We start from the raw sequence: 72,089 nt of genomic DNA, 5'->3' as shown, positions 1-72,089 counted from the left end.
TCAGCGAAAGAAGCTCAAGAGAGAGGCAATACATTATGTGTGGGATGATCCCATCTTATACAAGCGAGGGGTCGATGTCTTACTTAGATGTTGTGTTCCAAATGAAAAGGTACCTAGTGTTTTGAAATTGTGCCACTCTAATATGAGTGGTGGCCATATGTGTGTCTCTAAAACCGCCACTAAGATCCTTCAAAGCGGTTTATGGTGGCCACATCTCTTCAAGGATTCATGGGGTTTTGTTAAGACATGCAACCGTTGTCAAAGAGTTGGGAATATCTCCAAGTGAAATGAGATGCCTCAACAACCCATACTTTAGTTGGAAGTGTTTGATGTGTGGGGCATCGATTTTATGGGACCATTTCCCTCATTCTTTGGAAATAAATATATCCTTGTAGCGGTTGATTACGTATCTAAATGGGTTGAGGCCATTGCCTCCCCAACTAATGACCAAAAGGTGGTAATGAAGTTGTTCAAGAAGGTAATTTTTCCAAGGTTTGGAGTACCAAAGGCGCTGATAAGCGATAATGGTTCTCATTTTATTCACCATGCCTTTCAAAAGATGTTGCGGAAGCATGAAGTCCATCAACGATTTGGCCTCCCATATCATCCCCAATCAAGCGGCCAAGTGGAGGTTTCCAATCGTCAAATCAAGTTAATCCTTGAAAAGACGGTTGCAAGAAATCGAAAGGATTGGTCGGAAAAGTTGGATGATGCTCCTTGGGCCTATAGAACGGCTTTCAAGACACCTATAGGTACCACACCATACCGCCTAGTCTATGGCAAATCATGCCATCTCCTGGTTGATATTGAACACCATGCTTTTAATTTGTGGGCAATCAAGAAGATAAACTTTGATTTGGCAAGTACAGGGGAGAAAAGGTGGTTAGATCTTCATGAGCTAGAGGAGCTTCGACTTGATGCTTATGATTATGCTAATGTGTACAAAGCTCGTTCCAAGGAAACTCATGACAAGCTTATTGGGAAGAAAGATTTTTATGTTGGTGACAAAGTTCTTCTCTACAATTCAAAAATGAAGTTGTTTCCCGGAAAGCTCATGTCAAGATGGAGCGGTCCCTATTTGGTCAAGAATGTCTTTCCTAATGGTGTTGTAGAGGTTTCAATGATGGATTCTTCGTCTCCGTTTAAGGTAAATGGCCATCGTCTCAAGAAGTATTTCGATGGTGCTTTTGTTGGCCTTATTCACATATTGCTTTTCCAACAACCACCTTAATTGTTGGAGGACGTCGAGCTATGACGTTAAACAAGTGCTACCCGGGAGGCAACCCTGTTTTCTAACCTTTTTATTTTGATTATTCAATACTCTTTATTTCTTTTATTCTTGAGAACCTTTCTTATTTTTCTTTGTTTTTTGTTTGTTCTCTTGATTTTAGGTACCATGAGATTGGATCGAAGAAAATTTCCAACAATTTCGGTGTTAATTCAAGGTTTCATGAGGTTTGGTTAAACTTAGGTGAATGAGTTTGTTGGGGTTATATGCTCTTGTGTTTGCATTTTCATTAATTTTCTATTCATTTTCGAGTGAATTTTAAACAATTTTTGTGTAATTTTAAACTACTCGATCATGACGCTAGTTAGCGTTGATGAGAGCGCAAGCACAAGAGTACATTCAAGGGAAAATTTTTTCTCCCCCCTAGCCTTCATGTGGTGTGCACGCATCTTTGGTTACGCGCACGCACAACGAGGGTTAGAGATTTTGGCCCTTTTGTTGAAATTTTAATGAATTATGATTTCCCCAATCACCCCCTAGTGCACACGCACGCCCTACCTGCGCGCGTGCACCACAGGGGTCAGGGAATTTGGTGATTCTTGGTGCATTTCAAGCAAAATCAGGCCCTCCCCCTACTACAGCTGGTGCGCACGCAGCCCTCAGCTACGCGCACGAACTAGCCGCAGCAGCTAGCTGCCCTTTTTCATGCCCTTTCATTCACAAACCCCCCCTTTTTTTACTCTATTCTCTCTCCCCAACTTTACCTTGTTTCCTCTAGTCTTTTATCCCTCTTCAAACCCTTTAATTTCTCTTAAAAATCCAAGCAAATTCATCTTTTTTATTTTCAATTCATCATAAAATTACATTAACCACATTCAAATCTTTCAAAAATTATCAAAAAAATCTGATTTTTTTGGTTTTTTTTTTTTTTTTTTTTTGAAAATTTGGGGCTTCATTAGAAATTTTGAGGGATTATGTTGGTGTTTGGAACTTGTCTTTGGGTGTTCTAATTGTTCTTTAATCTTTAATTTGTGCAATTTGCAAGTAATTCAAGGCTTCATTGAGGTATAATTTCTCACTTTCTAGTCATCTTCTTCCTCATTTTTGAAGCTTGAAACCCTTGTTTTTGCTTTCATGGTAAAACTCCGTTGTTAGTTTTTTTGACTTGTAATTTGTGTTGAATGATGTTATTGGATGTTGAATTGAAGCTTTTTCATGTAGATTTTGTTTACCTTGATTGAATACTTGAATCGCCATTGTTGGTCATTTTCTCTCTCATGGGTATTCTTTATGATAGCTTTATTTCTTTGATAATTCAATGTTTGAGATTATTTTGCTCAAATTGATTCATGATTTGGTCTCTTGTGTTCAATTTTGCCTTTAATCCCTGCCTATTTGCCTCACACTTATGTTTCTATATTGATGGCATTGTTCATATGTAACCATTTCTTGCTTCATTTTTAAGTAAATTGCATTTGTGCTTGATTCTTTAGCAATTTCTTATGGTTATTCTTGAAAAATGATAATTGAAAATGACTTGCTCATGAATTGCTTTGCTTGTTGTAGATGGCTCCAATCCGTCAAAAGAAGCGGGCAAGATCAAGTTCAAGCAAACATAGGCATGTTGTTCCACCTCCTCCCGAGGTGGAAGAAACACACTGCATTGAATTCTCTAAGGAATTACATTGGGATCGGTTCAAGCGCCTATCCAAGCGGAAGCTCTTTCCAACAAGATTCTACGATAAAACAACAACCAAGTTTCTCGGAATTGATGATGACGTTCGCTACCTTGTAAAGATCCTCGGTCTCTTAGAGTTTTTGGATTTAAGCGCCCCTACTTATGCTAGGGTGACCTTTGAATTTCTATCATCCCTTGAAGTAGTCCGAGAACCAAGTGGTGACTCCTCAAGGACTTTGGCCTTCTATCTCTTCAATAATGATCACAAATTTACGGAGTCTCAACATGTTCCTACTTTCGATTTCCGTGGGTCGTTGATGAGGACCATATTATCTATCCGCCCAATGTTAGAATGTCAAGTGACCATGGATATGATGAGCAACGATGGTTGTGGCGTATCTCCAAGGACGGGAAGTATGAGCCTCAAACTTCCAAGTCCGAATTTATTATTCATCTAGTTATGCGGTAGTTCAACTGTATCCTCACATACGTCGTTTTCTCGAAGGATTCTTTGGGAGCTATCTCCCGAGAGGAGCTTTGTTGGCTATGGATAGCTGACCAAGAGTCACATGAGATAGAGCTCGTGGATTTCATGCAGCATTTGATCAATCGGTTCTAAGATATTCGTGATGGGGTTAGCCTTTCGGGGAGCATCCAATCAAGAGGGATGATTTCTATCCTCGCTCTTGGCATCAATTAATCTTATAAGGATTTGTTATGTGAGCTCCCTCTTATTGTCGATCCTCGAGAAAAGACTTCATCTCATTTCCTCAATATCTCCGCCCTTGTGAACCAAAAGTTCATTGATTGTACTAGGAGGCGTGATGTTTACATATGGAAGGTTTCCCGAGTAAGGGATTGGTTCTTGATCCCAAGCAAGCTCTTCCCCCGGTTGAATCAGGAGGTACGCCTATCCCTCCCCCCTCTATTTCTACTTCTACTTTTGATTTATCTACTATTCATGCCAAGCTTGACTCTATTGCTAATGTGTTGTGTTCCATGCCTTCGGGGAAAAATTCGACTCTTGGCTATGACTTTCATGCTAATGAATTGTATAACTTCCATGTGAGGAGGGGGGAGATTGAACCCTACTTGAACTACATGTACCTCCCGGTCCAACAACGACCTATCCCTCAATGGGAACCTTTTGACCTTACCTTGGGTCCTAGAACTTGCTACCCTTATTGGGAGGGCCCTCATGTCACTCCTAGTGCTATCATAGGCACCACCCTGGCCATTTACGACTATAAGCGGCCCGGTGGATGTGATTTTACATATGATCCCGCTAACCCTATGCCTTTTTCGGGCCCCGAGACTTTTTGTAGGTGGGGTAGGTCAGGCGAGCTGGTCTTAGATGATTGGTCTCATTTCTATGTCGTTGATCAAGCTAGGAGGAAAGGTAGGTTAAGGGGTAAGGCTCGCCTGGAGGTGAGCGAGATGGCTTGCTCTAGTCATGTGATGGAGACCGGTGAGGGGAGTTCTCATTCTACCCCTTACCATAGTTCGAAGTTAGACTATCATGGCTACCCCCTCTTCTTATGTGCTTTATATGATGTTCTCTTTTGCCTATATGTTATTAGGTTTAGAGTTTAGGCGGTAGTTCATTTTAAGCTTGGGGGTGATTTATGTCGTTTGTGTGCTTCACCATTTCCTCCCTTGCTTTTGTAGTTCACTCCTGGTCTTTTATGCTTCTGGTATTGATCATTGTGCCTCTTGCCTCTATGATGATGTACTTCTGCTGATTTCTCTACCCTGTTCTTTGTTCTGTTATTTGTTTTGCTAATTGCTGTCTGTATATCTCTTCTTCTTTATGATTATGATTCCTGGTGATAATCGTTTGATATCTTGTCTCGTGATTCTGCTTCTATCTGATTATTCTGCTTCCTGATTTCATTACTTCCTAATGCTATCTTATATTGTTTTTTCTTTATTTGCATACATTTTATCTTTTATTTTCTTCTTTTCTTTTGTATTGAAGTTACTAACAATTTTCTTTGTATATTGTCTTTTTATTTATCACCTTGCTTCGACGCTTATGCTTTGGTTTTCGAATATTCATAAAGGTTCACTTTCACTCTGTTTGATGTAGCATAGCTTTGACTTCCGGTGAGACCCTTCTATTTTTCTTCTTTTTATTTTTGTTTTATTGGATGCTTAGTTTAGGTTTAGTATAGAAGAAGTTGAACGGTTTGAGGGTGTATGCTTCTTAACACCTTAGTGTGTTTGGGAACATTGGCGTTGTGGCTGAAAGTTCACTTGTTTGTCGATTGGGACTTATGTGTGTTAGCATTACTTTCATGTTGCATTTCTACTTCTCAATTGCTTTTCTATTTTTCCCTTTATATATTTTTCTTCATTTTCTATTTATTATGGTTTTCCTTTTCCTTTTTGTTTCCTTTTTCTCTTTTCTTCTACATTCCTTTTTGTCTTTTGCTTTCATATGTTATGATTTTTAATCCTATTCTTTCCTTTGAAAAAAAAAATAAAAAAAAATTTAAAGTTTTTGTAAATATGAATAAAATGTTTTTGAGGCTTTGCTTTTCTTTCTTCATAATTTTGCTTTTACTTTGGACTTAGTACCACTTGGGCTTGCACATTGTCTATTATTCTTCCTAAAAACAATAGTTTGCACGATTTGAGAGTATCTTTGGTTGACTCTAGGATAGAACATGCTAAGGTAGTTGTCTAGAACTATTGGGACCTTGAAACCGGATTCTCTTTTTCTTTTTTTGAAAACTTGCAATTGTTCCCCTTTGGTGAATTTGATTCTTTTAGTGAGTTTTTGCCACAACCTTGTGAGGTTTCTTAGTTTTCAAGCCTTCTTCAATTACTTGTTTGAGCAGCATGGATTCTTGACTATTGCGGACCTAATCTTGGAACTTGACTCATAATTCTCAAACACGAGACTAAGCCATCTAGGGAGGACAAAGGCATCTTTTCGGGGTGGTAATTTTGTTCTTTATTTTTAGTTCTTGGGTTCACATTTGCCTTCTTGCTAACCATTTGAGCCTTTTCCGTTCTTTTCTAGCCACATCTTTAGATCTTTGAGCCTTTTGTTTCTTTTTGTTTCATTTTTGGTGTTTGTGAAGCAAATGGTTATGTTCTTGGAGATTGTGGTATGTGAGTTTGGATATTGGTTTTTAGTTATAATCAAGCTTGTTATTTGTATATTTTGTGAATAATGGCAAATTAATAAATGAAAAGGACGTCCATAGTTAAAAAAAAAGCAAGGACATTTAAATGCAAAGTTGTAAAAGTCATCCATAGTTAAAAGAGGCGAGGACATTGAATAATGTGAACACTTGAAAAGTTGAGAAAAAGCAAAGAAAATCTCTCAAAATTTGGCAAACTTCGAAAAATAAAAAAAAGTTCAAAAAGAAAAAATTTTAAAAACATTTTGATGTAAACATTTCTCCCTATTGTAAGCAATGAGGACAATGCTATTTTCTAGCTTGGGGGGAAACGTCTTGTGCTTTTTTTATATATGATTGTGGTTATAGCTTTAAATAAGCTTGGGGGTGTTAGTTTGTTTTTGTTTGGTGACCACTTGGTTTTGGCATTGTAGATTTGGCCAATATTTGCTTCACAACTTAGGTGTACCACCAAATTCTAAATTTAGCCTACCCTCAACCTTTTGCCCTTACATTACAACCTTTGGGAAAGCCCTTTTGAACTAGTGGTTGAGTCATAAACCGAGGGAGGGCATTATGAGTTAAAGTGTAAGGAGAGGGAATGCAAAGTCAAGATGTCGAGAAAACCTCAAATTTATTGTTTTTTCCAGTTCCTTCGAGGAACTATAGAGATGCTTGCTAAAAGAGGATTTAAGCCAATGGGGAAAATGTGCTAAAATTGTTTTTAAATGAAAGTGGATTGCGTTTTGGTAGTTCTCTATATTTAGCATGTCCTATGTTTTAATCAACCCTCGATATCTTAGAACGTGCTTACCATTGTTGTTTTAGAAAGTTTGATATCCTTTCGTGTTTTGATCATGTGCAAAAGTGCATTGTTTAAGCACCTCTTTTCTTTTCAAGGTTTTAAACTTTCTCTTTTCTTCTCTTATGCTTTTCCTCCTTTTAATAAAGAGTTATAGGTTAAGCTCTTAGGAAACCTTTACAAGAGCATCACTTGTCCTCTAGGGCAATCTAGGGGTTTAAATGGCTTGTCTTTAGTTGCTAAAATTCACCGTGATTCCTACTAAAGTGAGTTAGTTTACATTCTTCTATTCTCTATTCTCTAATCTTTCTTGTTTCTTGCTTAGCTAAATAATGTCATCATTTTCCTTGTAAGTTTGATTTTTGTTTTGCTCAAGGACGAGCAAAAGTCTAGCTTAGGGGAATTTGATGAGTGTCATTTATGATACTCTTAGGCTAGGTTTTCTCTATAGTTTTACCCTTGTTTTTAGTTCTTTTTGCCTTGTTTTTATGAAATAATGCTCACTTTGCATGTCTGTGTGTAAGTCTAGAGAAACGTATGCCTTTATTGGTTTTCTCGTCATTTCGTTCATTTCTCGACTATTTCTCTCGCTTCTTTGCTTCCTTGACTTGTTTTGTAGGTGTGTTGAGTTTCCCGAGGTTTTATAACCAAAGAGAAAGCTTGAGCATATTCAATAGGGTTGATGGAGCTAAGTTCGGGATTTCAAGTATGCAATTCAAGCTAGCTCCGCAAGCTTGAGGTCCTTGGAAGCAATGCTTTGGCTTGAGCGTTCAAGTGCTTTGAAGATGAAGGATCTGCCTTTCTCATAAGAATCACCTCGATTACACCAATGATAAGGATGCTCGGGAGTGCGGATTTTGATCGAGCAAGCAAAGAAGCCAAGGCCACGAGCACCAAGCAGGGGTGCGCGCGCGCGGCACAGGGGGTGCATGCGTGAAGACCCAGCTGTACGCGCGCGCGGCTTGGATGGTGCGCACGCACTGCCTATCCCATCCCACTTGTTTTTTCTATTTATAGATTTTGACTTTCTTTTTTTAGGTACGACTTATTTTTGTACTTGAGGATCAATTTTCAATAAATAGTAAAGAGAAAGTAGAGAGAGAAGCTTAAGATTTACTTGATTTGTACTTGAATTTGGTCTTAGATTTTAATTTGATCTTGAATTCTTAAATTCAATGAAAATTTGTGAGAATTCTTTCCTTTGAATTACTTTTATCGCAATTTCCTTTAATTCATGAATTTTGATTTGTATTACTTTCTTTGCTTTAGAATATGTTGATTGATTGATTTTTCTTTTTGATTAAGTTTGAAATGAATATGATTTTGATTGAATTTGTTATGCTTCTCTATTTCACCATGATTAGTGAGTAGATTAGTTGCTAGGGAAAAGGGGAAGCATGCTGTAGGGAATATTTCAAGCATTAACCCCTAGCTTGAACCCCACTGTGATCATACACTAAAGTACGGTGGCGTCCAAAGGGAAAGAAGATAGAGCAAAAGAGTCGCCAACAAGTTTTTTTAGGAACTTGTAAACCGTTCACGAGGTGAAGGTTACACCCTTAACGATCCAAGAGACCGTCAACTCCATAAGGTCTTGAACCAAATAGGGTTCGGGGATGAAGGTACAAATCCAACCTAAAAGAGATTGAACCTACCCTAATAATAGGCCTCTACTTTATTCTGATCGTATTCATGTGCGCTTTCTGACTAACATGCAATCAATGGGATTACCCTAAACCTATTTATCTATGTTGGTTGAATTTAATGCACAAATAAATCTATTATTGGCGATCACTTGAATAATAATCATAATTAACCCTAAAGAAGATTATTAATTATCTTATTAAGCGTGATTACAAATACAAATTCCCTTTAAACATGCATAAAAGCTGTGATCAAGCAATAACAATAAATAATAAATATAATCAAGCAACATAATAAATAATCAAAAAAATAATTATCATGTTAAAGCATAATAATAATATCAAGATCCTAGGCATGATACTAACAAGATTAATAACAAATCTTAGCATGTCACTAAACAATAAAGATTAAAGTTTTAACCCTAACATGATACTAACATGAATATTAGAAAGAACATAAAAGGCATCATAACAATCATACTTAGTATTAAATTTACCCTAGACATGATACTAGGAATATCATAATAACAACCTAAGCATAATAACAACCTAAGCATGAACTCTATATCATAACATCAATGAAAACCATTGTAGACACCTAAAAATGTCTCCCCAAAACTAAACCCGATGATGAACAACCTTTCACCGCCACTATTGGTCGGGTTTAGTATTTAATCCCGAGAGTGCTTAAAAAATCATATTTTATTAAATTCATATTTTTGAACAGTCCATGGATTAGTCTTGATGTTTGGTAAAAGCATAGTTTTAATTTCAGCCCAAACTTATTAATTAATTTTAAACCCAAACCTTTTTTATTTTATTGTTTTATTATTTATTTTTGGCCCAAACCTTTTATTTATTTTTATTTAATTATTTTCTTATTTTAGCCCGAATAATAAAAAGTCAAAAAAGGCCCGAAATTATCAATCGGCACTTAAAATGCCGAAGGAAATTAGGGTTAAAAATATATTTAGACGGAAAAACGGGCAGGAATTTCCCGCGCCACGGCAGGTACCTATCGTGTCACGGGAATCCTTCCCGTCTGACGATGGGATTTCCCGTGACACGGGAGGTCTTCCGTGACACGGGACATTCCGTGTCTTTTCCGCGTAAACCCTTGACGCGTTTTCTATCCCTTTTTCTGAAAATTTCCCACGTCACGCCAAAAGTGTACCGTGTCACGGGAAAGTGTACCGTCTGACGGTGGGGCTTCCCGTGTCACGGTACAGTTTGACCGTGTCACGGGATACTTTTTTAGGGTTTTTATCATTTTAGGGTTTCGTGTGCTCCCTCAGCACATTTTCCCTATAAATACCCCCCTCATTTCTGATGAACGGGGAACCGAGTAATTCTTTGATTTTATTTTCTCTCTTCTATGCTTTAGCCTAAACACTAGCCTACCCTTTTCACTTCAAAATTCCTTCTTCAAGCACTCAAAGGAGTCCATATTTTACTCGAGGTTCTGTCCTTAAGCCAAGGCGTGAAAGGTAGAACTGTTTGAGGGTTTGGCCCCAAAATCAACTATACTTTATTTAATTTAATTTAATTATTTTTTATTTATTTCCTTGAAGTTACTAAATCTTTTATTATTTTGTAGTTGCAAACAAACAAAATCAAAGTAAGGATCATGCTCCTTTTATTTTTATTATTTTTCTAACGATTTTATGTTGTTGGAATTGTGATTAAATTGGTTCTAATATTAATGTTGTTCTATAATTGTTATGATCACCATATTGCATGTTTAAAGGGAATATGTAATTGAAAATCACGACTAATAAGATAATTTGGACAACCGGTTTAGGATCCTTTTAATCTTATTATTAATTGAAGTGATCACCAATATTTTAGAATTATGTGTGCATTAATATTAAACCAATTTGGTTAAATAATAGTTTGGAGCGAATTGAATATTTTGTTTGTATGCCATTGAGATCACAGGAATGCTTTTCAATATAAGAATCGAGTATAGGCCAATACGGGCAAATGTGACTCCATGACTCATTTCGTACCATCATCCCCGATCCTCCTTTCGTGGTTCCCAACCATATGGAGTTAGTAATCTCATGGATTATGAATGGGGTGTAACCTTCACGGGTCAATCGTTGTTGCCTATCGTTGTTGCCTATCGTTGTCCCTTATCGTGGTTGCCTTTCTATGATCCGTGAACGGTTTACAAGTTCCTTAAAAACTTGTTGGCGGCTCCCTACTTTATTTGTCCCTAATCGTTGTCCCTAATCGTAATGTCAATTCCCACTTCCTATGAGTGCCAAGCATATTCACAACATGCTTTTAACGTAGGTGCACTTCGAACGACGCCTACAACCATTAAAGTACTTACTTTGATGCCTCGTACCTCTTTCTAATAACAAAACACACACGTTAGTAACTTCAAGGAAAATAATAATTAAAACAATTAAATTAAATAATGGAAATAGAGATTTGGGACCAAACCCTCAGAATTAAACCTTTCACGTCTAAGGAAAAGGCAACTTCGAATATGGCTAGGTGTATCTAAATCTAATGAATGCGGAATTTTTATGTTTGAGAGAAGGCTAGTTTAGAAAAGAGAGAGAGAGAGAATAATCAAGAGAATCTTGATGAGAGTTGGTGAGAAAGAGAATTGGTTAAAGAAAACGGAGTTTTTAGGACGTTATTTATAAAGAAAATCAGCCAAAAAGATAAAACATCAAAAACAGAGTTCTGACGCAAAAAACTAAGTTAGCGCCAAACGCTGACCTTAGCGCCGGACGCTAAGGCTAGCGCCAGGCGCCAAGCGTAGCGTCAGGCGCTACAGCTGGCGTTTGGCGCTGACTCAGAAATTCACGAGTTTTCTTAAAATCAGATAGAAATTGCCGTATAGGAGTATAAAATCGTATTTTCCTCAAAAAAAGTTCTTTGATTCTGATTAAAACTCTAAAAAGTCAACAAAAGTCAATTTATCAATGCTAATTAAATTAGGAATGAAAAGAACCTTCTAGAAGAATTTAGAAGACTAAAACCATTATTAATTGCATTAGGAATGATAAATCTATATTAGGCTCTCCTCTAGATCATTGGGCCGCATATAAGGCTAAAATCGGGCCCAGTTCAGTAATTTGACCATAACTTCCTCAATATACATCGGAATTGGGCTTATAATATATCGTTGGAAAGCTCTTTTCAAACCCCATCCAACTACAATACTATTGGACCCATATCATGAACAAACCAAACTGGATTGGCTGTTTTCTTAAAATAGGTTTCAAAAACAGAGAGGAGAAAAGAAATTAAAACTATCCGCAACACCAAACTTTCCACACTTTCACTTCATTCGATTATGATTCGACGTGAAAGGTACTCATCACTGGGTTTGGTTTTGGGGAGACACAAATGGGTGTCTACACATGCTTAATTGATGATTTTTGCTAGTTGATGATCCTTAATTGATTTAATTGTTGCAATTAAATTGGTTGACATAGTTGTGCATGTGATTAATTAGACTAGGAGTGCTTAACCTATAAGATTAAACTAGATTGCATCGTAATTTTCAATGACATGAACCCTTGATTTGAGAATTGCTTTAATTGATTGAATTTGATTGTTATTTTCCTTGATTGTCATTCATAGTGAACCCTTATTTGGTTAATAGGAGATAGCTCTTGAATTCCATTGATTGCAACTATACTTTGTCCTTTGCAAAGTTTGAATTGATTGAGTGATTCTTCAATTAGCATAATCATTGATCTTGCATGTGGATCCTATATCCCTAGTGTTTAGTATATTGAAATTCTAGATTATTTTGGCTTTCTTGATACATTAGTTACCGACCATAACCTTCTACATTCTTCGAAGTAGCTTGACATAGGCTATAGCTTTCACTTACTCATTCCTTTGGGTTTGACCCTTGACTTACCAAAAACTCATATTAGGTTGGTTGAGTGTTTACAAATTAGGTTTGGCTCTAGGAAAGAGTAGAAAACGACCTACATTTTCCTCGCGTCATCGTAAATGGCCTGTACAAGGAAAACGTACGATAAAGACGCCGCTAAAAACCCGGACTGCAGCCTGGTGCACCCAAGGGTACCTTATAACCCTAACAACTCGAACGCTGAGATTGAGTCTGCAACCAATACGGCCACAACTAGTTGTACTAAATGCTCTATGGTTAAAGTGACCACTTCTTTCGAAGAACGCAAAAGAATACAAGCATCTCTTTGAATAGGGGAACGTCCGAACAAACTCCTGAACTAAGGTTCCCCCAATACGCAAACTCGGTCAGGGATCCGATCGAGTTGCTATCTTAGGAGAGGTCTCCTTCCTCTTCTCGGACGGACGCTGCTGGACCATCCGTCCGAGTTCCTGAACAACCCTATCTCCAACATAGCAGGTCAGACAGGCCTACAACATTGCCAAGCTATCGGACGTGCCCCCTCGTAGTGCTCCTCCTTCAGGAAACCAGGCGGACATAATTAAAGATAAGGGCAAAGGTCCTTTGGCGCCTGAGGGCGTTGCTGCTGACTTAGACAGAGTCTTGTCCTCAGAATTTGGGGCTGCTCCTCACCCTAATGAAGAGGAAGCTGAGAACGAGGCAGGGAATGAGGTGGCTGTAAAGAAGGGCGTTGCCAACATTGACAATTTCAAGGACCCGTACTCCTGTACAGTTGGCAGCACGGCCTTGGGCTACCTCCATGATAGGTTGGAGGAGTATAGGGAATTCCTCAAACTTGGAGAGGGCTTTAAGCTAAAAACACCCAAGCATTCTCTGTCAGTGGCCACTTAGGAAGACGAGCGGTTGCGCCGAAGGTCCTTCTGCATCTATCGCGCTGCTTTTGATGTAGGACTTTGCTTCCCCCTTTATCCTTTTATTCATACCGTCCTAGACGAGTAAAACATCACCCTCTTCCAGCTGATGTCGAACAGATTGGTGAACATTTTTTGCTATCTTATGACGTGCATCCAAAAGGGCTTCAAGCCCGATTATCCAGTATTTTGCGAGATGCACTCCATGACTCGTCAGGAGAAGCACACAAACGGCTGGTTCATCCTTAACACCACTAAGGATTTTTTGGTGGTGATGGACCGTGTGTCAAAGTGGTGAGACTAGAAGAACCAATTGTACCGCATCAAGACAAAGGATGTGGAGTTCGACTTGCGAATGAATTGGTTTAATTCTAAGCCGATCTAGCTTGGCCGAGGGGACCACAAACTAGACAAGCCACCCGTCCACCCTAGCTAACAACATCAACTTGACTACTTTAGAGTCAAGAAGGTGAAGAGAGACAACAAAATAGTAGCCGTGCCAAAAAACTGGATTCCTTTAGCCGGTTGGCTTTGGGATTCTATATTTATGTCGGCATGCAACCTTAACATTCCCCAAGGTGGGGCCTTACAACTTTTTACGTTCGCATGCCAATTTTTTGAAATTTTTTTTAACTCTTTTTCTTCTTTCCTTATGCAAAGGAGGCGTACGCCATGTTGGAAAAGGAGTAGAAGGTAGAGGTTGACATGTGCGAGATTAACCTGGCTCGGTACAAGGCTCGATAGAAGCTATACGAGGAGACCAAAGAGGTACGAACCATTGGCATAGAATTTGTAGCTTCTCTACTTCCTTTTTTTGTCGAGCTAGTATGTTGGGGAGAGGTATGTCTCCCTTCCATACAGACACTTTTTGTCCGTGTTGGTATGTTGGGAAGAGATTCTTTCTCTTCTTCGCGCAGACTCTTCCCTTCATCCGAGTTGGTATATTGGGAAGAGACTCCTTCTTAATTTTTGCGCGGACGCTGATTAATTTTTCATTTCTCCTTTCTCACTAGCTTTTTACTTGTCCTTTTCAGATGGCCACTCCTACTCTAAGGACCAAAAGGAAGCAGCCGGCCTCTGCTACCAAGGATGGACAAGCGTCAAAAACTAAGAAGACGGGAAGTCCTAAGACCCCATCTGATCCGGCAGCTAAGACAAAGTGGTGGACTGCTTTGAAGCAGTCCCAAGGAGAGCAACCTTGGCTGTCACGAACCGGGTTCTCCAAGTCCGTGGATCCGACAACTGGGTATGTCCATGATACGTCCGTGAAAGAGAACAATAGGGGTTAGTCATCCTAGGCAAAAACGAGCGGCCCAATCTTAACTCCGCCTGTCTAGAGAGTTAAGAAATCTGATTGGCAGGCGGCTGCTAGTCAGTAGGTTGAGGAGCGGCCCGACCGCATGAACGAAGGAGGGGATGAATCCCTACTGCCTCCTCCTTTTAACTTCAAACTTCCTTCTCCTCCTATATTTCTCTTTTACTTATTTTCTTGTAAGCCCCTTTTTGCTCAATTTAACACCATTTGTGGCCGCGCGCAGATATTGCGGAGGAGATGAACATGAGGCTGCTCGACCAATCACTTACTGGCGGGAACATGAAGTCCCTGAGAGAAGCCATGGCAAGGGCCATCCCCTAGGAGCAGCTAGACAAGCTAAGAGGGATCAATGAGGGATTCCTCGGTCCCATGCTCATTTGTAGCGGCAAGAGAACCATTCATGACTCTTCGCCATTTTAGATTTCATAATTAGAACATATTTCCTAGTTTGTTTTTTAACTTCTCTTTGTCCAAGTGCAGCTCTTCCTCAGGCTCAATGCTTTCCTAGATTGGAAGGAGAAGGAGAACGAGAGGCTGAAGTAGGCCTGGGATGAAGTTAGGCGGGATGAGGACACCATCATGGGAACGACCGCTATCCGGAGGGTTCACTTAGAAACCTAGATCACTGCGCTGTCCGACAAAGCGACGCGGCAAACTACAGATTTGGTGAAGTTGGGAAAGGATCTTGAAAAAAAGACCTAAGTGAAGGAGAACTTTCAGCAAAAAAATGGATGCGGCAATCTTGAACGCTTTACAATGGAAGGAGGGTTTTGAAGCCTCTGAGAAGCTGAAAGGAGATCTATCCTTGGCCCAGCAAAACCTTCAAACGAACTTTGACGAGGTAGACGCCCTCAGAGCCGAGGTGGAAACTCTGAAGAAGTCCATTTCGGACTTAATTGAGCAATTGAAGGCGTCTCGGCCGCCCAGCCCTAATGAAATCGTCCGCATTGAGCATAGCGCCGAGGAGAGGCTGAAGAGCCCCTTCTTTGAGCCCTTTAAATTAATGGTGGACGAGGGGGAGTCGCCTACTACCAAGAGCGCTTCACCAAGCGCCTCGACTACTTCTGTCTCACAGAAGAGGCCAAGAAGGCGGGCAGCCCTCTACTGAAATTGTCGTCTCATCGACCGAATCCAAGGAGGAGGAGGCGGACAAAGTTGAGGATGAAAAGAAGGTGGATCAAACTAGTGAAGGGGTGCCAACTCAGGAGCCGTCCACCCTTGTTGCATCCGCTGAGGAAGAGTCGACCTTGGAAGAGCCTACCAATGATGACAAACCGGCTGAATAGAGCTTAGGTCTTCTAACAGCGCTTGCCAAGCTTCAGTCTTCTACTTCCAAGACTTAGTTTATTTTACATTTTGTTGAACAATTTTTAACTTTCATGCATCCTGTTTTGAGCAGTTGTGTATGATATTTTGCCGCCTTTTAAGCGGCATTATTTTATTTAAATTTTGCCGCCTTTTGAGCGGTTTTCATGTTTTTCAATACTTAGCAAATTTTGCGCATTTTGTTATTCTTTTTATTGCTTTCATACGAACACTGGGGGTATGCCCCTTTATTCGGCGTTCGCCTAGTCCATACTCTGGGTGGTTTGATTAACTTAGTAGTTTTTATATCTAGAAGGGTATGACGACTAGTAAGTTAATCAAATCATAGTAATTATTGCCCTTGGACTAGGCAAATCGCGAATCAACATTAGGTATGTGATATGTCCATTTTATATAGTAATTTACCCCCGTCCCTTGGTCATAATAAGTAGTGTTTTTGGCTCTTTCGAGCCACTTTTATTACTAATTTGTGTTTTCTAGTGTTTTCGTAGTTTTAATTGTATTTTACAGGAAATTGCACTTTTGGAGCATTTTCCCAGGTTTTATGGATCAACTACGGAAGCTAGAAGGACACGACCACTTTTGAAGCCCAGGATCGGTGAGAGCCGATGATTAAGGGCTCGGTATGAGACATTGAGGTTATTGGATCGCTTAATCAAGACCCGATGAGGAAACTTAGATTGGGCTGAGGAATTGAACCCAATCGAAATCCGAGCCTCGAAAAAGAAGACCGGGCCTGATCGGGCAAGCTTGTGCCCAATCGGGCGGGCGCGCATAAGATAACACCATCAAGAAGGCGCGCCCGATCGGGTGAACGTTAGCTCGATTGGGCGCGGCTTCCCAGGTGGATCGTGAAGAAAAAGGCGGGCCGCATCGGGCAGCCCTTCGCCCGATCGGTCGCGTGTTTTCTCAAGTACGAGATTTATTTTAGTTAGTTTTAATTTTTGTTTTAGGGAATGTTTAAGTACGAGATTTGTACGTAATTTTTTATTACCTTCTTTCTTAGACTTTCTCTCTCTACTTAGGATATTTCTCTCTCTTAAATTCTCTCTCAACTTTTGTTCTTAATTACTTCCATTAATCCAGATTTCTTTTGGTAACAATTTCTCCTCTTTTAATTTCAGCTATTTTACTTACTTCTTTGATTATGCTTTGCTTTATTTATTTGATTGGTTTAGTTATGATGATGCTTGAGTAGTTTTATTTCTAGGGTTTATGGGGATCTAATAAATGATATGAAGGGGTAAATTTGTGATTGTTAATTATCAATGCTTGGTTAATTTCCTATTGATTGATTTAATGCTATGTAATTAGGTTTGGCCAGATTTAATTGTATACTAGCAATATTAATTCGAGATTCGACAGATGAGAATTGATGTTTAGGCTTAGTTTCAATAGGCGGACTAATTTATAAATGGTTAAGTCGAGATTCAACAGATGAGATTTAATACCGGTAAATTAACTCTGTGATTATAATACGTAGCGAAAGCCCTTTATAATCTGATTAACCAATGCTTGATGATTGCTTATTAGGATTTGCTCTGGAATATTGTTTATTAGTGAACCTATGCCCTAGGTATTTTAATATTTGATCTTCCCCTACTTTATTTCTTTCGACCTTTTTCTCCGTAGTATAGATTTTATTCACAAAAATATTGGTTACTTAGATAATTTAGACTATAATAATTAATTAAGAGTAAAAAGACTTGTTTCCCTGTGGAGTTCGACCCTACTTCCCTATCTACTTTAGTTAGAGGACTTAGGTAATTATTTTTTATTAGGGGATACGACTTTACCCTGTCAAAATTTGGTGCCGTTGCCGGGGAAACGGTTTTATTTTTGTTTTCTGATTATTTTTTTGTAGTCTAGATTATCCCCTTTTGTCTCAGATAACGTTAGTTCTTTGAGGCAATTCTCATATTTGTCTTTTAGTTACTTGTTTATGCCCAGGTGTTCCAGATCAGGTTACATCCCATTCGATCCTGAGATCGAGCGCTCTTTTCATAGGCAAAGGAAAATCTATAGACAAATTATGGCGGGTTCTGAGGAGGACAACAGTCGAAGAGATCCTCCCTCTGATTCTAGTTACACAGATATTCCTTCAGATTTGGAATCAGAGATGACGGCCCAGAAGAAACTCAGTGACTACTCGCAGCCGAAGCTCACAGACTTCCCTCACCTTACTCCCACTCCGGCACTAGATGGAGTTCAATTCGAAATCAAGCCCCAATTTATCACTATGATAGAGAGGAAGCAATTCAGCGGAGCTAAGGGTGAAGATTCTAATCTTCACATCGCAGATTTCTGCCAATATTGTAACACCATTAGACAAGCCGGGGTCACGCAAGACCAAATCAGGGAGATTCTTTTTCCTTTTTCATTATGTGGCAAAGCTAAATTATGGTTTAATGGTTTGAATAGAACTGCACTTGGTATTACTTACTGGGAAACTCTTTCTTTGAACTTCTATAATAAATACTATCCTGCAGAGAGAACAGCGGTGCTAAGGAGTGCTATTCGCTCAAGAGACCGACGAAACGCTATATGAGGCTTGGGAGAGGTTCAAGGATCTACAGAGAGAGTGCCCCCACCACAATCTAGCACAATGGCAATTGATCCAAGAATTCTATAATGGACTTGGAAATTCTTCTAGATCAGTGCAAGATTCTGCAACTAGTGGGAGGTTCATAAATTTAAATGTAGACGATGCAGGACAGGTTATCGAAGACATGGCAATACACAATTCCCAATATGAGAATCCGAGAGGGTTTGCAAATAAAGGAAAACATAATGTCGATTTTGTATCCTTTTTCAAGCTTAATTAACGTCTATTTGTCAAAAATTAGATAATCTTACTGTTGCTCCTAACTCTGTAGCTAATGTTTCTGCTGTTGCTAACAATGAAGCTTTTTGTGAAAATTGTGGTATTGTAGGTCATTGGGAGCAAGATTGTAGGAGCTCTATGGAACAAGTTAATGCCTTTCAACCCTATAGGCAGAATAACCCGTATTCCAATTCCTACAATGCCGGTTATAAGAACCATCCATACCTTTCATATCGGAGCACCAATGTACAAAACCCTCCACCTCCACAACAACCACAACAGCAAACCCCACCACAGCAAAAATATTATCATCCTAATTCCGGCCAGAAAAGCCAAGCATCACCCTCATCATCTTTCGACCCTGCCATGACAGAAATTAGAGCAATACTTGCCAATATGCAAAAGCATATGGAGAGTAGGGATGCGCAAATTGATTCTATCCTAGCCCATAATAAAATCATGGACAATCAAATTGCACAACTTTCATCTACCCTACAATCCCGTCAGCAGGGAGCTCTACCATCACAACCTATCCATCCTACAGATCATGCCAATGCAATCACTCTAAGGAGTAGTTCACATTATGATGGACCTCCTATGCCAAAGGAAGATAGACCAGTTCCTGATCTAGACTCCTCTATACCAAACGGTAATCCTGCTAGCCCTGCAGGGCTACAAATAGATACTAACTCTACTAATGTTTCTGTGCAGGGTAAATTGCAGGATAAGGGAGGAGATGTGCAGAGCCCGGTTATCAAACTTCCATTCCCTAATAGACAACTGAAGAGTAAGTTTGATAAACAATTCGGTAAGTTTTTAGAGGTTGTGAAAAACCTGCAGGTAACAGTTCCTTTTACTGACTTAATCACTCAAGTTCCTGCTTATGCTAAATTTATGAAAGACATTCTGACTAGGAAAAGGGCCTTTAATGAAGTAGAAACTGTAGCTTTCACAGAGGAGTGTAGCGCTTTATTGCAAAACAAATCCCCTCCTAAATTCAAGGACCCCGGTAGTTTTTCTATCCCTTGTCATATAGGGAATGTTTTTATTGATAAAACTTTGTGTGATTTGGGTGCTAGTGTCAGTGTCATGCCATCGTCTGTCTGCGCTAAAATTAATATGGGAGAATTAAAAGTTACTAATATAACTCCATATGGTGAGGTGTGACAACTAGTTAGCACACCGTGGACTTCCCATTCGGGAACACACATGCGAAATAATCCATCTGCACACTCACGAAAAAAAAAGGATCATCCCAAAAATAATGTTTAACATCAGAAAGGAATTTCTTTTTTTGTTGGTAGGACAAGTCAAGAGGTAGAGTACCACCCACTAAATAATTAGCAAAATCCGCATACCATGGGTGTTGCTCTACAACTGCATAAAGGTTGTCATCAGGGAAAGAATCATCTATAGGTAGAGAATCCTTACCCTCATCATACCTGATACATGACAAGTGGTCTGCCACTATGTTCTCTGCTCCCTTTTTATCTTTTATTTCTATGTTGAAGTCTTGGAGCAAAAGAACCCATCGGAGGAGCCTTGGCTTTGATTCCGCCTTAGCTATTAAGTACTTCAATGCTGCATGGTCAGTAAAAACAATGACTTTAGAACCAACAAGATATGATCTAAATTTTTCTAAAGCATAGATAACAGCAAGAAACTCCTTTTCCGTAGTGGCATAGTTGACTTGAGCTTCATCTAAGGTTTTGCTTGCATAATAAATAGCGTGATCAAGCAATAACAATAAATATCAAGCAACATAATAATAATCAAAATAATCAAAATCATAATAATAATCATCATAATAATAATTATAATCATAACAATCATAATTAAAAATAATCATCATAACAATAATTATAACAATTATAATCATAAATCATAAAAATAATCATAATAATGTTAAAGCATAATAATAGCAAGATCCTAGGCATGATACTAACAAGATTAATAACAAACCCTAGTATGTCGCTAAACAATAAAAATCAAAGCTTTAACCCTAACATGATACTAACATGAATATTAGGAAAGAAAATAGGAAGCATCACAGAAATCATAATAAGCATATTTGATGTTATAACTTTTACCCTAAACATGATATTAGGAATCATTGTTGTCATTCAAAACATCAAATTAAGGAAAGCATCCTAACATGATACTAGGAATCATAATAACAACCTAGACATGATTTCTATATCATAATATCAATGCAAACAATTAAAGCACTTACTTGGATGCCTCGTACCTCTTTCTAATAACAAAATACACACGTTAGTAACTTCAAGGAAAATAATAAACAAACAATTAAATTAAATAATTGAAAGAGAGATTTGGGACCAAACCCTCAGAAATTAAACCTTTCACGTCTAGGGCGAAGGCAACTTCGAATATGGCTAGGTGTTTCTAGATCTTACAAATGCAGAATTTTGTATTTGAGAAAAGGCTAGTTTAGAAAAGAGAGAGAAAGTAATCAAGAAAATCTTGACAAGAGTTGGTGAATGAAAACGGAGTTTTTAATACGTTATTTATAGAGAAAATCAGCTAAAAAGATAAAAATATCAAAACGGAGTCTGGCGCACCTAAAACAGAGCTGACGCCAACACTGGCTTATTGGCGCCAGGCGCTAACGTTAGCGCCAGGCGCCAATGCTGGCGCCAGGCGCTAATGTCTGGCGTTAGGCGCTAATCCTGTTTTTGACGCGTTTTCTAAAATCAGATAAATATTGCCGTACAGGAGGATAAAATCGTATCTTTCCTCAAAAATGCTCTTTGATTTTAATTAAAACTCTGAAAATTCAACAAAAGACAATTTATCAATGCTAATTGAATTAGGAATGAAAATAACCTTGTAGAAGACTAAAACCATTCCTAATTGCATTAGGAATGATAAATCATATTAGGCCCTCCTCTAGATCATTGGGCCGCATATGAGGCTCAAACCGGACTCAGTTCAGTAAATTGGCCATAACTTCCTCGATATTCATCGGAATTGGGCTTATAATATATCGTTGGAAAGCTCTTGTCAAGCCCCATCCAACTACACTACTATTGGACCCATATCATGGACCAACCAAACTGGATTGACTGTTTTCTTAAAATAAGTTTTCAAAAACAAAGAGAAGAGAAAAGAAATTAAAACTATCCGCAACACTAGACTTTCCACACTTTCACTTCATTCGATTATGATTCGACGCGAAAGGTACTCATCACTGGGTTTGGTTTTTGGGAGACACAAATGGGTGTCTACACTCAAAATCCGGTATTTCATGAGAGAACAAAACATATTGAAGTTGAAATGCATATTGTGAGAGATGCAATTAAAGATTGTTTTATTTCACCTTTGTATGTTCCTACGAAGATGAAATTGGAAGACATATTTACGAAGGCGTTGGGAAGGGCTTAATTTGAGTTTCCACTTGACAAGTTGGGCATTCGAGATCTACATGCTCCAACTTGAGGGGATGTTAAGATAGAAGATATCCATGTCAATAGGGTACCTAGATCGAACCCTTTTGTGCCAAGAAAGAGAACCCTTGCTCTGTTGTATAGCAAAAGCAGATCTAGCAGTCTCAAGGTTGCTAATAACAACAACCTCATGGGTATCAGCAAGAACAACAACATTCCTTTTCAGATTTGGGCGAAGTGTCCCAACATCAGGCATCACAACAATTTCTTTGCCCAGATCTGCCTCAAGACAGTTCTACGCTTCACCTTTCTTCCCCAAATCTAAATCCTCCTCATCTGATACGTACTCCACGATCATTGCACCGCTTCCGGCTCTTTTGAATCTTGTTCACAGCAAAGAGCACCGACGAGGTTTTATTTTACCAGTTCCGCACTCACACTTGTACACTTGGACAAGGAGGGGGAAGGTCGGTGTCATCTTTCTCAACTCCTAGATTCTCATACGCAAAGAGATCTGAGGATTTTTTAGGTGGGGATCTCATAATTGTTTGTAGTTAAGTGTATAAGTGTAGGTTAATTAATTTATAATAAGGGTAGATTGCTAATTTTGCTATTAGAAACTTACTAAAAACTGGAAAAAAAAATTGTTACAATTAAAGCTTAGCACCCATTTTTAGTAATTGTTGCAAGTGAAGAAGTCTTGGACGAAATTGGAGAGGGTCTAATTGGACCAACGCAACAATATAATATTATTATATCCAATTAAAAATAAAGTCAAACAAAAAAAAATAAATAAATAAAACTTACGGTTGGTTGCAAAAACGGGAACGGGGAATGATTTTGGGGGGAAATTTTCCGCCAATATGGTGATGATTGAAGTTGAGGTCACTATTTTCCCAAAGTGATAGAAAAGGCAGAGAGAGAAAGCTAAAGTTTCCATCTTTCAACAAAAACTTCAAGAATAAAAAAAAAAAAGAACGATGAAGAAGAAACTTAACCAAGTTAAGTTCGAAAACAACAAACAAAATCTTGTAAACACACTTTAATTTTTAGTTGTATATATTATTTAATTAGTGTTTTTGTTGATTTCAATTAAAGTTATTGATGTATTAAACTAAATTTCTAAGGTTTTTGAATTGGATTTCCGGGAATTATTTACTAAACTCAACAAAGATCAACAACTTCAGGTACTATACTTTATAATTAATTATTGGTTTTGTTATTTTCTTGGCTTTCTGTTGGGAATTTATATCGTAATGTGAAATTTATAATTAGGAATAACATACTAAGTTGATTGTGTGTTGAATTGAAGATTGTTAATTAAAACAAAATTTCTAGGGTTTTGAGATAATATTATGTTAATAAGTTCTAGGTTTCAATTTCTAGGGCTTGTAGATCATATCATATTAATAATTTAGGTGATATTTCCAGGGTTTCAGAATCTACAAATTTTTTGTTTGTGTTTGGTTTTGGAATTGACATTGCAATTGTTTCTAGTTTGAACCTTGAAAATCTGAACTTATTTGTACGGTTTTTGGAATAGTTCATGTGACAAGTTAGTAGTTACTTGTTTGTGTTTGGGTTTGGATTGCAACTTGTTTGTATTATTTATGTGTTAGTAGCTTATTTGTCCCTATCTATTATCTTATTTGTTTGGGGATTGATAATGTATACATACGTAGTGTTTTTTTTTTTTTTTTTTTTTTTTTTTTTTTTTTTTTTTGTAAATAGAAATTTTATTACCAAAGTAAGCAAATTATAGCATACAAAGTTAATGCTTACAAAAGCTAACTAAAAACACCCCAAACACTAAAGACCAAACATGCTATACAACCATCAAAACCAGTTCTAAAATCAAACCTAGCCACCTTCTAGGAAGGGTTCTAGGTTGACAAAGAACAACTACTGGACTTAAGCAACTAGCCACCTTCTAGGAAGGGTTCCAAAAGCAAGGACCAGGCAACAGAACCTAGAACACAAGCAGGAAACACAAGCCTGACAACTGCTAAAGAAAACAGGCTAAAAAGCCAGAACAACAAGACTGCCAAAAAGAATAAGAACATTAGAAAATCAGCAATTTTCTATCAGGAACAGGACATCTGCAGGCAACAACAAATAAGATATCTCTAAGAATAGCTTAACCAGGTTTGCAGCTTCCTATAAAGATCAAAGAGTTCCTTTTCAACCATATGTGATAAACAATCTCAGCAAAACACATACCCAATAGCCTGTTTTTAGTTCTAGTTTTCCTGCAGATTTTAGAAACCCATAGAACCTCAGCATCAAAGGGTAAAACAGACCTGTTATAATAAAAAAAATAGTCAAAATCCTTCCCATATGCCCTTAGCAAATCTGCACTCAAAGAATAAATTGTGAACAGATTCCAAATGCAGATTACAAAGAAAACAAATGGGATCACATTGCATATTCCACATTGCCAATCTGTCTTTTATAAGCAACCTGTTCCTAACAGCTAGCCAAAGAACAAACAATCTCTTAGGAGTAGCAAGATTGTTATAGAACAGTCTTCTCCAAGGAACCTTGGGAGCTTGAGCCACAATCTTCTGGTAAATCTTCTTAATCTTGATTTTACCACCTTGCATAACAGCATCCTAACCTCCAATATCATCAATAATAGTTCTACATTTCAAAATTCTACTAAGCTCCCAAGAACACTTCCTGGGAGTAGGTCTATCCCACCAAGTTTTGTCTTTGAAGTAATAGATATGCACCCATTTCACCCATAATTTATCAGCTTTAAGGGCAAGGTCCCATAGAAGTCTAGAAATTGCAGCCACATTCCACTCAGGGAGAGAAAGAAGGTTTCACCCTCCACTAACTTTGGGAAGACAAACTTGAGACCAAGAAACAAGAGATTTCTTGGAGGGATTGGCTTTTCCAGTCCATAAGAAAGCTCTAAATCTTGCTTTAATTTCTCTTAGGATCTTTTTAGGAAGAATAAAGATTTTGGCCCAATAGGTTTGGATGCCAAAGAGAATACTCTTCACTAGTTGGAGCCTACCAGCATAGGAAAGGTGTCTAGCAGACCAACCATTAATCCTTACAATCACTTTATCAACAAGAGGCTTGCATTGAGCAATGGTAAATTTTTTTGAAGAAAGAGGGACCCCAAGTACTTAAAAGGGATAGTAACAGGAGCAACCCCAATCAGATTTCTCAGCTCATCTTGCTCAGGTCCAGCAAGACCACCAAAGTAGTATACATACGTAGTTGGGTTTGGTTATGCAACTTAATTGTTTGGCTTTATGGGGTTTTTAAATAAGTAGCATTCATGTCCTTGCTGTTTGCCAGTGTTACAAGAATTCAACAGTAAACGAACATACAAATACCAGTAATAATATATTGTTTATGTCATACAACGTAGTAAGTTTATTTTGTCGATTGAAGCTAAAAGGGAGAACAACGCATAAAACTATCAATGTGCTTATATATAGTTTGATTTATGAATTGTTGTCAGCATACTTGTTATTTCAATAACACAAAACATGTTTGAATGGAATGTGCTTATTATTCCAATCACATTTGATATTAGGTACTCCTACCTATCCAAATCGAATATCATAAAACTTTCTATGTGATTATAATAAATTCATGTACATATGTTTTTAGGATAATGGGGGGTGGCAGTACGAGTGGTGGGATTTTTGACCGCGATGATGTTGTGCACTTGGACTCTGACTGTAAGGTTACGCCCTAAGGCAACAAAGAGGTACCAGATTCAACCTATTGTGATGGAACGCAGAGTATGAGGTGTTATGATGTTGTTCTTTCTATGGGATTGTTCCTCCACCCTTTGTTGGGATGATATTTGCTAGCTGGGGAGATGTTGATACTTATTTCAAGAACTATGGAAGGCAACAAGGTTTTGGGATTCTTTGTGCATCTGGTTCTTACACCTAGAAGAAAGACGCTGCGTCTAATCAGCTAAGAGAGTACACGTGGAAGTGTGAATGTTATGGAAGCACTACTTATAGGCTTCGCATTAGTGGGAAAAGGGTTGTTGCTGAACGAGAAGGGCCTTCGAGGCGTAAGTCAAAGAAATGTGACTGCCCGGTGTATACGTACTACTGCAAAAAAAAAAAAAATAAAAAAATAAAATCTGGTGATTGGGTAGCTAAGGGGTTGGAATTAAAGCACAAGAATCATGTCGGTACACCTCGAAAGTCTCACTACATTGCTATGTAAAGGCTAGATCACATCAATGCTGCTGTGAGGAGAAAGCTCTTCACTGACGTTGTTGGTAGGTCTAAGGCCACCCAAGTCTTCAACTCACTAGCCAGTGAGAGGAATGGGGTTGAAAATGTGACCTTTACCAAGAAAGATTTGAGGAATATTATCTCCCGGGAAAGAAGTGAGAAGATGAAGAATGGTGACTGGAATTTAAATATTTCGTAACATTAAATGAGAAAGTTGAGAATTTGTGCTTAATTTGACAGATAATCTATATCTATATTATTATTAAAACCCCAAGGTAAGGAGTGTTGTATTGCCATGTGTCATTTTTACGTTTTACTGCGCCACATCATATTCCAAGCTTGCCACATAATCGAAGTGTAACTAGCATTTTGGCCTGTTCAATGCACGGGTTATAACTTATGTTATTTTTATATAAATGTATGCTTTTCAACAGTTGAAACTACAAAGTTATTATTACATGACTTTTGAGGTGAATGCTGTGAAAACTTGTTAAAAAAAAAAGTGAGGGTGGAATTGTGGAAGAATATGAAGGAATTTAGTTAAGTATATATACATGAATATTGTAGAATATGAAATGACATACTTCGTATTAGTTTAAGCTATATTTTAAGTTTAAGAGATAAAAAGAATATTTTTATTATAATTTAATGTTTATGTAATAGTTAATTCAACTTAATTTTATCATGGTAGAAATGATACACTTCATTTTCTTACTTAAATGTGCAAGTTACGCTTAAAGACTTTAATATTATGGAATATTTTTAATTTAATTTTTTTTAATATTAAAAAGGTAAGGGAAGTAACATGTGACATATGAGTGAGTTGTGAGGACATGTGGCATATAAATAAGTTGTGAGGACATGTGGCATATGATGATATGAATGATTGTGGTTTGAGTTTTTAAATACTAAGTATAGATATAGATATAGATATTTAGTGTTCTGAAAAATTCTTCATTGGTTTAACCTCCAAGTATTAATGTTAAATTAATTGAAAAACTCTTCATATGTATAACCACTACTCTATTTAAATTTACTTTTTAATAATTGCAAAATAATATAATTTGATTGAAAGGTTTTTCATATGTGTAACCCCTTAAAATCCTTAGTAATTGCACAATAATATAATTTGTAAGAAATTAATCATTACTCTATTTTTTGTGCATTAATTCATAAAATTGTAGTTGTAGAGTACGAGCAATAATTAATGCGAAGTAGTATATATATTGACATCAAAATTATAAAGATTTGATTTATTATTTGTTCTATATTAACCAAAAAAAATTTATAATCAAACCAACTACCTCACACAAACAACTAACTACATACTAAAAATCTCATCTTTAGAAAAAAAAAAACACACACACACACGCCCACTATTTGAGCTCTCGGTGTCAAACAAGGCCATAGTATAATTTCATTAAATTACTAAATTAATAATAAATTGGGGTATGCCCGGACCAAGTTTGTATTTTAAACAGCTTACAGCCTGACACCAACAATATTAAAATTTGATACTCCGTATTTGTTTCAGCAGAACACAAAAAATGGGTACTAATCTCTCTCTTACACATTTCCGCTCCCCACCTTTTTCTGAATTTTATCCTATTAATTTAAATTCATCTTCTCCTCTCAAATTCCCCAAACACATCAACAGTCACAGCCGCCAACTGCGCCACTACCCCACTTCACCATTTTCTGTAAATTCAATTTTACACAACTTTATCAATCTTTGATTATATGACCGTTGCTGAATTTCATTTAAAAACATGTAAATCTTTTGCAAATGGGTTTACTTTTAATTTTTTTTTTTTTTAAAATTACAGGTTAGTAGAAATCAGCGACAAATTTCTCCAATTTTTAACAAATTTGAGCCTGAGCCTGAGCCTGACCCAGACCCAGAGGATGAAGATAAAGTGCAAAGTACAGGGGTTAAAGCTGCGTTATCAATGCTCAAATTCTATAAAAGTGAGTATAACTGACATTTTGATTATTTTATTAATTTTTTTCTAGTTTAATTTCTTAAAAAACAATCACCAAGTTAATTCTTTGATGTTTTAAATTGAGATCTGTATGTTGTTAATGAGTATATTATTTTAATTTTGATGGCAGGAGAGATATCGCCATTGTTGCCTAAGAGTTGCCGTTATGTACCATCATGCAGTGAATATTCGATGATTGCTTACAAGAAATATGGAGTTGCTAAGGGCACTATATTGACTGCTTGGCGCCTTTGTCGTTGCAATCCGCTAGGTAAATTAATGTCTTTCATTTTTTTGGGTGGATAATCTGTTATATTAGTTTGGCTTGAACTACTCTCAGTTATGTTCCACCTAGTTTGATATTAAAAAAATGTGGGAGATAGTGTAACTTGAACTAGTAATGTGTCAACTGAAGTCAGACAGAAGGAATACATGAGTGTGACAAATTATCCTATTTAGCCCGGGAAATTCTTACAAAAGATAGGTTAGGGTCTGTTTTGTTCTACTTAATTTGTTTAGTTCAGTTCAGCTTCAATTAGTTTAGTTTAGTTCAGTTTTTAATTTCCTTCTATCATAAACAATTTATTTAAGCTCAATTCAGTTAACCCCTAATCAGTTCAATTTAGTTTAGTTGTTTTTAGTAAATCAAAACATGCCCGCATGAGTCTTCCTGTCTCTTGTTCAGATGCTCTACACTTGGGATAAGACTTAAGTGTTGAATTTAACTTCCTAATTTTGTGGTGCTTGATCGAGTAAATCACATTGTTTGGTTAAGTTCATTGGCCAATAACAAAATGTAATAGACTAACATTAACAAGGGTAGTTTGGGAATTTTAGTACTTTTAGGTTAGTAGCCCTTATTCCTAACTAAGCCTTAGTATAAATAAGGGATAGTGTATGCATTAGCTATGATGTGAATTGTGAGGAAAAATGTTGAGAGTAGTAACCTCAAGTTACTAGGAGAGTGATAACCTAAAGTTATCAAGAGAGTGATAGCCTTAAGCTATTAATCTATCCTTTTGTATCCAAATTCTGCCATTATTAATCTAAATTATCAAGCTTTTATATCTTAATTAGTCCTTAAATTAGAAAATCCTAAGTCAGTCCATAACAAATTGGTATTAGAGCAGGCGGTCTTGTGGGCTGCCGTTGACTGGAGCCACCAGTCCGTACCACCGCATTTAAAAAAAAAATTAACAAAAAATGCAGTTTGCGGGAACAGATGGCAAACGACTCATGAAGAAATGGATTCATGAGGAATTTAAATACATTTCCCTTAAAAGGGAGCAAGGAATTTCAGATCCCGAGGAGGAGAAGAGAATCCGGCAGGAGCTTCAAATTCACGAATTTAATGGAAGAAACTCAGATGACTGGATCTTCCAAATGGAGGATTACTTTCATTTTTTCCAGTTGAATGAAAAGGAGAAGCTCAAGGTTGCCATCATCGGGCTTTGCGGCGAAGCGTTACAGTGGTTCGAATGTGAACACAGGTGGCTACCATTCAATGGGTGGCAGATATTGAAGGTTCAGTTGGTCCGCCAGCTCCGTTCAACGACGACACAATCTGATTACTGTTGTGGTCCCTGGTTCAGCAGCGAGGTAGTACACCTGAAGAGTCAAGAAGTGCAAGACCCGGTGGCGTGTGGATCTGGCAGTGGGGTGAGCACTTTACCAGAGGGTTTCACACTCAACCCAACTGGAGTTGTATGCGAGGCAGGCCGGGATGGGAGACATGGTTGTTCAGGAAACTTTGACGGCGAATTGGGATGCGGATTTGAGAGCTTTGCGGGAAAACATATATCTGGTGGAAGGATTGGTGATTTCGGTGATGGGTTTTCCGGTGGAGGTACGGGTGGAGTCAACAGCGAATTTGGCGGCGAAACTCGTGCAGTTTGGGTGGATTTTAGTACCGTGCAAAGGGCTGAAGTTGAGGTGTTTGTAGGCAATGGAATAGGAGGATTTTTTGAGAAGGGTGGCGCCAATAGTAGTGGATCTGGCGGTGGTTCAGGAGCGTTAACCGGAAAAGTTGAGAGTGATGGTGAGACCGCCGCTAGTGGTGGCCTGAACAGAGACGGAGCTGACTTTGTGAAAGGCGGGTCAGCCGCAAGTGGGTCAGGTGGTGGCCCGGGATGTTGGTGTCGGGCGTGTGAACAAGGGATTGCTGGTGGCCATACAAATTTGAACAATGAGCCGCAAGGTAAAGAAAGGGTAAAGAGTGGCGATTTTTCCGATGGGTTTACTGGTGGTGGTCTCTTGGTCGGAGGTGGCTTGTTCGAAAGTGGACTGGGGTACTTTGCAGGTGGTGGGATGAATGAGTGGTGGATATTTGGTGGGTTCCGTGGTCTTGCTGGTGGTGTTTGCAACGAATTTGAGGGGGGTCACAGTGGAGGCGAAAAATCTGGTGGAGGTCTGTGTGGCTGGTGTGGTGGTGGACATGGGTGGCTCGCCGGAGAAAAAGGTGGGGAATGGCGCAGGAACTTCCATGGCAGATGCGGTGTTGGTCATGGTGGCTACACGCAGCAAAAACGTGGAGATTTCGCGGGTGGTTTTACCGGCGGTGGGGGTTTGACCGGAAGTGGAGCAAGAGAAAGGATTCAAGAGGAATGGGTGATTGGTGGCCTCTTGAAGTATGCAAAAAGAGCAGCTTTTGGCAGAAATGCTTTTGGCAGAGGGTTGACTGAAATTTTCAATGCCTTGGGGAGGAAGCCAATTATACAAGATGGGGTTAGTAAGGGCAAATTGGTCAATGGGCAGCTAGTGCTACGTGCATATATGGAAAGAAAAGAGCTACAGGCTAACCCAATTCAATTTGATGAAGCAATGCAAATTATTGGGCCCACTTACCCTTCATGTTTTGGGCTTGTTAACTCTAGGCCTATCCATCCAACATCAGCTATGAAACCCAACTCTTATAACCTTATACATTCAAGCCAAATTTCACATCCTTCATCAACCTTGACAGATCATTGCTGTCGCCGAGAATCAAGTGCCGATTATTATCCACCTTGAGGACAAGGTGGAAGTTTAGGGGGCCGGTAATGTAATAGACTAACATTAACAAGGGTAGTTTGGGAATTTTAGTACTTTTAGGTTAGTAGCTCTTATTCCTAACTAAGCCTTAGTATAAATAAGGGATAGTGTATGCATTAGCTATGATGTGAATTGTGAGGAAAAATGTTGAGAGTAGTAACCTCAAGTTACTAGGAGAGTGATAACCTAAAGTTATCAAGAGAGTGATAGCCTTAAGCTATTAATCTATCCTTTTGTATCCAAATTCTGCCATTATTAATCTAAATTATCAAGCTTTTATATCTTAATTAGTCCTTAAATTAGAAAATCCTAAGTCAGTCCATAACACAAAAGTATTATACTAATTGCTTTAGATAGGAGGTAACAGCAACTTCTTCTAGGCTTTTGGGAATATTGTTCTAAGTGGCATTTTATTGTCAGTTGCTCTGATTAGAGGTTTGTTGGCTGACTCCCATTGATGATTCTTGTTGCCAGAGAGCCTTGGCTTTGACTGTGTTGCTGATTCAAGTTTCTGTAATTATTCTCCCAGCTGATTTCTACACTTATCTCTCTGAATTCACTTTCAACTCGTGTCAAATGCTTGATGGCATTTCAATATTATTGAAAGGGGTTTGTTTGGTACCTGTTTTTTCACGGTTCTGGAGTTCATTGTATGGAATTTTGTCTTCATAATTTGAGGAGGTTGAGGCGGGTGTGAAAGTGCTGGTTTTTTTATAAATTCGAGTGATTTAGAAAAGCCAATTATGCTAGTTAAAGAGTTGAAACCTAAGGGGAATATTTTTAGTAATCAAGGAATGTGGTAGTAATGGTTTTGAGAGATGTAAAAGACTGCAAGATTCAATGTTTAATCCATCTCTTGCTGGAAGTTGAAAAACATTATCATGATTAACTTATATTTCCTCCGTTTCTTTTTAGTTGACACGTTTAATTTAGGCACACATATTAAGGAGAGGAGAGAGAGTGAGAGAGAATGACAAAGCAAGTGGGGTACGCTTAAAAAGAAGGTATAAAACTTACCCAAAAAGAAAATGTGTAAACTAAAAAAAAAATCCTAAAAAGGAATACGTGTCAACTAAAAAAAAATGGAGGTAAGTATCATAGAAATGATAGAAGGTAACCGTGGATCTTTTAGCCTTTACTTATAAATCTGTGCATCAAGCTAGAGAAAACATATAAGCTCCTGAATTGTGTTCCTTTATGTTGTGATTTGACCAAAATATTGTAAACGGAGTTATTAAGAAGAGCCTTGTCGTCTGTTTACCTTAGAATTCTTTAGAAGGAATAGTCTGACTTAGATATATGTCACCAAATTTAGCCAAAGAATTACAAAGCTATCAGGAGATTGTGCAAAGAGTCTGATAAAATATCATCATGATGGTCCTTACATTAAAGGTGACTGTATTGTTGGAGATGATCTTTCATAGGAGACATATAAGGTTGAATTAATGGAGGAAGTATCGTAAATCTTCTTGGAATGCATAACTAAACCTCAAAGTGGAATTCCTTCCAAAAAAAAAAAAAAAAAAAAAAAAACCCTCAAAGTGGAAGCTAATGTGAAGAACATGGCGGTACCTCAGAATGTATGCTAAGGATATTCCAACTCTTGTTTACACATTTAAGATACATATATAATAGGTTCTCTTATAGATAAAGTCAAGAGCAAGAGGATAAAGTTTACCAATCATGTCTTTTTCACAATCAAAGTAGCTTTCTGTTGAAGAAAAAGTCAGGTTAATCACCCATATTTTTCACCTTTGATAATAAATAGTCCTTATTGAATGGAGTTTAAATTGGGAAAAATACTATCAAAATGCTTGTTCCAAAATTGTGGGAAAGTTAACATACATAATGTATGTTACAGAAGTCGAGGTTGCTGCGGATATTGGGTGCATTTCAAACCCCATAGGATAGGTGTACTTAGATTTGAAAGATGAAAGAGAGTGTGCTAGAAGATACTTCAAGGCCAAAGGAATTCGATGGAGAGGTACAGAGCCATGTTCATAAGAAATGAAAGTGGCTTTGCTAGAGATGGACAGTCAATGAATCAAAGAAATAAGAGTGTGTTTGTAAAGAATTTAGTACTCAAACTTGAACCAGATACTCTTAAAACTTTGCTAAGATTATGTGATCCCAAAGAGGTAAGATCGTTAGTAAAACTGATGGAAAAATTGTATACGAGTCTAAGCTCCAAATTAAAAGAGGAAAATGGAGCGTAGTTATCTACACTTGATGATTGTGGAATTCATCATTAAAAAGTACAATTCTTCAGTTTTATTTGACAATATTCTTCATAAATTGATGTCTTAAATTAAGCTATTCGCCTAACATTGCTTGATCGTATCCATACTAATGTTTATCATGCATTGGAAGATGATCTTGTCCATAAAGTAAGTCTTAACCTATTTCACTTTTACTCTCTATTTAATTTGAAAGGAACTTTTTCTCCATATTTATGTCAATGGATTAAAACCGAGGAGCTAAAACTGTAAAGTGACTAAAGGTGAGCTTTATTGTAGGTGGCTCAGGCTTTGATCCTCCAAGATGGTTTGGCGAAGAAAGAATATCAGAGGAGTGAGAATTTTCCGCGTCTTCATCCAATATAGGTATGTAATGAAAAAAAGCTCGAATTGTGGATATTGAGGCATGTATCCCTTTGAATCTATGTTACTCGGACTCAAGTACTCATGTTCGACACAAGCAGGAGTCCACGTTTTCGACTCGGCTATTTTGTGAAAAATTTCTATGATTTGTCTAGGTGTCATACCCATGTTTGAGTGTCTACAGTACGACACAGGTACTTCAGGTAAAATAAAGAGTGCGAGTAACAATCAAGCTTCACCAAAGAGTATTTTTGTCACTTGGCTTGCTATTCTAGACAGATTTGTCACTAAGTCTGGCAAATCCCTTGTGATCCTTGTTGTTTCTTCTATGCTGATGAGATTGTGGACCATTTGTTCTTTGATTGCAGCTATTCAAATGTGATTTGGTCTTCAATGTTACAAATTCTGTGTTTTGCTAGGCATGTGTTAAGCTTTGTTGATGAACTGCACTGGATTGCAAAATGCTGCAGGAAAACTGATGCTAGGAGCAGACTCATTGTGATGTGCTTTTCTGAAACTCTCTACAATGTGTGGCTTCAAAGTAATGCTTTAATGTTTACAGGAAACTGTAAATCAGTTTCTGATTTAATTAGGGAGATAATTTTTCTGGTTGCTTGCATATGTAATAGCATTGATAGATATTTACTGTATTCTGCTTAGGTTTGTTGTTCTGGTCCTGGTTCTTAGTACCCTTCCTAGAAGGTGCCTAAGTTCCTGAGTTCAGTAGTTGGTTCCTGTTCTTCCTAGAACCCTTCCTAGAAGGTGGCTAGGCTTGGACTGGAATCTGTTTTGGTGTTTGGTTGGCCTGTTTGGTCTTTAGTGTTTCGGGTGTTACAACTTAGCTGTGGTGTAAGTTGTAACCTTATTCTTTGGTAATAAAATTTCTATTTACCAAAAAAAAAAAAAAAAAAAAAAAAGAGTGTGAGTAACACAACTTTAAATTAAACGAGGATAGTTAAAAAGACAAGGTTTAGTATGGGGAATTTCTTTTTTCTTTTTTCTTTTTTATTTTTTATTTGGGGCTAGTGTAATGGGGGGCGTCCTCGCGAGAAGCTTTTTAGTAAGGGGTGAAACGACTTGTTTGACTTTCTTCTACCTGACTACAAGGTAATTCATATTCACGCATTAACTCCTTTATACTTAGTAGTATATTGTTATTAATCTCCTTAACTCGATTATTTCACTTAGCCTACTTCTCCCATAACTTTCACTTTCTGGACCAACGCGTATCTGTCCTCGGAAAAATTTTCCCTCCTCGCCTTTCTGTTCTATACTGGTAGTTTTGTTACCAGTATGGAGCTGCTTCTTTGCTCGAATTTCGTCGGTAGCTTGGGAACCTCCTCCTAGGAGGGGACCGATGATCGGCCACCTGTGGGACCGACTCCCGACCAAGAAGTACCGGCAGCTACTCGACCTTTTTCTGATCAAATATTCGATTGATTGGTCGGAGGTTATTGACAAAAACGATTTGTCTAAGTCACTTCGTTTCGAATACTCTTATATCTTATATTTATTAAATGATTACTGCCACTAGTAACAAAGCTCCGAGATTATGTGCCTAAGTAGCATAACAATAAATATAGATCCTATCCCCTTTCCTTTATTTGAGAATAGGTTTCATACGAGGTAGGGCCTTCCCATCAGAGCAACTTGATCACTGGATTATTCTATTTGCTTTCGTATCCAATGATGCGACCCTCTAAGATTTCTAGTAGGAGTTAAGACTATCGCTTTACCAGTTCCCGTTCCCTATTCGTCCTTGTCCCTATGAAAGGTCCAGTCGATGGGAAAATGTTCAAGTCTTATTACTGAGTGCGAGCTGCTTTCTATGGAAAGTTCGATTACGGGAAGGAAATAGAGGTCACAAATATAGTCGGTTATTAAAATTTCAACGTATAAGTTTGAATCTTACAATTTTACGATTCATGTATGTCATATAGTTTGATTTATGCTTTTATCCGATTTTATATATTTCTCTTAACTAGTAAAATCCTTACAAGTTTAAAACATGCCTAAAGCTATATATTCTAATGTATGAAAAGACGTTTTTAAAAACATTGATGTGTCACGTAATCCCTTTTTTAGGACGTCATGTGACCTTTCAAACATTTCATGATGTCACATTATCACTCAAACACTTTTAATTATTACTCCACGTCACATAAGAAACCAATATTATTTCATATAAAAACATAAGGATTAGGAGATTTGAATCCTGAACTTTTTATAAAAAAGATAACTATTCAAGCTAAGCAAATTAATGGTTTAGCAATTTTTTAAAAATCTTTGATAAAGCAATGATAAAATCCCGCATGACCAAGAAAACTCCTAACCCCCTTAACTTTAGCTGGTGAAGGTTATTGCTCAATCACTAAATCTTTGATAAACTAGTATACCTTTGTTAGATACATTATGACCTAAGACCACACCTTTTGTCACCATAAAGTGATATTTTTCCAAATTTAAGAACAAATTGCATTCTTCACATCTTTTAAAAATTATAGTGAGATTAGCTAAACATATATCAAATGAAGACTCATACACATTTAAATTATCCATAAAGACTTACATAGTAGACTCTATGAATTCAGGAGAAATGCTCATCATACATCGTTGAAAGATAGCAGGGGCATTATATAGTCCAAAAGACATCCTACTATATGCAAAAGTAACATAAGGGCGTGTGAATGTTGTCTTCTCCTAATTATTAGGGCGAAATCCCGAGTACGTATCCAAATGGCAGAATAATTTATGATTAGCTAACCTTTCCAACATTTGATCAATAAAAAAAGGAAGAACGGAATTGATCTTTTTTAATGGAAAACATTTCATCTACGATAATCAATGCACATACGTCACCCTGTTACAGTTCTAGTGGGAATCAATTCATTTTTAATCACACTCATGACTCATCCCACCCTTTTTAAGAGCTACTTGTACGAGACTCTCCCACTTTGAGTCACAAATTAGATAGATGATACCTACATCAAGTAATTTCATAACTTCTTCTTAACTACTTCCTACATGTTAGGATTCAACCTCATCTAGGTTGAATGCATGGCTTGTGATTGTCCTCTAAATGTATTCTGTGCATACGAAAGTCAGAGCTAAACCCTGTAGATCATCAATACTGTACTCAATTGAAGTTCGAAAGTTTGGAGGTCATTAAGTCCAATACTAATGATCATGGGGTGTAATTCCTGTTTATCTAAAAATACATATTTCAAATGAAAAGGGAGAGGTTTTAGTTCAGGTTTCTTTACCTTTACAGGTTTTGATTCCTGAACTAATTTTCTATCTTCTTGCTCTCTTTAGAATGAAGCTGTTCAATTGCAAGAGCTTTTTCAATAGCATCTACCTCACTGCTCCAAATACTAGCATCACCTGCAATAAAATCACCAAAAATCATTTCCTCCAAGGGATCCCTTGCAAGATCCCTTGCAATCCCTCCCTTGCAAGGACCTTGCAAATAATATCAATCACATTAATACTACAACAATTTTCCTCTAACATATAGGAACTCTTAAAACTCCCTCTAAATTAAAAGTGATATTATGTGGTAACATTGAGTCAATTTGTGCATCCCTACTTTGCATACTGGCTAACATAGTTTTAATCTCCGACAGGGTAGGATCAGTATATGGAGGTGGAGCTTGTGGTTAGGTTCTCTAGTTAAGGTGTTGGTAATATTTTTGTTGTGGTTGTTGTGGTGCTTGTTGTTTGGGGAAATTTTACCCTGCCATGTGTCACCCTAGGGTTAGTCCAAAATGGACCAACCCCTGTTTGACACGGGTCATTCCAAAAGAGTGGGAAAAAGGCGGCCTTCATGGCCCAAATCCCGAGAAAGCCGCAATGCGGCGCAACCTTCCATTGATTAGGGCTTGATGACCTAATCAGGGGCCCAATCCCCTAGGACCCTATAAATAGGGAGATTTCCTCCATTTGGAGGCACGTTTTTACCATTTATTACACATTTACTCTTTGAAAGAGACATCTCGAGCTTGGAATCCAAGCAGATACCCACCTAGTTTTTCGCACCTTTTTACTCCTATTCAAGTTACTAACTTGATCGTCGGAGGCAGAGCTCCAATCACCCGGAATCTCCGTTGTTTTGCAAGTACAGCTCACGCCGTACCAGACTTTGTGACATAACTCTCCCGAGGGACAAAAAAACCCAAAACACTTGTTGTTGTGGTTGTTGTGGAGGTGGAGGGTTTAACACATTAGTATTTCGGTAAGAAAAGTTTGGATGCTTTCGAAGACCAGCATTATAAATGTTGGATTATGGATTATTTTGCCTATAGGCTTGGAAGACATTAATTTGCTCCACCGGACTCCTACAATTATGTGCCTAATGACTTACAATTCCACAATTTTCAAAAAAAAAACATCAGTAATAGTATTATCAATAGTTGAAACATTAGTAACAGAGCTAGAATAACAGTACTAAAATTATCTAATTTTTGACAAATAGAGGTTAATTGAGCTTGCACAAGGGATACGAAATCGACATGATGTTTTCCTTTGTTTGCAAAACCTATCCCATATCGGGATTTGTGAATTGACATCTCTTTAATAAATATGCCTGCTACATCCTCTTAAAGATTCATAAATCTTCCGTTAGCTGCAAGTTTAGGATTGATTTCGAAGAATTTCCAAGCTAGTTGTAGAAGGCTTGGATTAGCTGCCACTGTAAAATCCCATGTTGAGCGTGTTCTTATGCAAATCCTTAAATCTTTCCCAAGCTTCATAAGCTTCTTGGGCAAAATTTAGGATTGAGCTTCGTAATAAAGCAGCCTTTTCTGCAGGATAATATTTATTATAGAAAGCTAAGGCAAGAGAATTTTAGTCATTAATAGAAAGTACAGTTTTATTTAATCTATTACACCACAAAAAGAAAAGGGAAAAAATTCTCCCTCATTTGGTCCTGCGTGACCCCAACTTGTCTGATGGTATTGTAATATTGGCAAATATCCAAAATATGAAGATTAGGATCTTCATTCTTAGCTCCATCAAATTGCTTCCTTTCCATCATAGTAATAAACCTTAATTTGATCTCGAATTGTAATCCTTTGAGATCCGGTGGAGGAGCAAGGTGGGGAAGATCCGTCAGGGACGACTGCAAGTAATCGTTAAGCTTTCGAGGTGGTTTAGTGGCCGTCTCTGATTCTGGTTCTAAAGATACTTCTATGTCGTTAGAAGCAGATGGGGGTCCATAGGAATGTTACTCCCGGAACCTGCCATATTTGTTTGTAGAGATTCTTTTGTCTATGGAAAGACTGCTCGATCTCAAGATTGAATGTGATATAACCTGATCTTGAACACATGGGCATAAAACAAAGAACTAAACAACAAATATGAGGAACTATAACAATGAACTTGCGTTCTTTGAGACGAGGGAAAAATTATCTAGATTACAAAAATAATTAGAATTAAAAATAAAACCGTTTCCCCGGCAACATTGCCAATTTTTAACAGGTTATGTTTGTATCACCGAGTCCAAAATTCTCAAGTCTTTAAATAAAGTAGATAGGAAAGTAGGTCGAATCCACAAGGAAATAATGTAGGCGTTTATAGGTACTAAAAGCGGAATTTCATGAATCAAATTCATAAGCACCTCAACCAAAATCGCATGAATAACACACAAGACACATAATTATACCTTTGAAGCCTGAATTCCACGAAACTATTCGATCGGCAAATTAGGTAGAGAATAGAGCCCAAGCGTTGCTCCTTTACTTAGTCCACGGGATTCGAACGAGTCGTTCACCAATACTAAAATTGTCGATTGAAGGGTAAAACCACGATCAACACCTTTAATGGACAATCGACCACCGCACGAACCACCACCACCACGAACACACAACCGGTGCAAGGGAGGAGTAGAAAACTGTGAGAGATAGAGAGATTTGAGGGGATTGGTTTTGTGTTTGCTAACTCGGGTTTGATCTTACCGATCACTGAATTGCATTGCCAAAAACCTAGGCACCTACTCTACTTATAATCATATTATAATTCGACTAGGTTAGGAAGCCCATAACCCTCTAACCTTCTCTATATGGCCGACCACTTAGGGGATGAGGCCCATAATGGGCCTCGTCTTCTAATGCTCGATCTAGGCCCTTTGTGTGACCTTTATAGGATCCCTCCAATTGAGCTTTGGCCTATTTTACTAGCCCAAAGATCGTTAATACCTCTAGATATGATATAACGACGACCCAAATATCTCTATAATTTGATTAATTTATATATCTAGTAATTAAACTTGACAAAGATATAAATATTTCAATCTTCCACTTGTCTAAGACAAGTGTGCAATATTCAAATTCCTTAAGTCATTGTGTGTCGATTTGATAATATGATTGCATCCCATGTCGTGATCAAATTTACAAATCGTTTCTTGAAATCTAAGTTTTAATTAAAAAACCAAATGAATACAGAGTTGCATTTGAACGCGGCCACGTATTTTTTGAATTCTCCCTCTTCAAGTGGCCATGACACATTCCCTAATTTAATAGGTAGACTCAATCCAATCTTGTAGCAACCAAAGGTCCCACTCAACTTTTGAAATAACCAAGAAACACCCTTTATAGGATCAATGTTCTACTCATGTCAAATGAATCCACTAATATATTCGGAACCTCTATAGCTGAACTTCAAAGTAGGTCAATAGTTCGATCATGTATCATTCATGCATATTCAAGTAATTGACCGAGCATCCCTACGTTCCTATAGCCCATGAAACTAATCTATCAAATCAATATTACATGATAGTCCGTTTATTGAAATAATTCATGTTTACTTTAATGATTTCGAAATAGGAACTTAATATATGAATTTTGTTTTACCAGGTCGTCTACCTGATGAGCCCATCAATTTATAATTATTTTGGACATTTTATTTACTTTCCAAAACCATAGTTAAATAAGTGAAATAATAATTTCTGTATGAACATAATTATGCAAGTATATGTATTCCATATGTAATATGTCTTTCTCAAAACATACACTACTTTAGTATGACTGTCATGCCTTAATATGTGGAATGGGTTTAATAAGTAAATAAGCGATATTCTCACTCGTAATTAAAGTTTGCTGATCAGGACATCTCGTTGGCCAATGATCTCATAAACGAGGTGATATTTAATATCTATTTGTTTGGATTTGTGATGTGACCCCGGCTCCTTTATTTTAACAAAGGAAACCTTTTTGTCACAGGACAATGACGACGAGATAACTTGGTTGTTGTCATGACTTATCTTCCTATGGTCAAACAAAATTTATACACAATCAACTTAACCAAAATACTAGTATAATGACAAGCTAAGAGGTCGAACTAATGGAAGGTGAATGCTATAGTCGCGCGTTAAGCTATCCCGAAGAATATAGAAATTGTTTTGTTTAGCAAGAACTAAGCAACACAACAAATCAAATATAAGAAATAAATCACAAAAAACAATTGGGAATTAGGATCCACATGCACTCACAATAGACAAGCTATTTGGATAGGAGATTGATCAATCGAACAATGCAAGGGAAAATAGTAATTGCAATCAAAAGGACTCGATAGACTATTTCCTAGACGTCAAACTAGGGGTCTTTACGAATGACTAGTTCCTCGACATCACATATCAAGTTCAATCGATAAATGTAATTCCAAATCAATGAGTCGTATCAATGGAAAACTACAATGCAATTTAAGCTTGAGAATCAAGATTAGCTACTAACCAACAAATCAAACACATGCGTAATTTCTATCAACTAATTTAATCACAATATCAAATCAATCAAAATCTCCCAATTAGATATGATATATCATTTATGCATGCTTCACCATATCCCTAACAAAGAATCTACTCACTAAACAATGTAGAAATGAAGAACAAAGCTAAACAAGTCATCAAAATCAACATCAGCATTGCAATCAAATTATCAACAAACAAATCAATTAATCAACTTGAAGTTCAACAAAATATCAAAATCAAACACTAAGATTGGATTAAAGAGAAAGAAATTATTATAAAACTTTGATCAATATCAAAGAAAATAGAGATTAAATGTAGTAATCATCAAATAATCAAGTTTCTATCTCTAGAATCTAAGAAAAAGAATTCTAAGCATAAACTTTCTCTTTCTAAAAATCTCATAAAATCTAATTTTAAATCTTCATAAAAAAACTCACTTTAAGAAAATTCTCTCTCTAAAAATAGGAAGAAAATCTATATATACTAAGACTAAATAATGAGAAATTAGGTTGACGTCATAAAAAGACTCAAACAGGCGCGCCTCACTCCAGATTGCAAACCACTTTGGAGGAGATCATTGAGAACCAAACAAAAATCTTGAATACATACATGTCGGTGAGTGACAAATAATTTAATGAGATGATGACACACAACAAAATGCTTGAGACACAAATCACTCATTTGATAACACCTGTATAGGAGAGTACTAGTCCTTCCTGTTTACCCTCTCAAGGAGTTGATTATAAGAATCCGGTCTATTCTATCACAATATAGAGTGGTAAATTTCTTGAAGAGAGTGTTTCTAGGAAGAGTAGGGAGGGTAAAAAGATGATTGATTCGTGTAGGGAGGAAAAGTATCATGTCAAAATCTTGAGCGTTTCTCTCTAAAACTTGTCTAACTCTCATACAATTCTCATTATATTCTTCCTCCTCTCTAAAAGGAAGAAAAATCTATATATAGTAAAATTAACAAAGTAGAATTAAGTGAAACGTCCAAAAAAACCCCAATAGACGCGCCCTCTCCTTCATATGCGCGGCCGCAAAAGGGTAAGAAACGGGGAGAGCAGGGCTGCGCAGCCACATCTTGCACTTGCGCGGCCGCGCCCCTACCCTGTGCGCCCGCGTCTGGGAGTAGTGGAGCTCCTCTCGTGCGTCCATGGATGCTTCTGTGTGCTCCACTTGATGAACGTTGGGATGACAGTTTTCAAAGGCCTCAACGGTGAGTTCAACACCATTTTAAATGTCGACGCAGCTTTAGAGCGCGACATATATAAAAGACTTGGATTTTGCATTCCTTAACATTTGAGCTTCATAAGGGAGAGACCGGCTTGCATCTTGAGGCTTACAAATCGCGAGAAAAAGACACTGAGCTCTTTGAACATCACCAATCTTCTGAAATCAAAGAAAAGCAAACAAATAAAGGAGAAAAGGCAAAATAAACTAAGAAATGCAAAAAAATTGGAAAATAACTAAGGAAAACACAAACTAGAGATAACATGTAAAACTAAAGAAAAAGAGATAAAAGAGCTATAAAAGCAATTAAAATCCATCTTAAAAGAGGCTAAATTCCCCCAATTAGACTTTTGCTTGTCCTCGAGCAAAACAAAAGCAAGTAGGAATAGGGTGAAATATTTATTCAAACAAGAAAAAGAATAGGAAAGGGTAAGAATGTACACTAAAACTCACTTTCGTAGGAATCACGGTTGTTTTAAGTTACAACAAGCCCTGTAAACCCCAAATTCGCCAGTGATGACGAGTGAGGGTATCCAAAGAGTTTGACCCTTAACTCTTAAAGGTAAAAATGAGGCAAACCAAAAGAAAAAAATCAAAAAGGAAAAATTCAAACAAATAGCCTTTGTACTGGACTTTTAGAAGTGATCAAATACAAATGATTAAACAACTTTCTATACAATAAGGGTATGCACATTCTAAGATATATAAGGTTGATTGAAACATAAAATATGCTACAAAGAACTAATAGAACACAATTCACCTTCATCTCAAACAATCTTACCACGTACTCCCAACTAGCTTTAAATCCACCTCTAGTGAATATCTCAATGATTCCTCGAAGGAACCGGAAAAGATGATATTTCAGGGCTAATCGCAATCTTGACTATGCACACTGCTGCATAGGCTCGACTCACATCTCCTTCCACCGAATTTTGACTTAACCAAAAAGGTCAAGATGTCTTGAGAAGGGTTTTAATGTATGGGCAAAAAGGATGAAGGTAGGCTTAAAGTTTTAAATTTGGTGATTTACCTAAATTATGAAGCAAAGGGTGATCAATACTCAACACCATAATCAAGCAATCACCAAACAAAAAACCAACACCCCCAAACTTATTCAAAGCTAAAATAACAATCATATATAAAAAAAAAGCGTAAGGACACTTCTCTCTAAGCTAAAATGAAGCATTGTACTCAATGCTCAAAATAAGGAGAACTACACTTATATCAAAATATTTTTGGACTTTTACATTTTTTTTTTATTTTTGCCAAAGCATTTTGAATGTGCTTTGCTTTTTCTCTCTCTCTCTTTTTTTTTTTTTTTTTTTTTTTTTTTTCATGTTTTCATTTTTTCACTTTATTGCAATGTCATCTCCTCTTTAACTATGGACGACTTTTTCAACTTAGCATTTGTCTTTTTTCACAAAATATACACAAAACAAACTTGCTTACATGCATTATAAGAACCAATATTCAAACTCATCCACCGTAATCTCCAACAATAATGATTAATTGCTTTACAAAAACCAAGAATGAAACAAAAGGCTCAAAATCTAAAGATATGGCTTGAAAAAAAGGTTTATGGCTCAAATGGTTAGGAAGTAGGCAAATGAAAACCCAAACTAAAGAAAAGAAACTATCCTAGAAAAGTAAAAATCACCACCCCGAAGAAATGCCGTTGTCCTTCCTAAATGACTCTGCCACGATCTCGGGAGACAAGAGTCAAGTTCTAGATAAAGAATACAATCAAGGATCCATGTGATGCTCTTGCAGAATATGTAGAAGGCTAGAAAAAAAATGAAACCTCACATGCTTGTAGCAATAATTCACTATTAGCTTCAAATTCACCAAATGGAGCAACTCCTACTTACCACAAACAATTAGAATCCGGCTTCAAAATCCCAAAAGTTCTAAAGGCACTACCTTAGCATACTTTATTCTAGAACCAACCAAACATACTCTCAAACCGTGCACACCGATATCACATAGGAAACCATTCATTAAAAAAGAATAGGTTGGATGGTATTATGTCCAAAATAAAAGCAAAACATGGAAAGAAAACAAAAGGAAAGCCCCAAAATCATATTTTTGTATTTTACATTTTGAAAAGAATGAAAAGAAAAAGGAGAATATAAAAGATAAGAAAAGGAAAAGAATATGAAAAGATAAGGAAAAGTGCAAATATGCAAGCATGTCATATAAATCCCAATTGTCATACAAGTGGTCATTTGACAACATCGTCTGGTTTGATAATGTGCTAAAGAATGTTTTTCTTCCTAATTGATGATGGCCTACATGGTTTGAGAGTGCTTATGGTTGAGATAGACAAATTTTAAGCTAAGGTAGCAAGGTTAAGAACTATTGAGGACGTTTGAACCCTTAGTTCACGGAAAAGTGGTAAGATGGTGTTGCTCTCTATAGTGGATTTGAAGCTCTTTAGTTAGTATTTGCTTACTTCCCATCCCTTGTGAGATTTAAATTGTTCAAGCCTCCATCAATTTTGTTGAGCGGCGCTTAGGATCCTTGACTATGCATATCTTAATCCTTGTGTTGTCCTCTAACTCCCAAGATCGTGACCAAGCAGCTCTAGGGGAGGAAAAGGGCACCCCTTTTCTTAATTTTCTTTTTCTTTTTGTTTTGTTACATATTTTGTTTTTATTTTGCATTTGCTCTTCTTGCCAACCCTTTGAGCCTATTCCCTTTCTTGATTATGAGCCATATTACAAGCCTTATAACCTTTTGTTTCCCTAACCCTTAGTTTGTGAAGCATTTCGGTTTGATAGTTTGTTTTGTGTTGTAATGAAAATGAGAAAGTATTATGCTCTTTGTACCAAGCAAGAAAGTAAATTGTATATATTGTGTGTAATAAAGCAAATGCATCCCCGAAAAAGCCGTCCTTAGTTAAAAAAGGCAAGGATATATATATATATATATATATATATATAATAATAATAATAATAATAATAATAATAATAATAATAATAATAATAATAATAATAAAAAAGGGTTTCGTTTTCTTCCCTAAGTTAAGCATTGAGGACAATGCTTCGTTCAAGCTTGGGGGGGGGGGGGGAACGTTACTTCGTTTTCTTTTTTTTTTTTTTTATGGAATGTTGGTGTTGAGTAAGCTTGGGGGAGATGACAATTTTGGTATTTTTGTTTGATGATTGGTGATTTCTTGAGTTTGTTTTTGAGGTTTGATCACCCTTTTGCTTCACTTAGGAAATATCACCAAAATTTTCAAATTTTTACCCCGCCTTAACCCTTTGCCTTACGTTACAACCCTAGTTAAGACCCTTAGATTTTAGAGGGGTGAGGTCAAATTCCGGTGGAGGGAGATAGATTTCAACCCTATGGAGAGAGTATGCATAGTTGAGATGTCGGGATGACCCACTAATTCCACAAATTGAATCTTTTTCCGGTTCCTTCGTGGAATCATGAGGAGTTAACTAGGGGGTGATTTGAAGCTAGTGGAGAGAACGTGGACCGTCTTAGATGGGGCTAGGGCGGAGAATGAATTCTCTTGTTCTCTATGCTTAACTTAGGTTTGTCTCTCTCAACCATGAGCATCTTAGAACGTGTTTTCCCTCATTGTATTGAGAAAGGTGAGTATTCTTTGGTGCATGTCTCTTCTTTTTTAGTCCAAATGGAGTATTTTCCGCCTTTGAGCTTGATTGGTTTCCTAAACCTTGCTATGTTATGTTGGTCATGGTTGTGTTTGTTGTTGTTGTTTTTTTTTTTTTTTTGTTTGCTTTTCTTTTTCTTTTTGTTTTGCCTTGGTTTTTGTCTAGAGTTGTGGGTTAAGCTCTTAGGAAACCCTCACGTACGAGAGCATACTCGTCCTCTAGGGCGATCTAGGGGTTTAAAGGGCTTGTCTTTAGTTGCTAAATTTGACCGTGATTCCTACGAAACTGAGTTAGTGTACATTCTTGTCTCCTTTAGTGTCTTAGATTTGCTTGAATAAATCATTCTCCTTCTCTCGTGTTTCATGTTAATTTGCTCGAGGACGAGCAAAAGTTTAGCTTGGGGGAGTTTGATAAGTGACTTTTATGTCACTTTTAGGGTGTTTATTGAGTCGCTTTCCGGCTTATTTTACAATAATTTAGTCCATTTTGTTCTTTATTTCTTTTATTTGCTTATTCTCGTCTTTTATCTTTATTTTGAGTATTTTAGTAGTTTTTAATAGTTTTTAGTTTATTTTCGTATTTTTAGTTAGTAATTCCTAGTTTCTCTCATTTTCTTATTTTATTTTATTTTCATATTTGTTTTCTTTATTTTACTTTATTTTATTTCTTTTGATTTTATTTTTAAGTTATTTTATTTTATTTTATCTTTATCTTATTCTATTTTATCTCGTGGTAATACCCTCGTGTTGTTTTTGGTTGTAGGTGTTCCGGGTTTCAAAGTCATATTCGTGTTCGGGGTCCGAAATTTGAGGCAATTGCACAATACTCCTTGCACAAACAACCTGCTGCCCCTTTAAGCTGCCCTCTTACCCTTCACCAATCCTCACCTTAACCTCCACCGCACCAAAACACCAAAATCCCCTGCTCCCTCTACGTTACTGCTCCCCTGCTCCAAATCACACTCACCTTCAACAACCACCCAGCAATCACTAGTGGAAAAATAGTTATCCGTAACGGGCAAAAGTAGCCTATCCGTAACGGGCAGCGGGCGTTACGTATGCTGCCGTTACGGATAGGCTATGTTATTCGTAACGGACAGTTTGACTGCCCGTTACTAATAACCCGTTATTTGTAACGGACATTTGACTGCCCGTTATGAATAACCCGTTATTTGTAACGGACAGTTTGACTGCCCGTTACGAATAACCCGTTATTTGTAACGGGCAGTCAAACTGTCCGTTACAAATACAATTGAACCCAAATTAAAAAAAAATGCAGCAAGTGATACCTGCTACACTGCTAACCTGATAACCTTTTATGATGCCAAATTTTAATTACTATTATCAATATTCAATAATAATAAATGTAAAATTTAATTAATTATAAAATCAAAGATACAACTTTACAACAACTCCCTAACATGAGTCAAAAGCTACTATATAAATAATAGTCCTTAATACAGCATGAAAATTTATAACTATATAGAGTGAATAGTTAATTTGTATGTGAGGCTCGACCAACTGACAGAAGATGAATGCACCCTTTGCATGAACAACATTAACCACTTTCTTCCTAATTCGACTTGCTCATTAGTGTAAATTCCTGGGCAATGGGAAATCTGCAGCATAATTCTGTTTTGTTAGACACATGGCAGTAATATTTTTGACAGGAAGACCATAATATGAACACATATAGTGAGCTAAAATCAGAAAAATTTTACTAGCTAACTGTTAAAAACATAGGATGGGAACCCAAAAACTAATTTGGTTTTAACAGTCCGGGTTTGTTAACTGATAATTTCTCAAGTAGCATTGAAATTCATTTTTATAGCACAAGAACTAAGAAAGGGGTGGAGTATGCCTAGTTACTAATCCCTACCTCCCCGTCTCAGCGTCATGGCCCATCTATTTTATAAGATGGAACGAGATTAAGCCTGTACATTTCAATTTCAAAATCCAAAAAGCCAGAAAACAGCAAAATGCTTCTTTTTTCATCCACTCTCATTCATATATTCACAACCATACATAATGGGGTTACTCAAATTGCTACAATATCTTACATTTTGAGCTCAATTAGTTGAAATATAAGTGGGAAATTAACTGTACAAGAAATAAATTCAATCATTAAAGAAAAAATACAGAGATGAGCATTGAAATTCATTTTTATAGCACAACAACTTCCTGGTACAAAATTCAGCAACACGAGTCACAATTTAGCAAAAGTTACCTGGGTCTTGGACTCCAACATTGGTGATACGGAAGGAGTGGACGGCCCACTTCAAGTAGCTACCGTGCTCAGACTTCCTGAGTGGCAAACCTTCTCTCAAAGCAACCTCGTCAATTTGGATAACATTGATACCAGCCTTCTCAAGATCCTCAACCTCATCCTTGATGGCCAAAGCAATTTGGTAGCAAGTCTCTTGCCTGAATAGCCTGAATACACAATAACACAAATAAATATATGAGAAATTGAGCCACAATCAAAACAATCTATTTGAACAGAGTTTTATTATAATCCCAGTTTCTGAGGATCAAATATGATATTCACAACCAAAGGAATTGTCACAAAACTATATAAAAAGTAAGTGTTAATAAAAAAATAAAAAAGAAATAAGAAAAACTTATGGCAAGCAAAATGTAGTAGCATTGGGGTTTACCTCATCCTTCTGACCAGACAATGCCTTGGCCAAAGCGTTAACTTCAACAACTTTCTGTGCAGGAAATGCAAGCCATGACTTGATTTCATCATCAAGCTTTAAGTCTCGTTAACAAGATCAACAGTAGTGTGAAGAAGTGAGCAGGAAGTGGAGACCACAAGCTTGTCTGCAAGCAAAGAACAACTAATTAAGTCAGCCAAACGTCTTTATTAGGCGACATAAATTTATTTGTTTGAGATACAAGTTAAGTCACCCTTAGCAGGCTTGGACAGCAACAAGTAGGAGACAAATATAACGCAGTATAATTTAACCAATTTCACAAGGCAATTTAACCAATTTCATAAGGCGATACAACAATTTATTGGTCGATTATGCACTAGTAATACACTATAATAAACAAATATAACGCAGTATAATTTAAACATTTTACTCATATTATTATTCAAAAAACCCTAAAATTAACAAATTCCAAGGTTCAAAAGCCAAATTCAATCAAACATACTAGAAATTAGGGATGATCCCCAATAGATGTTCAAAAGCCAAATCAAATTCAATTAAATCAAATCAATACCTTTCTCGAGATTCTTCCATGTCAATTTCGCTTTCTTTCCTTCTGTTCAAAATCAAATTGGGGAAAATTGTTAACTTCTTCACCATTAAATTAAAATTAAACCCTAAATTGCAAAAATTCAACACAAAATATCCCAAAAATCCAGTACCCGGAAACTTAAATCAATTAAAAACAACATAAATTTCAAAAAATAAAGTTGAATCAACTAAGACAATCATCGTTTACCACATTCAAACTGATAAATCTTCCAACTTAATATTCGATGATTACAAAGAGAAAAATCTTACCTAGCATCAGTTCGTTCAACAACTTAGATCTAAAGATGAAGAAGCCTACGGGCTTGGTTGTTCTCAATGTCGCCACAATCGACGCTAACCGAGTTTAGACCCTGGTCGAACCGGAGTGGGTTTTTGAGCAAGAGTTCCGTCACCGCCGGTTACACCTCCGCCCAAAACGACGCCGCTTGGGAGCTCTTGTATGAAGCCGCCGGTCAAGTTGCTCGTCTCAAGATGAACACAATCGCTACTCAAGTATTGGAGATGGGAGGGAAGGAGAGGAGAGGTGAATGACGGGAGGAGAGGAGAGGAGAGGAGAGAGAGAGGGAGTGAGTGATTGATGAGAGAGAGAGAGGGAGTGAGGGACTGATGAGAAAGAGAGGTGAAACCCTAAAAAGAAAGTATTGGGCTCCTCTCATTATTTGGGCCAAGTTTGGGCATCTACGTGTAATATAGTATTCGTAACGGGCAAATTATTGTCCGTTACGAATACTTATTTATTCGTAACGGGCAAAATAGTGCTTGTTACGAATACATTATATTCGTAACGGACACTATTTTGCCCGTTACGAATAAATAAGTATTCGTAACGGACACTATTTTGCCCGTTACGAATAAATAAGTATTCGTAACGGACACTATTTTGCCCGTTACGAATAAATAAGTATTCGTAACGGACACTATTTTGTCCGTTACGAATATCTTAATCGTAACGGGCAAAGCTTTGCCCGTTACAAATAGGCTGTTACGAATGAGATTTTTTCCACTAGTGAATCTGACACCACCAGCCACCGCATCCTCACAGCACACCAATCTAGCCCACCAATAACCCCAATTCATCCCACCAATAACCCCAAATCTGCACACCTGAACACCCCCCTCAACCACCTGCTCCACCGCACATCAACCCCGTAACAACAACTCATCAATTCTCCTGCTCCCACAGCACCACAGCCACCGTCACGATCAACCACCGTCAGCCACCAAAACAACAATTGCAGCCAGCCACTTCGCCCAATTCCAAACCACTCACCCATTAAACCACCAATTCACCGCATCCACCAAACCATGCAAAACCACCAGCCGCGCCACCGTTCTTTATCACCGAAACAGTAGCAGCTCTGAGCAACCACTTTCGAACCTTAATTCCACTGCTACAGCCACCACAATTCGAACTAAATCCCAACGCCCGCTCTTCACCATTTCAGAAACAATCAAGCCTCAAACGCGGGCGCACAGCCTTGTCAGAAGGCGCACACAATTAGAGTCCAAAAACAGAATGATACAGTAGCATTTGCGCGACCTCTGCGCGACGTCTTCGCGGGCGCGCAAATGTGGGTTCAATCACGAGCTTCTCACGTGATTACTTATGAAGATCGAATGGTGTTGATTTATTGATGCCGATTTTTGATGATAATGAGCGGTGTTGATTGAAGGGTAATTGTTGCTGATATTGTTTGATGGGATGTGAAGCTTGGGATCAATTTTCCCCATTTTTAGAGCAGCTTGAATTCGAAGAAGAAGAAGGGAAATGAGATGGGGTCTGACTTTGGTTTTGGGTGGACTGATTTGTTTTTTTTTTTTTTTTTTTTTTTTTTTTTTTTTTTTTTTTATCTTTATTTTCTTTTTCTTTTAATTTCCTTTTCCTTTTACTTTATCTCTTTTATATTTCCTTTCTTATTTTCTATTTTCTATTTTATTTCTCTTTACTTATTTAGTTTCTTTTTTTAGCTTAGGATAAATACCCATTTTTGGGGGGTAATTAGGGGTAATCCATTATCATTTCCATTTTCTTAATTATTAGTTTAGGAGAGCTTATCTCTCTTAGGGGTTAGATAGATAATTTTTAGTGAGAGAAAATAGATTATGGCTCAATTTTCTTCCAAGATTCAATTTTGCTCAAGTTTAAGTTTCAATCAAGCAAGAATTCAAGTTTTCATCTTTCATTAATCCTTTCTTTAGTAATCTCTTCTCCTTTCCTTTAGTTTTATTTATTTGTTTTATTGTTGTTTATTCTTGTTAATCTTATTAGTTTATCTAGTTATTATTGATTTCATATATTTCAATCATGTTTTGTTTTGAGTTTCTTGTGTTTATTTCTAGTTTTGATATTATGTTAAATCTCCCTTCTCTAGGCTAAACTCTTAGCTAGGGGAAGGGGGTGGAAGATATGTATTGAATGATGGATGAATGATGATAGTTGGATTGATTACATGCCTTAAATTGATGAAAGACATGATTTTTAATGGCTTGAGATTATTGTTGCACTTTATTTGATTGCCTTCTAGTTTAAATGCATGAAAATGATTTGAACTAGATTAAGATCACCTCTATTTTAATGATTGCATGAGAATGAGTTGTTAAAATGGATTTTCATGTATCGTGCTTCTTTATTCTCTTGATTTGCTTGTGTCTAATAGGATGCATGAGAATGATCCTAATTAGCATAGACTTCTTTCATCGATTTGTCTAGACTATTGCATGAGAATGATTTGTTTAGGTAGAATCTTGTGTTCTTTGGCATGTTCATCATGATAACTATCATTGTTCCCCTCTTTCTAATCATGTTTGAAACCCCCGAACCCCTAGCGTCATTTTCTATTTATTTTAATCATCATTTTCTTGCTTACTTGTAGTTTTAGTGTTCTACTCAACAAAACCAACAAAACAATCCCCTTCTCACTCTTGCATCAGTGATATTTGATGTTGAATTAGCGTGCTTCCCTAGTGGTTCGACCCTTTACTTGCCACTAACTAGTTTAGTGTAGGTTTAGGCATTATAAATGATTAATTTGGTTAGGGTGGTAGCATAACGACCTATCTAATCCCGATCACGCCAGACGCTGACATTAGCGCCAGACGCTAACGCTAGCGCCAGGCGCCAAGCTTAGTGCCAGGCGCTAATCAGTTTTTTTACGCGTTTTCTAAAATCAGATAAAATTTAACCGTACAGAAGGATAAAATCGTATTTTCCTCAAAAACACTTTTTTATTCTGATTAAAATTCCAAAAAGTCAACAAAAGTCAATTTATCAATGCTAATTAAATTAGGAATGAAAAGAACCTTCTAGAAGAATCTAGAAGACTAAAACCATTCCTAATTGCATTAGGAATGATAAATCCATATTAGGCCCTTCCCTAGATCATTGGGCCCCATATAAGGCTCAAACCGGGCCCAGTTTAGTAATTTGGCCATAACTTCCTCAATATTCATCGGAATTGGGCTTATAATATATCGTTGGAAAGAACTTTTCAAACCCTATCCAACTACACTATTATTGGACCCTTATCATGGACCAACCAAAATGGATTGGCTGTTTTCTTAAAATAGATTTTCAAAAACAGAGAGAAAAGAAAAGAAATTAAAACTATCCGCAACACTAGACTTTCCACACTTTCACTTCATTCGATTATGATTCGACGTGAAAGGTACTCATCACCGGGTTTGGTTTTGGGGAGACACAAATGGTTGTATACACCTAGTATCATGTTTAGGGTTAACTAATATTTCTGATATTATTATGCTTCCTATTCTTTCTAATATCATGTTAGTACCATGTTAGGGCTAATTGATCTTTATTGTTTAGTGACATGCTATGGTTTGTTATTAATCTTGTTAGTATCATGCCTAGGATCTTGCTATAATTAATAAACTTTATTATTGATATGATTTTGATGATGATTGTGATTATTATGTTGCTTGATTGTTATATTATTGTTATTGCTTGATCACGCCTTTTATATGTTTAAAGGGAATATGTATTTGTAATAACGCTTAATAAGATATTTAATAATCTTGTTTAGGGTTAATATGACTATAATTCATGTGATCGACAATAATAGATTTGTTTGTGCATTAATATTCAACCAACATAGATTAAAAAGGTTTAAGGTTAACCTAATCATTGCATGTTAGTCAGAAAGCGCACATGAATACAAGAAGAATAAAATAGAGGCCTATTTTTAGGACAGATTCAATCTCTTTTAGGTTGGATATGTACCTATTGGAGTTAACGATCTCATGGATCGTTAAGGGGTGTAACCTTCACCCTGTGAACGGTTTACAAGTTCCTAAAACTTGTTGGAAACTCTTTTACTTTAGCTTCCTTCCCTTTGGACGTCATCATGCTTAAGTGTATGATCACAGTGGGGCTCAAGTGTGGGATGCTTGAAATATTCCCTACACTAATGTTGTCTCTCTTGCAAATGAACTAAAGGGGAAATATTTAAGGAAAATTTAACATAAGTGGACAAACCTTTGCCCGGTTCTCTAATATTGGACTAACCTTTAAATCTGCCCATATTAAACTTTAAAATTTAACTTTTCTCCCAAAATGGACTGAACAGGTAACGTAACCTGTTGTAACCGGTTTAGGGATGACGTGGCACTTACCGTTGGGTTTGTTTTTTATTTTTAATTTTTTTAATTATTTTGATTTAAATAGCAACGACCTCCTGTATTCTTGAACAGAATTGCTCGATTAAAAATCTTTGAAAATCAATTCCTTGAATTAGTCATCAATGGAGAGGTCAAAGCATCAATTTGCAACATCAGGGTCTTCTTCTTCATCAAGGGGAGGGTCAATTGGCAAGATTAAATGTAATTGTGGAAGAGATGCGGTTGTGAGATCGGTGAAGAATGGTCCAAATGTGGAATTGAAGTTCCATGGCTGTCCATTATGGCCTGTAAGAACTTAATTGGGGCATTAGCGATCTGGTTTATCCAATTTAATTTCATTGTATTATGTTTTAATTAACTAATTGTGGTGTAATGTGCAGGATACGGATTGTGGGTTCTTTAAGTGGATAGATGGTGTGAGGGATGAAGTTGATGATCTACGGTTTCAATTATTTGAAAAAGAAACAACCATTGTGTAGGGAATAATTTCAAGCCTTTAAAATCCCACTAGCTTGAACCCCACTGTGATCATACACTAAAGTACAGTGGCGTCCAAAAGGGAAGAAGATAGAGCAAAAGAGTCGCCAACAAGTTTTTTTAGGAACTTGTAAACCATCACGAGGTGAAGGTTACACCCCTTAACGATCCAAGAGATCGTCAACTCCATAAGGTCATGAACCAAATAAGGGTTCGGGGATGATGGTACAAATCCAACCTAAAAGAGATTGAACCTGCCCTAATAATAGGCCTCTACTTTATTCTGCTCGTATTCATGTGCGCTTTCTGACTAACATACAATCAATAGGATTAACCCTAAACCTGTTTAATCTATGTTGGTTGAATTTAATGCACAAATAAACTATTATTGGCGATCACTTGAATTATAATCACGATTAACCCTAACAAGATTATTAATTATCTTATTAAGCGTGATTGCAGATACCAATTCCCTTTAGCATGCAATAAAAGGTGATCAAGCAATAAATATAAATAATATGCATATCAAGCAACATAATAAATAATCAATATCATAATAACAATAATATCAATCATAATAATCATGTTAAAGCATAGCAAGATCCTAGGCATGATACTAACATGAATTAATATTAGGAAGAGAATAAAAGGCATCATAACAATCATATTTAATATTAAAAATACCCTAGACATGATACTAGGAATCATAATAACAATCTAAACATGATGTCTACATCATAAAATCAATTAAACCAATAAAGTACTTACTTGGATGCCTCGTACCTCTTTCTAATAACAAAATACACACGTTAGTAACTTCAAGGAAAATAATAATCAAAGCAATTAAATTAAATAATTGAAAGAGAGATTTGGGACCAAACCCTCAGAAATTAAACCTTTCACGTCTAGGACGAAGGCAACTTCGAATATGGCAAGGTGTTTCAAGATCTTGTGAATGCGGAATTTTGTGTTAAAAAGCAAGGTTTAAAAAATAATACCAAAGAATGAATGATGTTGATGAATGATTTGATTGTAGATGAATGCTAATTGATGAATAATTTGTGAATGAAAAGAGTTGATGAATGAATATTGATAATTGGTGAATGAAAACGGAGTTTTTGATACAATATTTATAGAGAAAATCATCCAAAAAAGATAATTTAACAAAACAGAGTCTGATGATTGCAAAAACACCTTGGCGCCAGCCCTGGCTAGTTGGCGCCAGGACCAATGGCTAGCGCCTGGCGCCAATCCTGGTTCCAGGCGCCAAGGCCTGGGGTTGGACGCCAAACTGATTTTCCACGCGTTTTCGAAAATCTGATAAATTTCCTGTACTGGAAGATAAAATAATATAATTCCATCGAAAATGCTATTAGATCTTGATTAAAACTCTGAAGAGTCCTAATTGAATTAGGAATGATAAGACCTTCTAGAATGTTCTAGAAGACTAAAACCATTCCTAATTACATTAGGAATGATAAATTATATTAGGCCCTCCCCTAGATCATTGGGCCGTACTTAAAGCTCAAACCAGGCCCAGTTTAGTAAATATTCATCGGAATTGGGCTTATAATATATCGTTGGAAAGGTCTTTGCAAGCCCTATCCAACTACACCACTATTGGACCCATATCATGGACCAACCAAACTGGATTGGCTGTTTTCTTAAAATAAAGTTTTCAAAAACAGGGAGAAGAGAAAAGAAATAAAACTTTCCGCAACACTAGACCTTTCCACACTTCGTTTCATTCGATTATGATTCGACGTGAAAGGCACTCATCAATGGGTTTGGTTTTGGGGAGACACAAATGGGTGTCTACAGAAGCCCCCACTTTGACTGAGTTTGGAGAAATGCAAGTTTCGAAAAACGAAAGCCAAAGTATCGATAGGGACGGAGAATGATTCAGGACGTTCTGCGATCCTAAATCAATCTTGTAATGCCGATACCTGCAAAACTAGCATTTGTTAAACAGATAAAAGAGTTAAGAAACACGTATCTTGCACCGTCGAATCATAAAACCCCAACAGGTGGCTGGCTGCTTTGGCGTCGCTGAAAAATCCATCAGCGTCAGCCATATGGCATTAGCGCCAGGCGCTGACGTTGGCGTCTAACGCCAAGCACAGAACGTGACGCCTATGCCTAGGGACTGGCGCCAGCACAGGAATATCTTTAAATTCCCGTTTTCGTTCATTTCTTGCTCTGTTCGTCGCGAAACTGCCTGAGAGAAGTCCGAAAACTTCAATTGATCGTTGCTTGCTCGTTTCTCAACCGAATTCGCTCAAATTTGTTGCAAATCAAAGCTCTTTTCATCTATATTCCCGATCTATGTAAGTTTTCCTCAAACTCACACCGATTTTTATGAATTCTTGGCATGTTTATTCACGAATTTCATGAAAATTCAAAATTTACAATGCTCAATTTGCTTTGTTTATCAAGTTTTGTGCCATGAAATTGCTTGTTTATGTTTGTATATTTCCTTGGGAGTAATTTGAGACTTGTTTGACTCAATTTGGCGAAGAAATGAGCAATCCGCCATTGTTGGACCTCTTAAGGTCGTGAAGAACAATGTGGCTTGTTCTTGATGTTTTGCTAGCAATTCTTGTTCAATTTGTCACAATAATCACTATAGTGTTGCAAGAAATTGTTTGATTGCTTGAAAAAATGTTGTCATGCTCAATTTGAATTTGTGCTCTGTTTTAGTACTACGTACTCTGTTTTTTTTTTTTGCGAATCATAGTATCATGCGGCTAGGCGAACCTTTAGATACTATAGAACCTTAATTCATGATGATTCTGCACAATGTAACATGGCTAGACAACGAGGTTCAGGTTCACAGTCCCGAAACTCTAGACGGGAGCATGAGCCCGTGGAGGACGACACTACACCGTCCACTTCGCTTGGTCGATTCCCGGAGTGGGATGAGCTGACCTTGTTCTTTGCCCCTGTCCACCACATTTCTGAGAGGGTGAGACGGGGAACCGAGCCTGGGAGGACACGGCATCACGGCTCTGGCTGTGATGGTCTAGGCGATTTGTACAGGATGCATATCCCCAGGGACCGAGAGACGAGACTCCTATGGGAGTCTTGCGGACTAGTTGCCTTGTTTGAGACCTCCGAGGCTATGGTCGCCTCCAGCGGGGGTCACCATGTAGTACGCGCTTTGGTGGAGTTCTTCTGGGATACCACCAACACCTTTCATTTTCCCTGGGGTGAGATGATGGTCACTCCTACAGACTTCAGTCTCATCACAGGACTGGAGTTTACTTCTGTGCCGCTGCCGTTCGACGGCGGGATCGACGTCTTTTCTCCAGAGGTCGAGGAGCTGTTGGGGCCGATTGCTGTTCGAGCTCGAGCTGAGGTCGAGACAACCCTGTTCAGTGCTAGGGGAATTCGCCGCTCGACGCTGGCAGCGGCTCTTGATGACGATGCGACCACCCGAGAGCAGCGGGTGCGCATCTTTGTGCTGATGTTGTTGTCAGGGACATTCTCCCCTGACAGGGGTAGTAGGGCGTTGCTTTACTACCTCCCTGCTGTTCGCGATCTCCAGCGGATCGGGACTTATGACTGGGCCAGCTTGGCCTACACTGACTTCGTTCGCGCGCTGAGGGACTCGTGTCGCCACCGGTCCTTTCGGACGAACGTCGCTTTGTCTGCTTTCTGGAAGGTCGTAGAGGTAAACATTATTCCCTATAAAGTTTTGCCCTACCTGTTAGTCAACATTTACTCACGCTTTTAACTTCCTGTAGATCTAGTTCTACGAGTACTTTCCTTCCATTGCGTCGGCGAGACCATCGCCGAGGGGGTATCCGGTGAGCGCCTCTTAAGGCGGCCACCATGTGGACCTGTCTACTGCACGTGTCCGGAGTCGGATCATCTCGGTACGACTTTTAGTGTTTATCTTGCTCTTCTGTGATGTTTTGGACATGTTCTTACCCGATTGGTGTCTTTTATAGGGACCTGAGGTAGTATACCGACCATGGGGCGGTTGGACAGTCCCTGGATTAGCCGCACAGTACTCTGCTGAGCGCCGCTACTTTCTGGGGACCTATGGAGCGGTTGTATATTTAGGGGAGAGAGTTGCTATCCAGCACTCTTCTGATGTTTTCGTCGTTCCTGCCCCTCCGCCGCGTCATATGTTCGACGAGAGAGAGTTATCAAGCATGGCTGAGGAGTCTGGTTCCCTCTGGCGGTCCCATGTGATCCTTGGGCGGAGTTATGCTAAGGAGCTACTTCCTTTGTTAGCTCCAGCCCCTGTGCCGGCCGAGGATGTGAGGGTAAGATCTTTAGCTTTTTATTTTTCGCTAAGTAGCCCCCGAGTAATTCCTTGCTGATTTCTTTCCGTCTTATCAGGATGGTCCCACTGAGTTCGTGCCACCCCGTGTCCATCCATTACCAGGGGACGTACGGGCCGATCGAGGAGATGATTTCTCCGGCTCCTGAGGGCGAGCGCTTCGTGGAGCGGTCGATTCCTCGTCACCAGACTAGGGTAAGCCTAGTTTTTTTAATGCAGAATCTTGTATTCAATCATCATGTATTTTCATTGACTTACTTTCTTGACAGTTCTCACGCGAGGTGGTTTTGGCTATGGCACAATGTATGGATGCCTTCCGGATCTAGCTCGTTTGGATGAGGAACGCGAGTACCTGTCGTCGAGACGACGCTGTCCGAGAGGTAACTTTTCTTCACTTATTATCTCTGCATTATGCTTCAGTTTTACCTTGTTTATGATTTAATTCTTTTTGCAGGGTCAGCCGATCGCTTCTCACACCCGTACGAGGCCTGAGGGGCGGAGAGAGCCGGTGAGGTCTAGCTCGAGACGTCGTCGCACTTCGTCAGGAGGTAGAGGTGGCCGTTCCGAGGCTGCTCGAGCCGACGTTGTTGAGGGCTCAGGGTCTTCTTCTGAGGGTGCTCCTGCTGCACCAGTAGGAGAGGCTACCTCGGCTTTCAGAGGTGGTGGGATGTACGAGGTTGGCTCGTCATCGCAGCAGCCTCCGCGGTCTCAGCCTCAGGTTGACCTTGGCTGGAGCGGTCCTGTTTTGAGTTTCCCTCCTCCTACGGAGACTGGAGCTGGTGCCGAGGCCGGAGCTGGCGGAGAGGTGACTCCTCGGACGGCACAGTTTTATGGCATGATGGGCCTACGTCCTTCGGCGCCGTAGTTTATTTATGTATATGTATTTCATTTTGACTTTTTATAGAACTTTGCCTTTGACTTATTATTTAGACAATTTGTTTGTTATGTTATTGTAAATTCATTATTATGTTGGTGTATGTTAGTGTGTGCAAGTGTGATAATAATTTTTGCGCAAAAATTCCGTCATTTTTATTATTGATGGAGGGTATTATCCGACTCTCTCCCCCAAAAAGAAAATAAAAAGGAAAAATAAAACGGAGAAAAAAGCTGATTTTTGAAAATTAATATAAAATCCAAAAAGGAATTAATTAACTAAAAATAATTGCTATATTTAATTAATTAATTAAGAAAAGGATAGAAAAATATTTAGAAAAAATTAAAACGGGGCCATAAAGTCATTAACCGAATCAAGTTTAATATCAAAACGCAACTGAGCACGCGCGGCCTCCCTGCTGACTTGGCGTCAGCTGGCGCCAGCCTGTGGCGCGTGGCGCCAGGCGCTACACTTAGCGTGTGGCGCCAAAAGCTGATGGGTGACGCCAATGTCGAGTGTGTGACGCTAATTGACGCTGACTCCGTATTCCAGTCAGATTGAAATTCCTCGTAATTTGTGCATAAATAGCCCCCTGCTCAGCCGATTCTTCACATAATTCCAGCGAAAAAATTATTCATCTCTTTAGAAAAAATAATAATCATGTCTTTAGCCACTAAAACCTTCACCCAATATTCTCATGAATGGTGTCGATCTCTTAATGCTAGAGAAAGAAAAGAATTGGATTTATTTCACTTAGGGGGAATTTATGGCATCAAAGGGGTAGATTTAGACCTAGACTTCATACATACCGCATTGAAATTTTGGAACATTGATACACATTGTTTTAGAATTGGGTATGATGAAATTAGCCCTTTGCCAGAGGAATTTGGTGCTATCTTAGGCTTCCCTGCAATAGACCTGGTAGTAATCCCTAGAGTAGATGCATATTACTATAAGGATTTTGAGCGCTTCTTTAACTTGAAGGAAAGGGATTTATCAAAAATAGTAGATGGCAATGTGGTGAACTTGAAAGAATTTGCACGCTATTATTTTGATAAACCTCTTTCTGAATCTTTTCACACATATAGAAGAAGGGCGTTCTTATTCTGCATGCTTAATCAATATTGTCTTAGTAGTGGTAAAATTAATGAGGGACAATCAATTATAACCACTGTGCTAGAACAAATTGAATCAGGGAGAAATCCAATGCCATTGATAGTTGGAGAGACTATGATTAGTCTAGATGAATTGAAAAGGGACCCAAAAGCACCTCTTCGCGGTTCTCCAATTTTATTACAGGTAGAAAAATAATATTTTTAATTACAGAAATCAAAAAATATATTTTTGTATTGTAATATTAATTTATTTGCATTGCAATTTTTTACAGATGTGGCTAATGGAGAGGCTAGGATTAATTAGCCCTCCGGACGACATTGAAAATTATACGCCCACTTGCTTTGTGAGAAGGAAGAAACGCATTCCTAAAATTGGGCGCCATGGGTGGAGAAAAGTCTTTGAATCACGTGATTTTGCTATCAAGTGGGTCATCCCATGGTGGAAAATAAAAAGGACCAATGGTGTTAACAAGCAACCTTTCTGCCGTCTCCCAAGCTTGTCTCGCGTAACATATTATTATCCCTGCAAGGTAAAGAGACAATATGGCTTGCTTCAAAATATTCCTTCCGGGGATCTTCGTCCTCCCTATGAGTATCCCGTATCTCAAGAAGTGGATAAATTTGACACTTACTGGAGCGCTAGACCTTTATGGGAAGTGATTACCCAAAAGGTTCCCCCTTCTTTACCTAATGATGTAAAGAAGTGGTTGTTGAAGAAGTCTTCAATTGTTCAGGGGAGAACCGATGTGAAGAATCGTCTAGGTGACAGGGTGACACCGGCCAAAGAACGCTTAGGTGCAAGAATTGAGTTCAAAACACCTACAATGCCTAAGAAGAAGAATACTACTAAAGACAAGGAGAAAAGGAAAGCGACAGACAAAAAGGTTTGGGTGGAAAAGAAGCATGGGGTGCTAGCTGAAGGAGAAACAATCTATTCTAAAATTGAATGTAGGTCCTCTAAAGGATGCCTACTAGCTAAAGTAATGGATGAAGAGGAGGAAACAGAAAAGAATTGGAAAAGAGCAAAGAAGGAGAAGAAAGATTAGAACATTGCTTAGCTTTAGATTTATTAGATTGTTAATTTTTATTTAAAGTTAATTTATTTCAGCCTTATTTAAATTCCATTAACAATGTAATTTTATTTTATTAATGAAATTTCAGCTTTCAATTAAATTGTCACTTTAAATTTATTTTATTAAAGCAATGAAAAACCGAAAAAAAAAATTGATTTTCTACCCATTTAGAGCTAGACTTGGGGGCTTGAACCCAAATTACATTAGCTTACCCAGGCTGAAGAGTCATCATCTTTAACTCTTGTCACATCTCTTTCCATCGCTATAACCCTTGCAGCCAGCCTTAGTATCACATTCACACACTTCACTCACACATCCATATCCATATCAATCATCCTTCCCTTTAAGAGCCCTTTATCATGAAATCTTGTTTCAACACTGTGCATGCTTCATCATATTTAAAGACAACATTCAGTAGAAGAAACATTGCATACTTGCTTAGCTTTCTGACCTGAGCAATGTTCATTTTTTCGCATAATGTGCTAAGAAACATTTATATATCAATGATTTTTAATCATACAAAGCATATCGTGCTTAGCTCCTTGACCTAAGCAACGTTCATTATGAAATAATCACTATACGTGCTTAGCTTCCAGACCTAAGGGACGTTCAAAATCGCTTCTTTACACCGTATATGATGCTTAGCTCCATGACTTAAGTTCATTCATCTATCGTGTCACATGATGTAATTGTCCTTAGCCTCCTGGCCTAAGAACATGCATCATGCATACATTATTTTCAGGACAAACAATTCAATCCATACGAATCATTTCGTCTTGCTCAAGGAGGAAGTTCAAAACTTCTCTCCCTTTTCATTATTTTATTTTGGGGAAGTTTAAAAAACTTTTTCCAAGTTTTCATCGAAGGAAGTTCGAAAATAAAAGTTCAGTTTTCACATCTTTCTTTTTCGGGAGAAAGTCGGTACCCTCCACTCATGACAAAAATTGACGGAAATTTTTTGCTTTTGCATCTTCGTTTGCTTGTGTCTGCACACACACATATACACACACACACACACTCACAAGTCATACACATGTCATGTCACATCAAGTCAAACTTGGTCAAGTTAGTGGTCAAGTCAATCACAGTATATACGAGTCCATTGGCAAATTTATTTTTGCAGGTCCATCTACAGCCCACGTCCGGGGACAAGCGGACCATCTACAGCCCACGTCCGGGGACAAGCGGACCACCATCATTTCATGACGGAAGGTTCTCAGAGACTTGCAATCTCATCATCTTTCGACTTTCCTCAAGCATGGAAAGTATTATCCGGTGGATTTTTCTTCAAGTGTAGAAAACCGCCAAATCGGCTTTCCTCAAGCATGGAAGGCATTATCGGTGGAATTCTTCAAGCATAGAATGACACCATATTCATCAGTCGGCTTTCCTCAGGCTTGGAAAGCGTTATCGGTGGATTTTTCTTCAAGTATAGAAAACCGCCAAGTCGGCTTTCCTTAGGCTTGGAAAGCGTTATCGGTGGATTTTTCTTCAAGTATAGAAAACCGCCAAGTCGGCTTTCCTCAGGCTTGGAAAGCGTTATCGGTGGATTTTTCTTTAAGTATAGAAAACCACCAAATTCCTTTGTCGGCTTTCCTCAAGCATGGAAGGCATTATTGGTGAAATTCTTCAAGCATAGAATGACACCAAATTCGTTCATCGACTTTCCTCAGGCATGGAAAGTATTATCCGGTAGCTTTCTTCAGGCTTAGAAAGCTACCAAACTCTTCAGTCGGCTTTCCTCAAGCATGGAAAGCATTTCAACAAACGTCATCCGGTGGATTCCTTCAAGCATAGGAAAATACCAAACTCATTTGTCACCGATACACTGGTGTCAGATACGTATTCTATCCCTTTACTCCTTTTATCTGTAGAACTAACATTTTTCTGCAGGTATCGGCGTATACAGAATGATTTAGGATCGCAGAACGTCTTTAATCATTCTCCGTCCCTATCGGCTACTTTGACTATCGTTTTCGAAACTGATGTTTCTACAAACTCAGTCAAAGTGGGGGCGTCTGTAGACACCTAAAAATGTCTCCCCAAAACCAAACCCGATGATGAACAACCTTTCACCGCCACTATTGGTCGGGTTTAGTATTTAATCCCGAGAGTGCTTAAAAAATCGTATTTTATTAAATTCATACTTTTGAACGGTCCATGGATTAGTCTTGATGTTTGGTAAAAGCATAGTTTTAATTTCAGCCCAACTTATTTTAATGAACGGTCCATGGATTAGTCGACTCTAGCAGCGGCTTTTGATGATGATGCGACTACCCGGGAGCAGCGGGTGCGCATCTTTGTACTTATCTTGCTGTCAGGGACGTTTTCCCCTGACAAGGGTAGTAGGGTGCTGCTTTACTATCTTCCTGATGTCCGTGATCTTCATCTGATCGGGACTTACGACTGGGCCAGCTTGGCCTATGCTGAATTCATCCGAGCGTTACGGGACTCGTGTCGACATCGGTCCTTCACGGGGAACGTTGCTCTATCTGGCTTTGGGTCGTAGAGGTATACTTTATCTCTTGTAAAGTTTGGCTCTAAGCTTTAGTTAGCACTCGCTGATAATTTTTGCCTTTTGTAGATCTGGTTCTACGAGTACTTTCCCTCAGCTGCGCCGGCGAGACCGTCGCCGCGTAGGTTTCTAGTGAGTGCTTCATGGGGAAGCCGCCGTGTTGGGATGTCCACTGCTTATGTCCGAGATTGGATCATCTCGGTATGGTTCTTTACATATTTGAACATTTTGTAACACCTTTGATAGATTCTTGTCTGATAGGCGTTCTTTGCAGGAGCCTAACGTGCTGTACCGGCCGTGGGTCAACTTAGCTGTCCTTGGGCTAGCTGTGTAGTATACTGCTGAGCGTCGCTATTTCTTGGGGAAATATGGAGAGATCGCGTATCTTGGAGAGAGGGTTGCTATTAAGCATTCCTTGGACACTTTTGTCGTTCCTGCTCCTCCACCGCGTCACATGTTTAACGCCGCGAGGTTGGTGAGCATGTCAGAGGGAGCTGGTACCCCTTGGCGATCTTACACGATCCCTGGGCAGTGCTATGAGGAGGAGCTACTGCCGTTGTAAGCTCCAGTTCCTGTACCTGCTAAGGAGGTGGCGGTATGATTTTCAGCTTTTACCTTTCGTTAAGTAGCCCCCAAGTAATGCTTTGCTGACTTTGACTTGCTTTGTCAGGGTAGACCTACTGAGTTCGTGCCACCTCGTATGTCCATCCACTACCAGGGGACATACGACCCGATTGAGGAGATGATTCCTCCGGCTCCTGAGGGCGAGCGCTTTGTGGAGCGGTCGATTCCTCATCACCAGACTCGGGTAAGCTTATTTATTTGCAACTTTTGTCCACATATGTTATGCATGTTTACTGACTTTATTTTCTTGACAGTTCTCGCGCGAGGTGGTCACGGCGATGGCATGATGCATAGATGCCTTCCGGAGCCAGCTTGTCCGGATGAGGAACGTGGCTACATGTCGTCATGACGACGCCGTCCGGGAGGTAGTTTCCCTTCTTTATGTTTTTGCATTACTGCTGCTGTTTTGCATGTTTCTGATTTTGTTTTCTTTTGCAAGGTGAGCCCATTCCTTCTCGTACCCGTACGAGACCTGAGGTGCGGACAGAGCCGGTGAGGTCTAGCTCGAGACGTCGCCGCTCAAGTTCTGGTGGTCGGGGCGGTCGTTTTGAGGCTGCTCGTGCCGAGGCGGTAGAGGGCTCAGGCTCTTCATCTCAGGGTGCACATGCTGCGCCAGTAGGCTAGGAAGAGGCTACCTCAGCTCTTAGAGGTGGTGGGATGTACGAGGTTGGTTCGTCATCGCAGCATCCTCCGCAGCCTCAACCTCAGGTTTATTTTGGGTGGACGGGTCCTGTGCTGAGTTTTCCACCTCCCGAGGAGACCGGAGCTGGAGCTAGAGATGGAGCTGGTGGAGTGGTTACTCCTCGTACGACGCAGTTTTATGAGATGATGGGTGTACATTCCCCAGCGCCGTAGTTTGTTCCTGTGCTTTTTATTATTTTGACTTTGTATAAAACTTTGCCTTTATTTGGACTTATTATATAGACATGCTTGTATATACATACTACTATGAGTTTATTCATCATTTATCATTTTTTATTTTTATGTGCATTTGGCGCGAGTGGATGGGACACCGCGAGTTAAAAAAACTCGCTTCCATGGTTTGGTGAATTCAACATTCTCGGATGTACCCTTTGTTGCATAGAGCGTTCAATCAGGTAGATGGAGCATGAATTCCCAGAGGTTTAAGTTCCTAAAACTGGTCAAAATTAGAACGCATATTTCCGGCTCAGTATTGGAAGAACTAAGCGCCAGCGAACAGAGGCCGGCGCCACGATTTGGCTCTGGCGCCAAGAGTGGCGCATGGCGCCAGAGTCAAATCCTCGGCGCTAGACTCTGTTTTTTTGACGCTGATTCCTACATGCCTCAGCAGCTTTCTGTGCTCGATAAAATTTTCCAATTTCGCGCAGCATTATTTCGATCTTAGTTGCGAAAGATATTCCTCAAATTTCATACGTGTAAAAATCCTATGTTTTTAACTCATTACGAATGGTCTTTCTAATGATATCTTTTTTATGCATATGACAATAATGTTAATCAAAATTACGCACATCAAATACTTAGAGTTTTTCGAGTCTCATCCACTCATTCTAAATCATTGCCGAAATAAATTTCAGGAATTAAAATAGAAATCCTCCCCAGCGGATTCGCCAAAAACTGTAGGGAATATTTCAAGAATTATCCCTAGCTTGAACCCCACTGTGATCATACACTAAAGTACAGTGGCGTCCAAAGGGAAAGAAGATAGAGCAAAAGAGTCTCCAACAAGTTTTAGGAACTTGTAATCCGTTCACGAGGTGAAGGTTACACCCCTTAACGATCCAAGAGATCGTCAACTCCAATAGGTCTGGAGCCATGACTGGTAGTCCGGGGATGAAGGTACAAATCGAACCTAAAAGAGATTGAACCTACCCTAATAATAGGCCTCTACTTTATTCTGATCGTATTCATGTGCGCTTTCTGACTAACATGTAATCAATAGGATTAACCCTAAACCTGTTTATCTATGTTGGTTGAATATTAACGCACAAATAAATCTATTATTGGCGATCACTTGAATTATAATCAAATTAACCCTAAACAAGATTATTAATTATCTTATTAAGCGTGAGTACAAGTACCAATTCCCTTTAAACATGCATAAAAGGCGTGATCAAGCAATAACAATAAATAAATCAAGCAACATAATATCATAACAATTATTATTACAATTATAATCATCATCATAAAATAATCATGTTAAAGTATAATAGCAAGATCCTAGGCATGATACTAACAAGATTAATAACAAACCCTAGCATGTCACTAAACAATAAAAATCAAAGCTTTTGCCCTAACATGATACTAACATGAATATTAAAAAAGACAATAAGAAGCATCGGAGGAAACAAAATTGTCATATTTGATTTAAGGAACTTATTCTGTACCCTAAACATGATACTAGGAATCATAGTTGTCATTCAAAACATCAAATTAAGGAAAGCATCCTAACATGATACTAGGAATCATAACAACAACTTAGACATGATTTCTAAGAACCATAAAATCAATAAATCAATTAAAGCACTTACTTGGATGCCTCGTACCTCTTTCTAATAACAAAGTACACACGTTAGTAACTTCAAGGAAAATAATAAACAAACAATTAAATTAAATAATTGAAAGAGAGATTAAAGAAAATTTAGACTAGATTTGGGACCAAACCCTTAGAAATTAAAACCTTTCACGTCTAGGGCAAAGACAACTTTGAACTTGGCTAGGTGTTTCTAGATCTTGTGAATGCGGAATATTGTATGCAAAAGCTAGAGAGAGAGAAGAGAAATCTTGAAAACTAGGGAGAATAAGAAAAATAATTATTGTTGATGATTTTTGATGATGGAAAACGGAGGTTTTAGGAGGCTATTTATAGAGAAAATCAACCAGACGGATAGAAAAACAAATCAGAGTTTCGACGAGAATAAAGCTCGATTAGCGCCAGGCGCTGGTCATTAGCGCCAGGCGCTAGTCATTATTTTCACGCGTTTTCTTAGTTTTGATAAAATTTAGCCGTATAGAAGGGCAAAATCGTATTTTCCTTAAAAACACTCTTTTATTCTGATTAAAACTCTAAAAAGTCAACCAAAGTCATTTTATCAATGCTAATTGAATTAGGAATGAAAAGAACCTTCTAGAAGAATCTAGAAGACTACAATCAATTCTAATTGCATTATAAATGATAAATCCATATTAGGCCCTCCTCTACATCATTGGGCCGCACATAAAAATCAAACCGGGTCTGGAATACCCATATATTTTATGATTTAATAAAAGATAAAATTTGAGTTGTACTTTTTATTTGATAAATTTGTCAAACTATAAAATCCTACTTTTTTGTTGGAATCTTTATATGATAAATTAGATTTTTATATGTATATATAAATATTTAACTTTATTAAAAAAAAAGGGCTGCCGTTTTATTTTGATTACTATGCGTAAGTTTGAAGGGCAAACCCATCTTTATTCCACCATTACTCGTTCCAATTTATAATAAGGAAACAGTGAGATCATTGCCTCTTGATTCTTCTTATTTGATGTGCAACAAACCCTTATTATCACTCAACATCATTCCTTCCAAGAAAGACACCTACCTTACACTAAAAACCAAATTGATCATTAGCCTACCAATTAATATTTAGTCATCCTTCCAAGTTTTATAATGACAATTTGAAGTAGCCTTTTTGATATACATGTCAAACAATTTCGTCAGGGCGGTATCGTACATGCTTTAGAATTTATATACTTCGTTTATGGTTGTTTATGATCGAAAAGGTAATCACACTATCAACCCTTATATCGTTTGTTTATAATTTGATTGTATTATTTATTTTATGTAATTTGAAGTTGTTTGTATTATATTTCTTATTATTATATATGAATTGTATGATTTATTATTTGTAATCTTATACATGTATATAATTGATTATTATATGGTATCATATGATTGATTGGTATTGAATATTGTATTACTTTTGTTGTACTGTATTATATGATTTAATTTTTGAATTGATTATTGTGTTATTCGTGTTAGGGTTTTTAATGTTGTTATTTTAGGGAGTATTGTTATATTGAGGTTTTAGAGTTATTAACGCAGAGCGTTATTTTTGGGTTGAGATTTAATTACATTTGGGTAACTAGTATGATTGCCCTATAAGAGTTGAGATATACTACGATTGAATCGAGTTCGAATTATTATATTATTTGGGAACATGTGCCAATATTGAGAATTTATTATCATGTGAAAGATTACTTGATCGATGTATGAGATCAAAAGGTTGAGATTATTATTTTGTTATTGATTTGAGGCTCGGCGTTATAGACCTTACTTCTTGGCATGTTGGTAATGAGATAATGATCATGAGTTAAGAATGAGGTACAATCTTTAATATTTATTTTTCTATGGTCCCCTACAGCGGGAATTGACTCGTATGTGGTCTGGTTCAAGGTGTTTTCTAGTTATTGGGAGTATTCAAGTTTTTATACTTGTTGGTTTTATTCGAATTACCCATGTCCAAGGCTAGGTATAGAACAACGAGCATGGCACACTTATGAGTTATATGAGTTGATTGAGTAAAGGTTCGAACTATTAATCGAGGTTGAGTTGTTAAAGGTTATTTTCAGAGTACAATGTGTTATGTAGTTTTGAACTACATTATTTAATTGAGCTAGTAACGTTGATTATCCTATTATACTCTGTATTCTGATATGTGGTGATACTCAGCTTTTTGCTGCGTGTGTGCGTTATTTTGTTCTATTACTTGTGTTTGCGGCCATGTCTTTTTCTTATGGTGGCCCTGCGACGATCTATTTTGGAATTTTTCCTTAATGGTGAGCAGTCAAGATTTTCTAAGCAGGTTGATCAAGTGGTCGTAGCTAAAGGAGCTCAAGTATTTCGATTAGTGTGATGTCATGAGTTTATAAAGTTGTATAAATAGCTCACCTAGTTTATTGGGTTGTAATTATTGGGATTGTTGTAAGCCTTAACACTCGACAGGTTGTTGGGTGTGGCGGTAATACCTCCGATTTATGTGTATGCTTCCGCAATTTTATTTAAAGGTTGTTATTTTTCTTTTATTTATTGTTTATTGTTAATAGTAAATTGGGGGTGTTACAGGGCCCAGTTTAGTAATTTGGCCATAACTTCCTCATTATTCATCGGAATTGGGCTTATAATATATCGTTGGAAAGGTCTTTTCAAGCCTCATCAAACTACTCCATTATAGGACCCTTGCAATGGACCAACCCAAATTGGATTGGCTGTTTTCTTAAAATAGGTTTTCAAAAACAGAGAGAAAGAAAAGAATTGAAAACTATCCGCAACACTAGACTTTCCACACTTTCACTTCATTCGATTATGATTCGACGTGAAAGGTACTCATCACAGGTTTTGGTTTTGGGGAGACACAAATGGGTGTCTACAATGATGCACCTTTTTGTTTCCAATTAGGTCAATGAGCGCAAAAGATATATCATATCATAAATTCCTATTGATACTTACTCTTCAATTTCACCACGCAGATCAATGGCGGGACAAGATAATGATGTTTTATTTCGTGAGTTTGGAAATCCGGAGGATTATGAGCTCACGGGAGGGATTTTGCTACCCGTCACGGAAACCAACTTCTCAGTCCATCCACAATATGCTCGAATGGTCCAATCGGAGCAATTTTCCGGAAGTGCAAGTGAGGACCCTATCGAACATTTGAACCGATTCCTTGAATTGTGCGCAATGATGCAAACCAATGAAGTGAGTCAAGACTACATTCGTATGCACCTTTTTCGACAATCTCTCACGGGACGAGCAAAGAAATGGCTAAAGCAAGTAAAGCCTAACACTCTCACAACATGGAGGGAGGTGGTAAAGGCGTTCTTGAAGCGCTTTATCTCCGAGGAGAAGACCGCCGAATTGAGAAAGAAAATTGCATCATTTGAGCAAGATGTCGATGAAAGTCTTGGTGAAGCATGGGAGAGATTCAAGGAGTTGGTACAAGCATGTCCCCACCATGAGTACAATCAAGGGTTGCTCATGCGGTTTTTCTACGACGGATTGGAGCCCATGTCAAGAGCCAATTTGGATGCGGGGGCGGGTGGTCAATTAATCAATATCCCTCAAAATTAAGTTGAAGCCACAATAGAAAAGGTAGCAAAGAATTACTCTTGGGGGGCCGAAGAAGAAACGCTCCAAGAGAGGTGGTATTTACAAATTGGAGAAAGTTAATCAATTACAACATCAAATTGATCAACTAACAAAAGGGCTTTCCAAATTGAACACGAGTGTGAATGCAAGTTCAAGTGGAACATCCTAAGAATTGAATCTATTCTCAAACTTACATCCTTTCAAAATAAACCACACCACATTACTTCAATCTTTTTCATCTTTTTCTCTTTTTTTTTTTGGTTGGTTTTCATGAGTTTCAACGTTCTTTCCAAACCTTTTTGCGTACTCTTTTCATGAATAATCTTTCAAAACCTTATTTGAACCAAATTACAAAACTCTCTTGCTCAATTTCAACATTATCAAACTCGAACCTCACAAGCCAATGCTTCACTAACTATAAGGGTTGGTAGAACATAGGCCGATAGGTTTGTAATATGGCTAAGTCAAGAAAGGGGAAATAAGGCTCAAATTGGTTAGCAAGAGGGTGAATGTAAAAATGAAAACCAAATTTGTAACAAAACACAA

The 72,089-nt window shown here is 37.9% G+C and overlaps 2 protein-coding genes and 1 non-coding gene across 5 annotated transcripts; 1 reads left to right on the top strand and 2 right to left on the bottom strand.

Moving 5' to 3' along the window:
* Positions 1–27,854: 27,854 nt before the first annotated feature.
* LOC145585599 (UPF0161 protein At3g09310-like) lies at positions 27,855–35,258 on the top strand. Of its 2 annotated transcripts, none has more exons than XM_081642313.1 (5): positions 27,855–28,050; positions 28,177–28,318; positions 28,463–28,603; positions 33,879–33,965; positions 34,118–34,286. In XM_081642313.1, exons 1-4 carry the CDS (start codon positions 27,898–27,900, stop codon positions 33,935–33,937), a joined length of 495 nt encoding a protein of 164 aa, XP_081498439.1. In that variant the 5' UTR covers positions 27,855–27,897; the 3' UTR covers positions 33,938–33,965; positions 34,118–34,286. The 2 variants fall into 2 exon arrangements, with proteins under 2 accessions (XP_081498439.1, XP_081498431.1); XM_081642305.1 differs by lacking the exon at positions 34,118–34,286 and adding an exon at positions 34,331–35,258 and having other exon boundaries at positions 27,856–28,050.
* A 12,658-nt stretch (positions 35,259–47,916) lies between these two features.
* Positions 47,917–50,399, bottom strand: LOC145585583 (5-methyltetrahydropteroyltriglutamate--homocysteine methyltransferase-like). 2 transcript variants are annotated; one of them, XM_081642287.1, is made up of 5 exons: positions 50,077–50,399; positions 49,790–49,831; positions 49,219–49,384; positions 48,789–48,994; positions 47,917–48,180 (listed from the first exon to the last, which is right to left on the bottom strand). In XM_081642287.1, exons 3-5 carry the CDS (start codon positions 49,308–49,310, stop codon positions 48,152–48,154), a joined length of 327 nt encoding a protein of 108 aa, XP_081498413.1. In that variant the 5' UTR covers positions 49,311–49,384; positions 49,790–49,831; positions 50,077–50,399; the 3' UTR covers positions 47,917–48,151. The 2 variants fall into 2 exon arrangements, with proteins under 2 accessions (XP_081498413.1, XP_081498420.1); XM_081642294.1 differs by having other exon boundaries at positions 48,789–48,985; positions 50,077–50,394.
* A 20,910-nt stretch (positions 50,400–71,309) lies between these two features.
* On the bottom strand, positions 71,310–71,416 carry LOC145608916 (small nucleolar RNA R71). The gene has a single exon (XR_014105947.1). It is a non-coding gene; the product is annotated as a small nucleolar RNA R71 (small nucleolar RNA).
* Positions 71,417–72,089: the final 673 nt, after the last annotated feature.

The sequence above is a fragment of the Chenopodium album genome, chromosome 2, assembly GCF_948465745.1.
Source record: "Chenopodium album chromosome 2, dcCheAlbu1.1, whole genome shotgun sequence".
Lineage (NCBI taxonomy): Eukaryota > Viridiplantae > Streptophyta > Magnoliopsida > Caryophyllales > Amaranthaceae > Chenopodium > Chenopodium album.
Note: the sequence above shows the minus strand (reverse complement) of the source record. Positions and strands in the feature narration are given on the sequence as shown.

What these genes read in the sequence shown, in the direction of transcription:
- LOC145585599 (XM_081642305.1), top strand. Translation starts at nt 27,898, where the DNA reads ATGGGTACTAATCTCTCTCTTACACATTTCCGCTCCCCACCTTTTTCT. An exon ending in AATGCTCAAATTCTATAAAA is followed by an intron (nt 28,319 to 28,462) that starts GTGAGTATAACT and finishes TTTTGATGGCAG; the next exon opens with GAGAGATATCGCCATTGTTG. An exon ending in TTGTCGTTGCAATCCGCTAG is followed by an intron (nt 28,604 to 33,878) that starts GTAAATTAATGT and finishes GCTTTATTGTAG; the next exon opens with GTGGCTCAGGCTTTGATCCT.
- LOC145585583 (XM_081642287.1), bottom strand. Translation starts at nt 49,310, where the DNA reads ATGATGAAATCAAGTCATGGCTTGCATTTCCTGCACAGAAAGTTGTTG. An exon ending in TGTCTGGTCAGAAGGATGAG is followed by an intron (nt 48,995 to 49,218) that starts GTAAACCCCAAT and finishes TTGTGTATTCAG; the next exon opens with GCTATTCAGGCAAGAGACTT. An exon ending in TGTTGGAGTCCAAGACCCAG is followed by an intron (nt 48,181 to 48,788) that starts GTAACTTTTGCT and finishes ATTATGCTGCAG; the next exon opens with ATTTCCCATTGCCCAGGAAT.